Raw genomic sequence first — 72,089 nt, forward strand, 5'->3', positions numbered from 1 at the left:
CCAAAACATAGAAACAGATATAGGCTTCAGCTTTTTGGCACATCAGTTATGCAGCAAAATTCTGCATAATATCCATCATTTGCAAAATTTATCATCTTTTTGGCACATAATTTAGTGTTTGATATGGCATAGTTAAGCAGTAAAATTCTGCATAAATTTCAACAGTAGCAAAAAAATAGAACCATTCCTTTGCGGCACCACATCCCTTACATTTGTGATTCCAAATATCTTCCTAAAGAGACCTCTATTGATGCTTAAAAACCCCTCAATGCTGCAAAATTGAGGTGCTTAATACCTGCGGCTCCCACCTTTTTCTCCAAAACTGCATTACCCTGCAGAGACATCATTTCTGCTACAGAAAGAAAGACTACTTAATCTTAAGTATAAGTGCTTCGATACCCAACAACTGCATGTATTACTCCACCTGCAGCATACTACAACTTCATCTCAACCAAGCGACCAACATTGAAAGCATTATAAGATGTTGAGAAACTGGTGGATTCCACAGCAAGACTTGGGGGCATCTGTACTACGGCTACAAAAATGGCTCACCAGCCCAAGTAGAACCTGTGATCTGCAACTCCCACTATAACTTCTGATTTTCAGAGGCGCCTCTCTACCACTCATTCAACACCTTTACCTCATTCCAGTCACCCTCTCCCAATGACTCTGCACTATGCTCAACCATAACACTAGAACAAATATCAAAGAAAAGGTCCTGCTCCCACAGGCACAACACATACTCTGCTCTCAAAACCTTCCTATGCTTTTTCTTTCATTCATGGAGCTCCATAGATGCTCCTAAGCTATTGGAAAACTCAGGACCATGTTCCAACTAAATGGCTTGATGTCTTTGGCAGCAAAAAGTGGTTGTTTACCCTTGTAACATCAGCATCAGAGCTCCCTAATTGCTGCACAATTATACAGACTTATGCAGCAACTACTTAGGCACCTTTCAAACATGGTTTTGCAGCATCTGCATAAAAAACAACCTTGTTCCTTCTGCCAATTTTGCACTCCTTTGACCTTTGCAGCACTTGAGTAAGGTGCTCCCCTGCATAAGCCTGCCTCTAGGCTTCCTTACTCACCTTTGACACCCTTGGCTTTGAGCGGGAAGACCTTTCCACATGTGTCTTCAGCTACTAGACATCCTCTTATTCTAACCTCTGACACCCGAACCTACTTCCTCTAACCATTCACATCACCTATAGCTTCTACTATATAGCATAGGGTTCAAAACCTAGTCCACAAAGGAATAATTAAAAGAGTGTATGCTTCGGCCATAACCCAGATTTGAGTTGCCCCATCTGAAAACCCTCCTCCACATCAACTACCCATTTCTTGAATACAACATTGTTTCTTTGATCCCATATACTGTTTCTTTGATCCATATACAGTTAGGTATGAAGCCAGGACCAATTGAGTTGGACTGAGTAGACACCATGTGTTTAGTGAGTGGGTTTAATCATTGTGTCCCTTTATTATCTCTATTTATCTCTATTTAAAGAGATTATTGTACTTGTAATTTGTGTGCAACAGGATATAATGAAAATCTAATAGTTGTCCGTGTGGATGTAGGTTGCAATGTGTTGTTTATTTTTCTGCAGTTGATTCGGGATTGTGTGTATTGTTTCCGCGTGCGTTTTTCCCATATACTTCTAAATATAACTGTCCAAAGACCTTTTCATACCAATTTTGTTTGTTACTGATCTAAACCAGATGAAAATTCTCAAAATGACACTTTAGTTCATTGTGTTGCACAAGCAGGATTCCAATCCACCTGATGCACATAGAATAGACACTCTGAGTATATATGCATTACAAGAATAGGTGTTGACTTGATTCATCCAAAATCTGACACATTGCACATGTGATAGAGTTTACCGCCACCCCTCTCCTACTTAGACTCATTAGTTTCAGTATTCTACTCAACAAGACCCTCCAAGCCGTGGTGAGTACATTAGTTAATGCTTTAACCTTCCACAAGCAATTGAAAATAACATTATGTGGATCTCTAGCATGATTTAGTAAGCGTTCATACGCTGATTTCAGCGAGAACAACCCTGAATCCTCTCTCCCCCCACACTTGTATGTCCTTTACCTCCTTATTCATGTTGGTGTTGGATATGTACCTTAAAAGCTCTACCTCCAGCGTGGATTCGTATTCCAACCTGACACACCTCCACCACCACTCCACTCATCCCACACCCTACCTCCCCACCTTTTGACCCTGGTTCAATCATATAATATCAACATGTGATATACTAAAAATAAACAAATTTATAATATAAATATTCTTTATTAATCTTAAAATAAATACTAGAAAAAATTATTAGTTATATTAAATTAACGAATATAAGTATAACCGCTAATATTATTGACTTTATGTTAAAAAAATATGTTTGACAAAATTAAGTAATAAACTAGTTAATAGCACATAAATTTCTAATTTATAAGTTATATATAAATTGATAAATTAACTTATTAAATTTAAAATGTTTAATAAATTAACTAGTAAAGATAAAAATATATAATTATGTAATTTTTATTATATAAATTAATTTTGTTTTTATTAACAAAATATATTATTATATAATTATTTTTTTAAATAATAATATTTTTATTAAGTTTTCTAGTTTTTTTTTTCTTTTTAAGTTGTATATGGATTTTTTTATACATGTCATTTTATTTAAATGAGTTTATCTAGTGAGTATTAATTAAATTATATTTCATTTTTTAGTGATTTAAATTTTTTATTTCTTAAATCAAGTTATTATTTAATTTATTTTTATATTTTTTATTGTATGTGTTGAAGATAGGCTTTTATGAATCCAAATTTGTGAAAATTGCTTGAAGACTTTGTTGTTGCTTGTGTGTGTGGGTTTTGGGTAGTTTGAATTTGTAATCCACTCATAGATTTGATCCAAGTTTATTTGATTTTAAGCTTTTTGAAAAAATATGTGTTTTCAAAGAGAAGTGGAAAATCAACCTGTTGAATTGTCGTTTCAACCGGTTGTTTTACACTTAGAGATTTTTGAAAAGGATTTGGAACAACTTGACTTTGGTTGACTTTGCTATCAAACAAATTCAATCGGTTGTTTCAAAAATTCAACCGATTGGTTTTTGAATTTTTTAACAGGATTCTGTTAAGTTAGTTCAATCTCTTTTAATTGTTTTAAAATTGATTTGCCTCTTGCATTAAATGTTTTTAACAACTGATTGGAGTATATATAATATGTTTTATGCTCCTGGTTGTTATTGATTAAGATTATTGCTTTCAAATCAAGTTTTTCCAAGATTTCTTCAAGCTTTGGATTCTTTTTAAGAGTGGAATAGGATTGCACTGTGTTTCTTCTTTTCAATTTGTGATTGTATCAGGTGTTATCATTCCTATTCTATCTTAAAAATTGTATTTCTGTAAGAACGGTTGGTGTGCAGATTCAGAAGGTGTTCTGAATTCTGTGGCGTGATTGTCAAAGGTGGGGTGTGTTCTTGAAGGGTTCAAGATCACCACTTTGGTGTGTGTGTGTTGTAATCAAGGTGGTTTGATTGCTTAGTGGAATACTCAAAGGTTTTCTTGGGACTGGATGTACCTCTTGGCTAAGAGTGAACCAATATAAATCTACTGTGTGAATCTTTCTATCCCTTATCTCTTTAAATCTGTATTTTCTTGAATTTTATATCTGCTGCTATAAACAACCAATTATTTCGCAAAAACAACCAGTTGATTTTTTGTTGTTAAGTGAAATCTGTTCACTATACCTTCAATATTTGCGAAATAAATAATTCACCCCCCTCTTGTTTAAAACCTACATTTCTATCAGTATGTCAATTTCGTATATGTAATGAAATTTGAAGAAGTGGACATAAACAATGTATCATCATTTGAAGATCAGATATATGAAGAAACAAATGAATGGGAAGAAGACAATGAAGAGGGAGAAAGTGAACATGAATATGGAGATGACTTTAACATCTCTAACTCTGAATAGACTTAGGAAGCCAATGTTAACAAATAATATCTATTGTAGGAACTAGTATTGTATTGTTGTTGTTAACATATTGTTTATTACTCCAGTTAATTTGAGGTTTATGTTTTGCTGATGAAATTTTTGCATGTTTATTTCAATTTTTTTATTAAACTATATTTAGCATATTTTTCTCCATTGATAAACTTATATTACCTTCATTATCATTTCATGCCATATATGTAGATGTCATCACGAGGTTCTGATCAACCATCACCGAGTAACAACAAAAAAAGGGAAAAAAAATAATGTGATAAAATTGTTATCACGATTTAACAACCAAAATGCATCATCCAGTCAACCCAATACATTTATTCCTTCTTCAACTCATGGATCTATCCCACTAGTAGCATATGTTATTGCATTAACACCATATCTACGTGTTAGTTCTATACAAATCTTGGAGGGACGTACTCAGCTTCTACAGCCAATAACTTAGAGGACAAGGTCCTCTCAGCTGGTGAACGCCCTCTAATTCAACCTATTAGGAGAGGGTAAGAATATAATAAAATTCAATTTATATAATTTACTATTATTGTCTTATAATTTTGACTAACTTTGTTTTAGAATTTAGGTTTTATCCGTCAAAAATTGCATCAAAGGCTATCACTGCCACCATCAAGCAACAATTTGGTGCGCCATGGTAAACATGGGGGGCAATCCCGAAGGGTGACCGGGATCTATTTTTTCAACGTTTTAAGGTACTTATTTTTATTCCCTTTAAAAAATTTAATTTTACAATTTGGATTGATGATTCTTGTTGTTTTGCAGAGAAGGTCACATGGAAGGTTGAGGACGAGGAAAAAGTTAAGAAAAATTTCCATACAAAGGCTTCTCACACCCTTTCACAAATGTTTAAAGATACTCGCCAAGAAGGTAAACGACCCAAATGGATTGACAATAGTGTTTGGAACAACCTCTTGGAACAGTGGAACATGTCTGTGTCTCGATCCAAATGTGATACAACTAAAAAGAATCGTTTGTCCGAAAAAGGTGGATGTCTGCACATTGGATGATCCATTATGCTTTCTTTGGATTAGAGGTTGTGGGAGAGTGGAAAGTTGAGGGTGTGGGGGAGTGAAAGTGTAAAGAAAGTGTGGAGAAAGTTGAGGGTGTTTGGATTGGGGGATGTTAGAGTGGATGTGTGAAGAAAGTTTATTGGAAAGCGTGAATGATGTGATAGTTGTGAGAGTATTTTAATATATTTTGAATAATGTAAATTGTAAGATTACAAATTTATCTTTGTATATAAATAAATAAGAAAATGAAATATTAATTAATTTAAAGGGCATTTAAGTTAACTAAAATAATTAGTATTATATTATTTAATTTCTATTACATTATGTTATATATAATAATAAAGTATACTTTTATCTATGTGTGTAAAAAAATAATCAAAAAATATTATTAATTTTGAACATAATTTTGATAATTAAAATAATTGTAAGTTTCAATTATAACTTAAAAAATAATTTAAAATTGAGAAATAAATTATATAAATTTCATAACATTAACGTATGTCTATGTAAAAGGTAAAAATATTAAAACCAGAACATTAGAAATTTATATTTTCATTCTGTAAAAATAATAATTTAAATAAATATTTCTATTCTGTAAATTTCTTAATTTGATATAAAAAAAATTATTCATTAACACCTTAACAAAATGAAAAAAAATCTTAACTATAATTTAATAACAAAATTTAAACAAAACAGATTCACACCTATAATTTCAATTCATATTCCACAAAACAAATATTCAAAACATTACAAATTTTTTACATAACAATACAAAAAAAATATAATCAACTTAAGACAATAATTAATTTAGTATCATAACTATTTTATTTCTCCTAAACATTCACATTTAAAATTACAAACTAATTAACATCAATAACTACTTTACAATAATTTAAAAAAATTAAATTCCAAAAACAATAAACATCCAACACAATTTAAAAAAATCACACATACCTCAAGAGAGCATAACAAAATCACAACAGAAATCAACTCTCAACAAGATCAAACTGTGCCTGAAAAAAATGTATTAAAAAATTAAAGCAAAAATCACAAAATGAAAAATCTAATAAAAACATGAACATAACCTATTATGAGATTTGTTTAAAACAGCACATAATTGATTACCCACACATTTAAGATGCATAATCGATTACGGCCACAGTTCAAAAAGCATCATAATCGATTATCCAAAGCTTTAACATGCATAATCGATTATGCATACACTTTAAAAATCAAAATAATCGATTATGTTCTAGGATAATCGATTATCAGCACAAAAACATAGCCCACATAATCGATTAAGTTGCCAATTTTTTTTTTTTCCAGATAATCGATTATGTATTAGGCATAATCGATTATGAACTATTTTAAATAACATAATCGATTATGTGCACTGCTATATTTTCACCCATAATCGATTATGAATGGAACGAAATGAATTAAAACTCAGTGAACCACCTCTGTGCTTACTCACGACCCTCTACAAGCCCCTATTTCAGCACAATGCAAAGTATGAAAGCATGGAATCTCATGCTTGCTGTGCCATTTTTGTCGTGGTGCAATGGGTAGCCACTGTGTGCTTCATAGTGAAAAAGAGAGTGAAAAAGCATGGGTAGCATTGTCATTGGCACCGTCCTACGTGGCTTTCTACCTTACTTTCTCTCCTTTCTCTTTAATGCATGAAGTAACAAAAAAAGCTACCAATTTCTCTTCACCTGCACCCTCATTCTCCTGCGCCCACTGAAGCAAACGGGGGTGGCACACTCCCATCCGTCTTCACTACAGTGCCACCCCCAATCCAAACACTACCTTAGTGTGCATGAACACGCTATTCGTTTGGTATGATTTCCATATAAATTTTTTTATATTAATCTATGATTAATTATTACCTCCTTAATTTATAAAATGTTTTCTTTATAAACAAAGGAGTTTGGCTGCTTGGTCCATGTTGATGAAATGTTTCAACAAACACATATACGGAAGAGCAATGGGGATTTTGTAGATGATAGATCGAGGCGGACACATGTTAGTTTTTTTTCAAATTTATTTAATTTTTTTTTTCATATACATTAATTACTATGATAACAAATATTTTTCAGTTTAATAGAAAGATTTTGAAAGTAGATTGTCTCAAGCATTATCTGAGTCACAATCTATGTATACCTCAATATCTACTCCATTAGATCCTGCTGAGGAGGAAAGATTGAGAAATTGTTGTTGGTTAGAAGTTGTAGGTGGAAGGTACAAGGGACGAGTATATGGGGTTAGACGTGTCGATCGTCAGAACGACTCTGTTGATCGCTACCTACAAGAAACACAAGCATCTTCTAGTAATAAGAAAGTTGATTTAGAAGAAATTGTTGAACTTAGGCAGCAGATTCAACACATGAATACAAGGTTTCAATCCTTTCAAGATTTGATGATGCAATATCTACCAACTTAAACAACAACAGCTGCACAACATATTTTTCAGCAGCCAAATACCCCGCAACTAACTCAACAAAATTAGATGCAAGATAATAATGAAGTGCAACATGATAGTAATCATGATGAACAACAAAATTCACCTGGTGAAGATTATAATAATTATTAGCTTCTTTAAAACTTTGAAATGACTTAAATTTCCTTTTATTAGATTTTTGTTTTGATTTAATGAAATACATTTGGATATTTGGAAATAGTATTGTATTTATGGGTAGATCTGAATGTGTGAATATTTGTCTTTAAATGAATTCTGAAAAGTGGAATGTTGATGAATATATGTCGGTGTAGAATGTGACGAGCTTCCAAATATTAAACAACCGGATATTGTTATATACACTGTTACATACGGATTCGTATGTAAGTCTTTCCGCTATTACATACAGATAAATACATATGTAAATTATTTGTATGTAATTACATACGGATTTTATATACGGATTTATCCGTATGTAATTACATACAAATCCTAAAATTCATATGTAACAGTTACCTACGACAGTTTTACATACGAATTTTTTTTGTATATAATCCGTATGTAACTATGTTTTACATACAAATTTATTGTCTTACATACGGATTTAGGTTGTATGTAATTTTAGTTTTTCTTGTAGTGAAATATTTGTTACTTCAATTTAGAAAGTTAATTTTTTTAATTTGAACTATGTAAAAAAAAATTAAAAATCTAAATTTTTTTAAAGAAATATGATAATTAATTATCTTTTTAAAATTAAAAAAATAGTAAATAAAAAATGTATCTATATATTTATCAAATCCCCTTATATTAAGTAAATTAATTTATAAACTAATTAAATAAATTAATAATAAATAGCTTATTGATTTTATTTACTTCCTTGACAATTTTTTTATCAACAAAGAATTAAATTAAATAAAAAAGAAAGAATACTTCAAAAATATACCAACTCGTATATAAATATCAGGAAAGAAGCCTACCAAAATTTACTTCCTGACAATGTATACGTTAAAATTAATCATTCAAATTCCTCGTTAATTATGTGTTAAATGTAATCTTTAACAAATAAAATAATAATATAAAATATGTATATAAGTGTTAATTTTTTTATAATAATAAAAAATATAATAAATAGAAGTATTTGGAAGATATTCCAATCTATTAGAAAAACAAATTTTGTGATCAGCCTAAAAAGTTCATTCCGCAAATCCTACTACTTGTTTATATAAAATCTATAAACTTGAGTATCTAATGGCGATAGCAGCCAAAAGAAATCCCATGATTCATAATTTATTCCTTAATGCAGTTTTAGCTACATATTTAAATTCTACTCCAAATCTATTTCTTGAAACCATACAAATGTTGATATAGTATCGCCACAAACATAAAATAAATGTTATTTATTTATTTTAAAATTATTATTATTATGGACTAAAAATAGTTATTTCAATTTTAAAGAAATGATAATTATATAATATTTTATAGGAATTTGAAACCAAAATTGACACGTTTCTTAATAAGATTTCAAAATTCCTCCAAATATCTTCCTCACTAAGTACTTATAAGGTACTTCGAGAAGCTTTCTTAAAGTTAAGATCCTAGGTTTGGGTTTTAATTTTTTTTTATAAAAAAAATGAACTAAATAAATTTAATCATTTAAAATATGTTTAAATTCATATAAAAAATATTTATCAGGTATGCCAATATTCAATAAAATATTATTTTAAAAATTAAAAAATAATAATATTTAAAATAATTATTATTATTAATAAATAAGATAAATTAATTCTTAAATTTATATTTAATTATTTATTAATTAATTTAGATTTAAAGTAGTAGTTAAAACATTAATAATTAATTAAATATTAATTTAGAAAATTATTTATATTATTTATTAATAGTAAAAATTATTTTATCAATAAATTTTTTAATCTTTAAAATAATTTTTAATTTAATTAATATAATAATTAATTATTTTTTATTTTAAAATTATTTTTATGTAATAATTTTAGGGGTTTAGGGTTACCTATTTTTGGGATTACACTGTACCTCTTACCTCTTAAAAGTAGGCAAGTGTACCTTGTATCCCAAAATTAGCCCAGATACTTCTCCAAATGAGACAAAAACGAAAGCAGCATGTTTCCTAATTATAGGTCATCAAAACCTCCAAAATAGAATTTCAGTCAGCTGTCTTACTGCATAAATTTCCATCTTATTGCAGCTTTCAAAACTTTCATTATAATAAAATAAAAATAATAATTAATCATTATACTAATAAAATTAAATATTATTTTATAAACTAAAAATTTATTAGTATTTAAAGTAGTTACTATTATTAATAAAGATTTATAAATTAATTTCTAACATTAATTATAAAAAATCCAACTAATAATTATTTTAAATTATAAATTAATCATCAATTTAACTAAAAATAATAAAACTCGCCATGTGTCAGGATATATGATCTAATTACCAAAAGTTAGAAGAAGAAGAAAAAAAAAATGAAAGGGTGTGGAAGAAGCATGCAGTGTGATATCACTACTCTTGTTTTTCCCATGGACTGTAGCAGCAGCCGGTAACGAAGACCTGACTGAGCAAGGAGGTTGAATTTTCTGATGAGCTACGGCAGCCCCGTATTATATTGGAGGAGGCCATTTCGTCCAATAAGAAAACACCAGCTTCACTATCTCATTCATCAATACGACATTTGTATCACTTCCCACCTTTGAATTATTATTTTCTAAGATATTTTGATGTTGATTTTACAAAACTTGTTGCTCATGGAGTTGAAAATATAAACAAAAGTTCACATAATGTTCTACGCTAGTCTACTTGGTGACTTCACTGGGTGGGTCAGTTATAGTTACACATTTTCAGATTAATAAAATATCCATGCTAAATACATGCTAACATTTTATATATAATCACATGTATTAAAAATCTTACTATATATATCGTCAGCCCCTCATTTAATTCTTCATCACAAGTTGCCATTCTTTGCCTCTTTCATTAATTCTATCAAACCCTTTTTCTTACGAGTTTTGAACATGTCGAACGTGTTAGCAGGATGTGAAAACGAAGAAGTTGTTACCTATGGGTGGGCAGCTAGAGACGATTCAGGAATTCTCTCCCCGTTCCACTTTACCAGAAGGTATAATTCATCTTAATCCAAAATTGCATGCTCTTTTAAAAAAAAAAAAAACATTTGCAAGCACTAATTCTTTGTTTTCTTGAACAAAATTAACAGGGCAAATGGTGATAACGATATCACACTTGACATACTCTACTCTGGGATTTGCCACACGGATCTCCACATGGTGAAGGACGACTTTGGAATGTCTATCTATCCAATGGTTCCTGGGTATTATTTTATTCTGTTTTGAGACCGACACTTTTTTCTCTTCAAAGATCTCCTTTTAATCCTTAAAATCTGTGATTTTTTGTTTTGTTAATCTGGAAGAATTCCTCGTAAAATATTTGTCTTACCATGTGGTATAAAGTATACGGTGAAATTAGAAAGAGCTCTATATTTTACTATATGGACTTGATATTTTCGTGTGACGTTCAAATTTGGTATTGATTTGAGAATACGTTCTTTTAGGCATGAGATTGTGGGAAAAGTGACAAAGGTGGGTAGCAAAGTCACAAAATTCAGTGTTGGGGACATAGCTGGTGTGGGTGGCTCTGTGGGTTCGTGTGGTTCGTGTTCGGACTGCAGCGAGGGCTTCTATGTATATTGTCCAAAAATGATTTTAACCTACAGTGCACGCTACCATGATGGAACAGTAACCCAAGGTGGATACTCTGATAACCTAGTGGTTGATCACAATTTTGCGGTGCTAATCCCAAAGTCCATGCCACTGGCTAGTACAGCCCCCTTGTTGTGTGCTGGAATCACAGTTTACAGCCCACTGAAGTATCATGGGCTTACTAAGCCCGGATTGCACTTGGGTGTGGTGGGCCTGGGAGGCCTAGGTCACGTGGCTGTGAAGTTTGCCAAGGCTTTTGATATGCATGTCACTGTGATAAGTACATCTCCCAGCAAGAAGAAGGAAGCACTGGAGAGGCTTGGTGCAGATGCATTCTTGGTTAGTCGAGACCAACAACAGTTGCAGGTAACTCACACACCAATTGCTTCAATCTACTAATAATGCATGACATGATTAAAAGCTGATTAGTCAAATTCTGTGGTGCGTGATTAGGATGCCGTAGGCACAATGGATGCCATTCTTGACACAGTTTCAGCTAATCACTCCATCCAATCACTGATTGGTTTATTGAAAACAAGTGGAAAGTTGATTTTGGTGGGTGGACCAGCCAATCCTCTTGAGGTTTTAGCTATGCCTTTGCTTTTGGGTGAGTCTTCTTCCTCTAGTATCCTTCCACAGTTATTTAATATATAGAGGGAAACGAGTAACACTGAAAATGTCTTGAATCACAGGGAGAAAGATGATTGCTGGTAGTGCAGGAGGTGGGAGAGAAGAGATTCAAGAGATGATTAATTTTGCAGCAAAGCACCATATTACAGCAGATGTGGAAGTGATTTCAATGGATTACGTGAACACTGCCTTGGAGAGACTAGAAAAAAATGATGTTAAATATCGCTTTGTCATTGATGTGGCAAACACTATATAAGCTGCATGTTCAAAGAATCAGAGATGAAGCGTTGTTCAAATTTTAATTTTGGTTCTCTCCAGATGTTACTATAATTAAATGATGTATTTTCTAATCTCTAGTTATCTGAGTTTATATGTCTGGGCTCAAATTCTAGAGAAATATTGAATCATATTTTATAAACATAGTTCAAAAGTTTGAACTAGTTACTCAAACTAGTTTAATGGTCTTGTCACACAATGACATCCACTATTATTTTATAGTACTAGTCATTTTTATTATTAAAAATTATTACTTATTCTCAAATGGCATGTAAGATACAATTTTTCTAAGGGTGTGTTTGGATTAGAGGGTGTGAGGGAGTGAAAAGTTGAGGGTTAGTGGGAGTGAAAGTGTGAAGAAAGTTGAGGTTGTTTGAATTGGGGTATGTTAGAGTGGATGTGTGAGGAAAGTTTATTGAAAATTGTGAGTGATGTGATAGTTGTAAGAATATTATAAATTATTTTGAATAGTAAAGTTTGTGAGATTACAATTCTACCCTTGAATATAAAAAAATAATGATTAATCTTATTTCATATTTTAGTTAATTATAATTTAAAATTAAAGTATAATTATATTATTTAACATTTTATTAATTAAGAATTATTTTTTATTTAAGTTAATTTATTTACATAATTTTAATATTATAAATGATGTTATAAATTATGTTATGTTATATATATACAAATATATATATAATTAATTTTAATAATAATTTTCATTATTATGAATAGAAAAATGAATATATTTTAAAAAGAAAATAAAAATTTAGAATATAACATGAATATTAAGTAGGTGTCAAAATATATAATATAAAGTCATTACATAAACTGTCAAAAATAACAAACACAATTCATTAATGTTCAACATGAAAATTAGAAATAAAAATAACAATGACAATAACATAATAATAACACACCCAATGGCCTTGATGACGTCGAATGTCAGCCAGAGTAACCTCCATTCTGTCCATTCGGGTATTTGATTTAACAATTCCCTTTTAGTGGGGTTTGCCTCCTCAGGTTGACCACCTTCAACATCTTGTGCTGGCAATTCATCATCTTCATCATCTTCTTCGTGTGCATGGTGGGGTCTACCAAGTTGCCATATGCCATTGACCTGAAATATATTTAATTTTGTCATACTTTTTTTGCCAAAGTAATGATTTCAGCATAGCATTATTGCTTGTTCATTCGACAAGTCAAAGTCATACACCTGCAAGATCCTCGTTATCAAATTTGCATATGGGAGAGGCATCTTGTTATCCCGGCATTTGATGATGTGTTGCATGATGTAATGAGGCCAATTAATGCATACATTATTCTTGATTAACCACACCATGAAAATATCTTCATTCAGTAGTTGTGCATAGTTGCTTCCTCGAGGCACAAGATATGCACCAATGTGTAATGCAACAGTCGGTCATTCATTTTCAGGCTACCGACATTTTTCAGATTTTCACCTTCAACATCTTCACAATCATGGATGATAATGCTAGACCTCGATCAAAATTCAGTTCCTCAGGTATCGTCCCAGGGGTTAACTTAAGACCGTCATACTGTATATGAGCAATGGTCATCCAATCTATTTCTTTAATGTGTATCATTTTTCCGCAAATCTCAATGGCAAGGTGACCAACAGATGTGAAATTTGCATTTGTATAAAATACTCTTACCAAATCCTCATAATACGGAAGATTAATTCCAAGGAAAGGTCGTAAACCTTGTCAATTCAGAAGATTTTGGAATTCAAATCCTGGACCAGCAAAAAATGGAGTATGCATCACTTTTGGTGGTAATACTGCTCTTGCGTGAAAGTTCTTTTCAAAAACCACCATTTGACGCCTGGTACTGAAGTATCTTGAATAATCAAGAACTTCTGGAATCCTCGTTGGTGGAGGAGGAACGTCAACATCTTCTGCTGGAGATTTACCCTTACGGGTTTTGTTACGTTTGTGGGATGATGATGTCATCTATAATGCAATTACTACAATAAATAACTAAACAGAAGTTAACATAATATCATAAAGCAATAGTGCAAGTTTAGAAAGCAAAATATTACATTGCTAATGAAAGTAGAAGTTCAAAAAGCAAAATATTACATGTCCAATAACTAACAAAGACAGTCAAATATTACATGTCCAGCTACTAACAAAGACAGACGAATATTAGATTAATAATTATTAAAGGTAACCCCACGCAGAGATATGAATAAATAAATAAATGTATTAACTATGTACACATAGTAAAAAATTTAATTTATTACGTAACCATTTTCTGTTTTCTTTTTAAATTACTACAATATTTATTTAATTTTTAAATAATAATATTAATAATTTACGTAAATTATGAGAAATAAATTATATATATTTTCATAACATTAAATGAAAAAAAATTATAAATATAACATTCAAAATTTGTATTTCCATTCTATAAAAATAATCATTTCTAATAAATAAATATTTTTTTAAAAAAGCATTAAATGTTAACAAAATATAACTATCTACCCATAGTATTACAAAATCGAATTTATTATGTAATCTTATTCTGTTATTTTTAATTACTACAATATTTGTTTAAATTTTTTCATAATAACATTAAGAATTTATGTAACTATGTACACCTATTATTAAAAATTCTAATTTATTATGTAATGTTTTTCTGTTTTTTTTAATTAATACAATATTTGTTTTAAAAAATAACATAAAAAAATTATATTTACATTCTGTAAAAATAATAATTTCTAAAAAATAGTCTATTCTGTAAATTTAAATCAAAAAATTTATTTATTAACCGCTTCAAAGTTTTTAAAAAAATACTATCTATACATTCATAAATTTATTTATTAACATTGAAAAATGTTAAAAAAAATCTTCAGTATATTTGATTTTTCTGTTTTTAAATTACTCCAATTCTTCTCTAATTTCAATCTATAAATTTAATTCAATTCATGTCACAAAAATAACATATTCAAATTTCATGAAATTTTTACATTAACAATTAACAATATACAATCTTAGATAATCAAATTTCCTAAACATTCACATCTAAAATTAAAAACTCATTAACAACTACTTTAAAATAATTTAAACAAATTAAATTCAAAATAAAACTAAACATCCAAACACAATTTTAAAAAAATAAACACATACCTCAAGAGAGCAGAACAAAACCACAACACAATGCAAGTCTAAGATTGATCAAACTGTGCCTGAAAAAAAAAATCATTGAAAAATTAGTTCAAAAAACATAAAATATAAATTTGGAAAATTAGAAGCATAATCGATTATCAACCCAGTGCAAAATACGACATAATCGATTATCCAAATCTTTGTGGCACATAATCGATTATGCTTCAAGTGCAAAAACGACCATAATCGATTATGGAAAATTAGAAGCATAATCGATTATCAACCCAGTGCAAAATACGACATAATCGATTATCCAAATCTTTGTGGCACATAATCGATTATGCTTCAAGTGCAAAAACGACCATAATCGATTATCTCACGATTTTTTTTACAGATAATCGATTATGTGATGAACATAATCGATTATCAACTACTTTTTTTTCTAGTGATAATCGATTAAGAGTGAAACTAAACTCACACACAGCTCACTTGAGGTCACAAACGAAGAACCAAGCGCACTCACGACCCTCTCCAAGCTCTCTATGTATGTGCTTTGTGAACAACCGAATTGTCTCTGCTCTGCTTTGTGAGGTTTCTGAGCTTCGTAAGCACATATATATTGCTCGAGCTCTTTATTACGCTCATCCACCCTCTCTCACCAACTTGCCTATGCATTCATTGAGTTTTGAATTTGGTCAAACAAATTCCTGACTTGTTGATGAATCTCATTTGCTACTGCTGAAAAGCTTGTGTTTTCACAGATGCTCATGCATGCTTCACTTACGATGCACATATGTCCAAAATGAAAGTGAGGGCACAAATGATATTTCACTCTATCCTACGTGGCACTCACTCACTCACCCTCTCCTTTCTCTTCACTTCTCAGAAGACCCTCATTTTGCCCAACTTTCTTCTCATCCTCACCCTCACCCTCACCCATCTACAAATCCAAACGGGGGTGGCACCCAACATCCGTCTGCGCCTACAGTGCCACCCCTAGAAGCAAACAAGCCCTAAGCGTAAGAAGGGATACCCTGTCAACACTTAAAATTCATACAACCCTCCAATAACTATTTACTTATATTCTTTTTTAACAAGTCAATTTTTTAAGATATTACACTAACTTAAATAAATAATTTTCGTTTTTAATTCATTATCCTATAATTAACAGAAAAAAATAGTCCTCAATTTCTCTAGTTTCTATTTATTTCTGTTAATATAATGACTACAGTGTGTATTACTACTAATATAAAAGTTTCAAATATTTTACTCTTTTATATTTTGATTTACATTTTAATAATAATAAATAATCTTTTATTAACTAGACTAATCCTTCCTTAAAAACCAGTTAAATTTATTTCTTGTCTCGTATCACATATATTATAATATCAGTATCATATATGAGATCTATTCACTGTCATCACTTTTTTTTTATCAACAAAGAATAATAAAATTAAAGAGATATTTTTTAAACTTTTTTTATCATAAAAAATAAATAAAAAACAGAACCTAATAGCTAGCATAAACATAAACCAGAGCTTCACAGCTAGCATAAACATAATTTATAGTGTGCCAGGTAACAAGCTTAAACTTTCTCATTTAAAAATAGCTAAAACAAACAAAACTTGTCCTGCACCGCAACCAACAGGACAATTGTACCAATCTGCTTAAAAAACTGCCATAACCTCTGAGATTGCTTGCACTTCTTGTATTGATATATTAAAGAATTTTGGCGGAAGCTATACGACAAATAAAAGTGAGATTTTAGTTTGTATTTGTATTGGGAAAGTTCTAGAAAGTCATTTAAACAATTTAAAATTTGATAGTCCAAAGATGATCCAAAAGTTATAAGAGTAAAAGTTGTAGTTTGAATTGTTTTCTTTGCAATAGAAGAAAAAGAAGTGACTCGTTCCATTGAAAACATTGTTGATAATAAACTTTTGTTGCAATTTGAGGGATATTGTCAATGCCAATGTGTGGCTTGTTGAAAAATGGTAGGCTGAAAGCTAATTATAACATAATTTTTTCTTAATGTCAAAGGTAGGGAGAATTCAAAAGCTTCAATCTATTGTGAAAATGATCTCAAATCTATTTTTTTACAACTTTTTTTGTTGTGGAAACATTCATAGAATGACATCATGCGTTTTACATGTATTCTGCAGAAAGTCAATGTATTGGCTTCCTCCATCTACCTCCAGGGCAACTACTTATCAGGTGGCATGATGATTAAGTGTGAATTTTTATTCTTCTAAAACACAAATTAAGAAATTATTAGTTATAGGAGGATTTGTGTAAAGGAAAATTTGTGTATAATATCTGTATTTGCGAGAATATCTTGTGCCAATGACAACTATATCACCACAGGCAAAATTAGTTTATAGTAAAAGAAAAAAACATTATTGTAAAAAAAAAAGACAAATTAAGAACCATTATTTTGGGGGTTATTTAAGTATATTGCTTATTTATAATAATAAAAGAAAAATACATTATTGTAAAAAAAAAAAGACAAATTAAGAACCATTATTTTGGGGGTTATTTAACTATATTGCTTATTTATAATAAAATGTTATTTTAGTATGTTTAATGAGATTTTAATTTTTTCAAGATTAAAAATAATTATTTATAAAAAAATTATTATTTATAAATTATATAACATTCACTACAAAAATATTATTAAATAAAAATTAATTTTAAAAATAAATAATAATTAGTCACTATATTAATTAAATTAAATACTATCTTAAAAAAATTATTGATACTTAAAGTAGTTTTTATTATTAATAAATTATAAACTATTTTTCTAAATTAGTATCTAACTACTTACATTTTAACTACTAATTAATTTCGATTTTACACTTAGATAAATAATTAGATATTTTAACTACTAATTAATTTTGATTTTACACTTAGATAAATAATTAGATATTAATTTAAAAATTAATTTAATTTTTTTATTAATAATATAATCAGAAAAATAATATATAGAAAACAAGTTGAAAGTTGATTTTGTTGGTAGCACCACCCTTCCTTAGGTATTAGCTTTGACGTTGTAATTTAAATTTTATCTATTTACTTGCTTTATGAATTTGAACTTTTCATTCATAAGAATCTTACTAAAGAAAATATTATAATGCAATTGCTCTAGATTCTAAATTTGGTACCAAAACCTTAATAACTAATTAGATACCAATTTAGAAACTATTTATCAATAATAAAAAATTTAGAAATCAATAACTTTTTAGAATCTAAAATAGTCTCTAATTTAGTCACTTAGCAACTAATTATTTTTTATCTATAAAATTAGTTTTTATTCAATGATTTTCTTATAGTGAAAGTAAAATAGTTAGTGAAACTTTTTTAACAATTTAATGTCATATTTATATACCAATAATCTATACACATCATTTAAATATATAAAAAAATATAAAAATAATAATAATAATTGACTTTCTTTTATTCAAACTTATTAAAATAATATAATTATTTTTATTATTATTTTATATATTTCTTTGAGTTAAAAACTTATATATCAAATAATATAAAATAAAATAATAATTAAAGTATGAACTTTAAATAATTAGATATGGATCATTATACTATAGAAAATAAAATAATAAAAATATAAAGAAATAAGTAGGAATAATGTGTAACTAGAGGTGAAAATACATAAATAAATAAGATCAATGCATAACTAGAGAAAAAAAGGACTAGTATGTAACTAGAGATAGCAGGCATAAATGTTGAGAGGAACCTTCAGTGCTATACAAAGACTTTAAATTGTACACAGATGAGGGTTCCATTCAAGTATCTGAGGCTAGATGTGGGTGGTAACCCAAAGAAGAAGAATAAATCTATATCATAGGTTAGGTGGGAGAATTTTTGTAAAACAAAAGAGGAGGGTGGGCTAGGATTTAAAGATATCTGAAAGTTCAATTGTGCCCTATTGGCTAAATGGAAGTGACGTTTCATGACAGAAAAGCGGGTAAAATGGAAAGATTTGTTGGTTTCAAAGTATGACAGAGATTTAAACAGCAATAGAATTCAAAGTAAGTTTCAGTCCTGGTGGTGGAGAGACTTGTCTAAGGTTTGCAATGAGGGAGGAGGTGTAGGTTGGCTTCGGGAGGCGCTAGGGTGGAAAGTAGGAGCAGGAGATAAAGCTAGATTTTGAGAGGATAGGTGGGGTGGCCACATTAACCTTAAGGCATTCTTTCCTAGATTGTACTCTTTATCTTTGAATCAAGGTCAAAAGGTGGAAGAGATAGGCATGTAGGAAGACTCAGAATGGAAGTGGAGGTTAAGGTGGAGGCGTGTGAAGTTTCCATGGGGGTCCATGATGGAGGATGAGTTGTTGAGGTACTTATCCTCAAGCAATGTGAAGGGGGAGGTAAAGGATATCTAGGTGTGGGGGAGTGAAGAGTCAAGGTTGTTTTCGGTAAAATCAGCATATGATATCTTAGCTAACCACATCAGAGGACCTCATAACGACATATTCGCGTGTCTATGGCAAACTAAAGCACTACCCAATGTGTTAACTATGACATGGAGATCTTGTTGGATAGAATCCCAACAAAAGTGTCATTGAGTAGGAGAGGGGTGTCCGTAAACACGACAACTTGTAGAATGTGTCAAGCTTCGGATGAGTCAAGTCAGCACCTGTTACTAGAGTGCATGTATGCACAAAGAGTTTGATCATTATGCTTCAAATGGATTGACATTCTGTATGTTAAACACAATGTATGGAGGTGTCACTTTGAGAATTTTTATCTGGTGCAAGTTAGTAACAAACAAAACTTGGTGTGAAGAGGAATTTGGACAACTATTGTAAGGAGGATTTAGAAACAAAGAAACAATGTTGTTTTCAAGCAAGGAGTGGTTGATTAGAAGAGATTTTTCAGATGGCACAACTAAAATCATGGTTATGGATGAAAGATAGGATAAACTTCTTTAATTACTTCTTCGTGGATTGGTTCTTGAATTCGCTGTTGTGTATTAGGAGCTATAGGTATTAGGTAATTCAACAAGGGCAAGGGAAGGTGTCAACGGCTAAGAGAAGGTGAATTCAGATGAGTGGAAGCATGATAGCATTAGTCTTGTCTTTACATGATCATGTTGGAGATCCCACATCGACTAGAGATTAAGAAATTTCATTGTATATAAGTGAATGCAAACCTCATTTCATGAGTTGGTTTTATGGGGTTGAGTTAGGCTCAAAGTCCACCTCATAATAGATCAAAGGCTAAGAAATGCTTTTGTAGTATCTAAAGTTACCACGAGAACCAAAGGAAAACAGAGGTATAAATCACCTCTGTTATGGTAAGGATGCAGTTTGACAGATAGGACTGGTAGTGGAATTATTAAGAGGGAGTTGCAGTTGGAAAGCAGAGGTATAAATCACCTCTGTTATATGCCAGTTTTGATGAGATGGCAATCACAGTAGTGAGCTGTCCCAGAATCAGTGCAACGTTTGTCCATTTATCAGTTTTAAGCCTTGAAGCAGAATAACCTTTGGAGTCCCTTTATTAGTCTTGTTGACATTACTATTTAGCATCTGTGTCTGATTTATGTGCCAAGGGGCTAATGAAGCAGGTTCGGTTGCATTGGCTGAGGTAGCAGGAGGCAAAGGCTGCTGGTTTTGAATGAAGTTGGTGCAAAATACACACAAGAAAGGAGAAGAATAGGACTTGACCAAAATACTGTTGTGGTGGACTTAGTGATATAGCTTATCACCACCAACCATAACCAGAACCAGGTGTAACCTTGGGGGCCCAAGCACAGAGTTCTTCAAGGAAAAGATACAAGTGCACTTTAAGTCTTCAAGGATGGAGAATGGATTGGTGCTGAACCAATTCTTTATGCTTGTGTGGTTAACTTTGGATTGATGATGCAGATCAATTACATATGAAGAGTTCTTGAAAACATCATGACTAGGGGTGCTGACATCGAACATCAAGCACGGGATGGGTTTTTGTAGTAGCTGCTGGATGGAATTATGTAGTAGATCCAATCAGTGTAGAAATTCTGATGTTGTGGATGGTCCAATGTGCGGCTGGTTGATGTAAGGGAAGAGTCAAACAACTGATGTGGTTGAAGATCACATTGTAGGCAGGGCGCTTACGCAGAAGAAAGTGATGTAAGTGATGTAGTAGTATGGGTGTGCAGATCCAATGCAGCATGTAGCTGCTGCGGAATTTATTCCAGCACCTAAGGCTAATTGAAATCAATGTTTTCTGGATCTGCAATGCTGGTGCAGTAGTTTACAAAGAGGGTGCTTACTTGGTTTGGCTTTGTGATGAGTATATGTTTCTTTATATGCCACACCGATCTTCAAGTAGCACAGGCTAAGTCTAGGTAGGGGACATGTTATACTTTATAGTGGGTTTAAGACATCTAGTTTGTTTTTTTGTAAGATTGAATTGTATCCTAAGAAGTTTCGGAAGATTTTTGTGGTCTATGCATATGGATTTAGACATATATGAAGTGTCTCTTTTATTTATATAATTTTTTGTTGATAAAAAACAATATAATTATAAATAAAAATGACAAATGTATAACTGAATATAAATAAATATAAAAAGTGTGTAATTAGAGATAAATAAATAAATAAATAAGACGGATAAATAAATTAAATTAAAAAATAGAATCAATGCAAGGATAACAGAATATAAATAAAAAAAAATAGGACACTAACTACAAATAAATAAAATAAATAATTATGATCAATACGTAATTAGAGAAGAATAAACTAAATAAGTAAGAAAAGGTGTAACTAGAGATAAAAATATATAAATAAATAAATAGAACCCATGTATAATTGAAAAAAAAAATAAAACTAATACATATTAAACATAATAAAGATAAATAAAATAAAATACAAAAATAATAAAGATTTATAAAATACAAATAAATTTATTAAATATAATATAAAAAAAACTTATACTCAGTTTCCTTACCTTTAACTGGAGAGATATACTAGAAAACTCTATGTGTGGAGATTTAAAATCTCTATACTCTTTTTTTTTCTTGTAACTTTATCTTTCCTTCCCCCTCTTTTGTTATTATAAATCAAATTTAATTTAATTTTATTATTTTTAAAAAGAAATGATAACTTTTATTTAGTATAAAGCTTCCGTATTATCTTTTATATTTTATTTATTTATTTATTTGTTTTATTCCTTCTTATCCATAAGAAGGTTATTTTAGATAATTATTTTTAATAATTAAATATTATATTTTTCTTAATTAATTAATTATTTTATTTTTTTAGTCATAATATTTTTTTAAAAACTTTTTAATTTATATTTTAATATTCAAACTTTATCAAGACAGAATATGATATATATATATATATATATATGAATTTAATCATAAAAGTTTTAAAAGTTTAACTTTTATTTAAAATTAAGAATAAAATAATTAATATAATTATATAAAAACAGGATGTCACAAAAACTCCATACAACTTGAGAATGCTTGGATACTTTTCTAGACATAGTAATAACTTCAACATAGAAATATTCTCTATCTTTTTGCAAAGAATTTTTTTGTTAATACTAATGAATAGGAAAAAACATATATTTAACACTGTTTATAATAATATAATAATATTTTTAAATTAAAAAATAGAATGAAAATAATAAAATATTAATTTATTAAAATGGGAAGTGTGTGTTTTTATTGTTGAGAGTATTAATATATTAGCAACTTTTGCAAAATAAGGTTCGTGTTATGTGCTCTGAGTTGACTATATTTGAAGTGTCCTCGTATGTAAAGAAGAAAAGCATATTTGTAGGATGGATAGGCTTAACTGATTTTATTAGTACTCATAACTTCTTGTTCCAATCAAATCTTTATGGGCTATGTGTCAAGTGAGATGATTCATTGACCTATTTTTGTTCCACCAAATTCCATTTTAATACTTTAGTAGCCTAAATGATGGATCAGAAAGCGTGAGAAAAGTCATAGCAAACGCACAAAAAATGGCGATATTTGTTTATAGGTTGCGGAGTCCATATAAAAAAAATAGGTTTTAGGTGTGTGATAGTTCATATAATTAGCCGTATTGCATCATTGGAATTCATTCCAAAAGCACGGATAACTTTCTCTTTCCCAATTGTTGTCCATTCGTTTGAAAAAAGGTGATAAGTAAAGTCATCAACGTTAGACAATTGACTTTTCTTGAAGGAAGGGGTCTATTGGATATTACGCTAGTGGCTAATGAAGTTCTAGAATATATGAAGGGAAGGAATATGATGTGTGTCTTTTTTAAGGTGGATTTTGAAAAGGCTTACGACTCTGTTAGTTGGGAGTTTTTATTGTATATGTTAGACATGGTTGGATTTTGCGCTAAGTGGATTAAGTCGGTGTGGTGTTGTTTAGAGTCTGCTTCAGTATCGTTCTTGTGAATGGTAGTCAGACTAAAGAGTTTTCAGGGGCTTCGTCAGGGGGACCCGTTGGCGTCTTTTTTATTCCTGGGCAGGAGTGTCTAGGATGACAGTTGAGAATAATTTGATTGATAGTTTGGAGATTGGTAGGAAGAAAGTGGAGGTAAACATGTTACAATACGCAGATGATACACTGTTCCTTTGTGAAGCAAATACTAAAAGCGTTTTTAATATTAAGGCAGCTTTGACTTGTTTCGAGCTTTGTTCGGGGCTGAAGGTGAATTTTTTGAAGAGTCGGATTGGTGGGTTGGGACTTGACCAGTCAACGGTCCAGAAATTTGCGGCGATTCTAAATTTTAATGTTATGGAAACCCCATTCATGTACTTGGGTATGTTGGTCGGCGGATGCCATAAGAGAGAAAGGTTTTGGGGCGGGGTGATTGATAGACTAGAGGTTAGACTAAACAGGTGGAAAGGTAGGTTTTTTTTTACAGGGAGGATTTGTTTAATTAAGTATATTCTCTCTTCTATTCCGTTATTCTATTTGTCATTATTCAATATGCCATATGTGGTGGCTAATGAGATTATGAAGATCCAAAGGAATTTTATTTAGGGGTGGGGGAGTTATGGGAGAAAGATTGTATGGGCTTCTTGGAATAAGGTTTGCGAACCCCGCGAGGTTGGTGGTCTCGAGATTTTAGACTTAAAGGCGTTCAACAAGGCTTTCTTAGGGAAATGAATTAGGCGGTTGGGGATGGATAAGGGAGGTTTGTGGAAGGAGGTTTTGGTTTCTAAGTATGGTGACTGGAGAAGTCTCCAAGAAGGTTCAAATATTAGTAGGTTTTCTCTCTGGTGGAAAGGAGGTGTGGAGGTTGGAGGGTTGAGGGAGAAATTTTGAAGACGCTTTCTCGTGGAAGATAAGAAATGGAGAGGGAATTTCTTTTTGGGAGGATAATTGGGCGGGTTGTGGGGCGTTAAAGAGTGTTAACCCGAGACTCTTTTCCCTAAGCTCCCTCAAAGACGCTAAGATGTCAGAGCTTGGGGTTTGGAGTAATGGTGTTTGGGTTTGGAAGATTACTTGGAGAAGGTGTCTCTTCGACTGGGAGAAGTCTGTGGATAACCTTTTTGTCCAGGCCTTTGATAAGTGCCTAATTTCAGTAATATTTCATATTAAAATATAGGCACTTATGAGGATTTATTACTAATTTACATATAAAATAATCTCTAATTTATGAATTAATACCTTTTTACATTTTTATGAGCTTTATTTGAATAAGAGCATTTTATTTCCAAATTTGGTGTTAATTGCAGATTTCTAGGAAAGATTGAAGATTTGGAATAAAGGAGAATAATTTGAGCTAAAAAGATAAAGTCGGAAGGTCCCAAAATGGAAAAAGATGCAAAGAAAGATTGGGTCTTTTTTATGTTTTATCATTTAGCCCATTAGCGCGACACAGGAAACAACCTAACCCTAGAAAACTAGGATAAATAGAGGGGTAAAGGCTCAACCCTAGGGTGACAGATTGAGAGGAAAACACCATAGAGTGAATTGTAACCCAATTGGGAGAATGGAAGGTGCTAAAAGTATGCGTAGCTAATTCTACCCTTTGGGATTGGGAGTTTTTCTGCTCAAACTCTTATGTATTGAGGTGATATCTTATATATTAATATTCAGTTCTTGATTGATTATTGGTATTGTTGTTTTACTTTTAACTTTCCGTGACAAATTGATAATCTTAAATCTGACTGAGAGGTATTTTTAGGATTTGGCATCAATACTTAGCATATTTGAGTGCTAGCGATAGACTTGAAATGTTAATTGCCATTAACGTCTGAGTGTGATTCTAAGTTGTTTTTATAAATATGCGAGGGATCGATATTTAGGAAACATTCTTAAGGATTTTATATGCGAGAGATCGATATAAATGAATTTTCTACGGGCATCAATTTCAATAAAAAAAAAACTCAATATTAACATGCTAATCAAAATACATGAGAGTGGGAGAGATGAAACCTCATCCCTATTTTTCCAATTGAAGCAACTAATTCTTTGTTTGTTTTCTTATTGATCAGTGCCAAACACAATCACTTCTAAACTCTTTTTATTGTTATGTTGGTATACTTAGCGAATATTGTACTTGATAATTTATTGTTCCTTGTGGGATCGATATCCGTCCTTAGGGACAATTATTACTGCTGACAAACGCGGTGCATTTGCCGTAAAAAGTCATCAGCCTTTCAAGAGAGCGTTGTCCTGTATTGGGATAGGAAGATGGGTGGGTTTGGAAGGATGGGGAGCTCAATGTATACGGTTAAATCGACTTATAACTGTATAAGGAGGTTTGTTGAGGAGGAGATTGTACCAATGTATAAAAAAATTTGGAGGTGTAAAGTCACACCATTGTCGCTTGTCTCTGCTTGGAGGATGCTGGAAAATAAAATTGTCACCAAGGTCAATTTAGGAAAGCGAGGGTTGAAAGTCTCTTGTGTTGTTTTTGTGAGGTGGAGGAGGAATCTTGTCGTCACTTGTTTTTTGAGTGTAGAATAGTCTGGAAAGTATGGTGTTAGTGTTTTGCTTAGTTTGGTGTGTCGTTAGTGTTTCACATCAAACCTTTGCTAAATTTTCATCAATTTAGGATGAGTAATGCTTCTGCCACGGTAAATGAAGTCTGAGGAACGATTTGGATTACAGTAGTTAGTGAGGTTTGGAAGCACAGGAACAACGTTATTTTCAAAGGGGAGTGGCCGATAATGTGGAATTGTTTGTTGTGATTCAATTAAAGGTTTGGTCTTGGCTTTCTTTCAAGCTAAGCTTTACTCGCTTCTCTTATTCTGATTGGTGTCTTGACCATTTCATTTGCATGAGGATGGTTTGATTGCGTGTTCGGTTTTGGGTCTAGAGTTGGTGGACGGTGTATGAGGTTTTTGTAGGAGTTTTTATGTTGTATGTTGAAGGATAGGTATCTTTATATATAAGGGTTGAACCAATTTGAAGTGGTTCACATTCCGACCCTTTCCGTCTTGTATTCTCTTTCAAATTCTATATTATTTTGCCTATAAAAATGACATTTCAATTCTGAAACATGGCAAATAAACCAAAAACAACGCTAATGTTTCTGTGAAGTTGCAACTGCTCGAACAAAAGTACAAAACACAAATAGGAAACTTCTTGAAAAATGGTAAGCTAACTGCTATGTCACATTTTCACAGAAATGTGACTCGCGAAAATTCAAGAGCTTGGTTTTAGTGTGTTTCCGATATCAATCACAAATCTATATTTTACGTCTGCTTTGAGGAGACGCTCCATTGCAGTGTTGACATAATCAATAGGAATGATCTCAATGTCTGGTTTTACATTGTGTAACACAGCAAAGTCCATTATCTCTTGGGTCTCCTTCATCCCTCCTATCTTACTCCCAGCCACTATCTTTCTCCCTGTCAATAGTTTTAAATACTTGTTAGCATCAAAATGATGTATTAAATTTTTATGCATGCATCTGAAGTTTGCACTAAACAACATATCCTTTTTGTAGAATCACATGTTTTCGTGCTCTGCATCCATGGGAAATATAATATATAAATTTTCATATGCTTACCTAAAATTAGTGAAATAATAGAAAGCTCCAAAGGTTTCTCTGGTGCACCCACAGCTACAAGCTTTCCATGAGACTTAAGCAAACCAATGAGAGGTAAGAGAGGATGAACGGCAGAAACCGTATCAATAATACCATCCAAAGTACCATTTGCAGCCTGAAAAGTAATCAACACTAGTTAATTGAGAGAGAGAGACATGTGTTTTTTAGTACAGTTCATATTAGTGCATGGCCTAATAATATGTACCTGCATCTGATCTGGGTCACGGCTTATGATAAAGGAGTCAGCTCCTAGATGTTGCATTGCTTCTTTCTTTTTGTTGGGTGATGTACTTATTACCGTGACCTTAGCCCCAAAAGCTTTGGCAAACTTCACAGCCATATGGCCAAGTCCACCGAGACCAACCACACCCACATTTAGACCAGGCTTATCAAGTGCAAAATATCTGAGAGGGCTAAACACTGTGATCCCTGCACATAGGAGAGGTGCAGCAGCTTCAAGTGGTAAGCCATCAGGAATGCGAATCACAAAATGTTCATCCACAACCATTGAGTCAGAGAAGCCTCCATATGTGATGGTGCCATCTCTATATTTGGCACTATATGTGAGAGTGTATTGTGGACAATAATTCTCAAGATTGTCAACACAGTTTAGGCAGGTGTGACAGGAATCAACCATGCATCCTACTCCCACCTTGTCTCCAACTTTGAACTTTACCACTTTACTTCCCACCTCTGTCACCACACCAGCTATCTCGTGCCTGAAATATATTTAGCACTAATTAGAATCAAATTAAATTTGTCCTTTAATACTACAGTTCAATGTTCGTAAGAGTAGCCTGGTGGCTAGTGAACCATCTAAGTAGTTCATTCTGCTTCACATCAAGAATTTCTACTGTTCTTAGATAGTAAATAGAAAAACCAAAACTGTTTTTTCTTTTATCGTACAGGTATCACCCTGATATAGAACTAAAACAATAATTGGTATTAAAGTATGATGTATACCCTGGGACTAATGGATAGGTGGAAGTGCCCCATTCGTTCTTGGCAAAGTGAAGGTCCGAGTGGCATATTCCACAGTACAACACTTTGAATGCCACATCTTTTTCACCTGTTTCTCTGATAAACATTCAGAAAGCAAAACTGAATTAATTGGGTGCAAGTAAACTTTGTTCTTAACAATTTTTTTAGTCAGTATCAATGTGTTTTTAGTATATATAATATATATGTAGTTTTCAATTATAAATACGTAGTATGGATCTGGAAAGATCAGATAACTCGTTTCATCATAATGTTGTTCATATTTTGTTGTTTTGAAAGGTGGTCTAATAAATAATTGAAAAGGGATGAACCTTCTGGAGAAATGGAAAGGTGTGAGAAGGCCAGAAGGGTCCCTAGCTGCCCATCCGAATGCTTTCCTTGGATGCTCAGTTTCTGCCATTTCAATCTGTTAAAATATTTGGATGATAAAAGAAAACCAAAATAGACTTTTTAAGGAAGAGAATGTGGAAGCGTGTCTTTGTCTTTGGGTAAGACTGCAGTTGAGAGAAAGAGGAATTTATAAGTGGGAAGGGAATTGTAGAGGGTTAGATTGACGTCTTTGGTGACGTCTTTCACGTCTCAGGTGACAATGTTGCTTACTTCAGAATGCATTTCTTAGTACAAAAATTATACTTTTACATTCACCCAGAAAAGTAATTCAATTGAGAACTACTTTAATAATAATAATATAGAATGCAGAGAATTCATTGAACATGACTGTCGGATCAACTAGTGAAGTCAAAATTTTGATTAGATTTTTGAACATGATTGATATTTAGTCATCATTTCATCCTCCCAAACGCATTTTCTTATACTTTAATGATATATAATACAGAGAATTCATTGAACATGATTGTTAGATCAACTATTCAAGTCAAAATTTGATAAGATTTTTGAACATGATGATGGATGTTAGTGGTCATCATTCGATCCTCCATTCAATTCAAGAGTGAAAGTGTTAGATCCTCCTGAAGAGTTCATATAGTAAAGAGTTCATATAGGGGCCTAAAGTCATTTAGGCTATCTTTGAATTGGGGAGGGGATTTGAGGGAGTGAATTTGAGATTATTTGAAGAGAAAGTGTGAAGAAAGTGAGGTTGTTTGGATTAAGGTAAATATAGTGGAAAGTGTAGAGAAAGTTTATGAAAGTTTGTGAGTGATATGATGGATGTGATTAGAAATGTATTTTTTTTAATTAAAAATATGTAAATTTACAAATTTATCCTTGAATTTGAAAATTATTGAAAATTAATTTGTTTTATTTTTTTAAAATTATAATTATTTTTTAATTAAAATATTATATTATTTTTTAATAATTATTAATTTCTATTTTTATTTTTATTTTTTAGGTTTAAATTTTAATTTTAATTTACATAAACATTATTATAATTTGAGATTAAAATAAAAAGGGTAATAAAGTAAATTACAAATAACTAATTATATTTATACATATATATTCATCTTTCCTTACAAATCCGTTCTTAGTTACGAAGAAAGTTTGAGAGTGAAAAGTGTTCTCGATTTTCGTGTTTTATCTATTTTATTCTTTCGGTAACCGTGCTTTCTTCGTGCACAGTAAATGCTCTCCTTTCATTGCATGGAAACAAACATAGCAGTGTTTGAATTTAGGAGTAAAATTGTGAGGATTTAAGAAGAAAGTATGAGAAAAGTTTATGTATTTGGGTTTAGGTATTTTAGAATAAATGTGTGAAAAAAGTTTATTAAACTGTGTGAGGTTGTTAGGATATTTAAAATTATTTTTAAAAATGTAAAGTATAAGTTTAAAAATTTACTATTATCTTTAAAAATATTTAAATAATGAAATATAAAGTATTTTGTGTAGACTTGATTTAATTAAATTTTATAAATTATTTCTCGTACGGTTGAATAATTATCTTTTTTTAAAATATGAGTTTTTTAAAATATGAGTTTTAGAACACGAAATTTTTTCATGGTGAGTAATGTGATGAGTGTTATTAAAATTTTAATTTTTTAGTTAATAAAAAATTAAAATTACAAATTTATTCTTATATTTAAAAAATAATTAATTTATATATTTATTTTTTATAATTAATAATAACATTATTATAATTTTATTATTATTATTATTATTAATATTATTAAATATTTGTTACAAATTAAATTAAATTAAATTAATAATTATTAATAATAATATTTAATAAATTTATATAATAATTATTAATTTATTTAATTTATATTTATTATCATTAATTTATATAAATAATTATATATATTTATTATTATTAAATTTTAATATTTATTTTTATTAATAATATTATTAAATATTATTATTATTTTATTATATTATATATAATAATAATAAATAATTCAATGTATTTTAAAATTAATTTAATATTTAAATTATAAATTATAAATAAAATTATTATATTTATAAAAATTTGAATAATAATATAAATAATTTATTTTATATATTTTTTTATATAAATTTTTGTGTGTTAGAAATCGCTATACAATTTGAAATAAAAACATTTTAAAAAAATATACATACAAACAGAAATAACAATAGTATAAGTTTGAGGATAAATGAGACTTTTCGAAATAAATCACCCAATTTCATAATTTTTCAAAAAATAAAATTGATGTGTTAAATTACAAATGGATCACATGTAACATCTCAATATGATGATACTTGAAATTGTTTGATAATTTTTTCATATATAATATTTGGTATAGTTCAGATTTTCATTATTTAATCTTATATTTGTACAACAGTTTGTTAGATCTTATAATTGTAGATTAATTTTCTCTTCTGAGTTTTGTCAAATTCAAGAGAAGAGAAGACTATATGTGCTGCACACTCCAAAACAAGAAACAAAGATTAGTTAACACAAAAAAATAGTTGTCGAAAATGAAAAGGAGGCTAAAAGCATTTGGGACCTTACATTGGGACATCCGTCGGGTAAAGCATTTGGGACCCTAAAGTCTTACCACATTCTTCTTTTTATTTTTCAATCCATGAGAAGTTCCATTTTCCAACTTACTTCTTTATTTTTTTTGTATTTTTCATCTTCTTTTTATTTTAGAGTATTTAAATTTAATAATTAAAAAATTGTACAATATTTTAAAATTATCATAAAATTAATAATAAAATTATTGTTTTGTGTTTTATTTAATGATCATTTTTAAATTTTTGAAAAAAAATCCATATCTTTATTTTATATATTAAATACTATTAAAAATAAGAATTTCTAATAGAAATTATTTAAAAAAAATAATCATGTTTAAACATTACATTTTTTTTACTGATTTATGACTTTGTTAAATTTATTGATTTCTTGATTTTTACTATAACTGATTTATTATTTTTACTATAATTATAGTTAAACATTCCAAAATTTATATTAATTTCTAGTAATCTGCGAGGGTGACGGGTGGACAACTTTGGATATATAGTTCATTGGGAGGAGATTATAAAGTAGGTAATGTCCATATTGAAGCTTTTTTATATGGATTATATTATATTACAACTCCTTATTTATTATATTATTTGTTGCATATAAAAGAAATATACGGTCAAAATCATGTTAATCAAGATATATAACAGTATTTTCGCCACACTGCGTGTGAAGTTCTTATTTTTTCATTATTGTTGTAATCAATATTACAAAAATACATATTGAAATAAGTAAACATTTAAAAAAAAAGGCAACAGTGGCTGAAAACTATCACATTTGTCACTTAGTATCTTTGACATATACTAGAATGGCAAAAGATTCAAGAACTTGGTTTTAGTGTGTTTCCGATGTCAATCACAAATCTATATTTTACATCTGCTTTGAGTAGACGCTCCATTGCAGTGTTGACATAATCAATAGGAATGATCTCAATGTCTGGTTTTACATTGTGCTTCGCAGCAAAGTCCATCATCTCTTGGGTCTCCTTCATTCCTCCAATCCCACTCCCTGCCACTATCTTTCTCCCTGTCAACATAATTGAAACGAACAACTTATTAATATCAAAATGCTGATTTAAATATGTGCATACCCATCTGCACTTTCTCCTAAATCACTTGCTTACCAGAGAGTAAGGGAAAAACTGGCAGCTCCAGAGGCTTCTCCGGTGCACCCACCATTACAAGCTTTCCATGAGACTTGAGCAAACCAATGAGAGGTAACAAAGGATGAAAGGCAGAAACTGTGTCGATAATACCATCCAAAGTACCATTGGCACCCTACAAAATAATCAACATTAGCTAACTCAGAGAATGTGCATTTCCATTATCCAAATTCACACAGATACACGTGTGTGTACCTGCATCTCATCATGGTCACGGCTTATCAGAAAAGAGTCGGCTCCAAGATGTTGTATTGCTTCCTCCTTTTTGTGTGGCGATGTACTTATTACTGTGACCTTTGCCCCAAAAGCTTTGGCAAATTTTACAGCCATATGGCCTAGTCCACCGAGACCAACCACACCCACATGCAGACCAGGCTTGTCTAGTGCAAAATATCTGAGAGGGCTATAAACTGTGATGCCAGCACAAAGGAGAGGTGCAGCAGCATCAAGTGGTAAGCCATCTGGAATTCGAACCACAAAGTGCTCATCTACAACCATTGAATCGGAGTAACCTCCATATGTGATGGTACCATCTTTATACTTGGCACCATATGTGAGAGTATATTGTGGACAATAATTCTCAAGGTCTTCTGAACAGCTTTGGCAGGTGCGGCAGGAATCAACCAAGCATCCCACACCCACCTTGTCCCCAACTTTGAACTTTTCTACTTTGCTTCCCACCTGTGTCACTACACCAACCACCTCATGCCTGCACCATTTATTACATTATTATTATTAGAACCAAACTGAATATGTTACTTGATACAGTATAGTTCAATGTTTAATAAACAAAAAAGCCTTATAGAGTCTTGGAGCATTGGAGTTAGCACTTTTAAAGTATATATATGTATGTATATATACCCTGGCACTAGTGGATAGGTTGAAAAGCCCCATTCGTTCTTTGCCATGTGGAGGTCAGAGTGACATATCCCACAATACAACACTTTGAATGCCACGTCCTTTTCAGCAGTTTCCCTGAAAAAAAATTGCAGAGCAAAAACTGAATCTGTTAGTTCTTAAGTTTGTTCTAACATTTGTTTGCAATAAGAGAGTATGTGTTGAGTGAAGAGATTAGGGAACCTTCTGGAGAAATTGAAAGGTGAGAGAAGACCAGAAGGGTCCCTAGCTGCCCATCCAAATGCTTTCCTTGGATGCTCAACTTCAGCAGCTTGTGATGCCATTTCAATCTGTTACAATATTTGGATGAGAAAAGAAATAGAGTATTTAAGGAAGAGAATGTGGAAGTGTGCGTGTCTCTGTTAAGGAGAAAGAGATATTTATAGGTGAATGGATGACGAAGGGTGTTATATTGACGTATTTGGTGACGTATGGTTAACGTATCTGGTGACGTTGTTGCTTGATTGGGAAGGAGGCGTAGTAATGAAAACCAGTTCTTGCTAACCAAGCTATCTTAAACTAAAAGAAGAAAAATTATAGTTTGAGAACTCCCTTGAGTTGAGTTGTATACCTTAGTTTAGTTATGATATATCAGACTAATATGAGACGTCTCGAACTCATAATAATATTGATGAATTCTTAATCTATATTTATATATAAAGGGGATTTTCCTCTTAACTACCATCTTATTTTTTTTTTATTTTATCTCTATCTTTCTATCTTATTATTTTATTTGTCATTTTGTGAAAAGTTTAAATTTTATATCTTAAAGAGTTTAAACATTCTACAATTGCATCTTTTTTTACAGTTCATCTTTTTCTCCTTTTCATTAAACTTTCTATCATCTTTTTCTCCTTTTCATTAAACTTTTTATCATATTTTTCTCTTGTTCATCTTCACTTATATCCCATCAAACTTTCTATCATCTTTTTCTCCCGATCATCTTCACTTTTATCCCATCAAACTTTCTGTTTTCAAATTCAAATTACCAGAAGTCGCAAGTTCCAGAACCACCACTTCCGTTCCAGAACCACGAAATCAATATGTAAGTGTTGTTTTTCAACTATAAAGTATATATTCTGATTTTACTTTGGCATTATATGATGACAATATTATAATTATTGTGCTCACACAAAGAAGTAGAACAATTACAAAACTGAACCAATGAGAGGGTTACTGTATGAGAACACATACAGGGATTATGGTTTTCTTAGGGGTTTAGTTTTTTAAAAAATTCAAAATTAAATATTCAAAATTCAAAATTCAAAATTCAAAATTTAAAATTTAAAATGGTAGTTAAGAGGAGATCCCCTAGGTAATTTAAAATTTAAAATTTAATATTTAAAATTCAAAATTCACTATTTTAAATTTAAAATGGTAGTTAAAAGTAGATCCCTACATATAGATAATTTAAAATTTAATATTTAATATAACAACTTAAATATTAAAACATTAAAATTAAAATTCAAAATATAATATTTAAAATTCAAAATTTAGTTTTTAAAAAAATTCAAAATTAAATATTCAAAATTTTAAATTTTAAATTTTAAATTTTAAATGGTAGTTAAGAGGAGATCTCCAATATAGGTAATTTAAAATATAAAATTTAAATTTTTTTTTAAATAATTTCATATTTTATATATTTATTTTTACATTTTGCGAATTATTATATTAAGATATTTTTTAATTATATTTTTCTTTTTATATAAACAATATTTAATATATAGATCAAAGTGTTTTTTAAATATTTAATATTTAAAATTCAAAATTTAGTTTTTTAGAAAAATAAAAATTAAATATTCAAAATTCACAATTTTAAATTTTAAATTTTAAATGATAGTTAAGAGGAGATCTCCTATATAGGTAATTTAAAATTTAAAATTTACTATTTAATATTAAAACATTAAAATTAAAATTTTAAATTTTAAATGATATTTAAAAGGAGATCCCGATAATTTAAAATATAATATTTAAAATATAATATTTAAAATTAAAAATTTAGTTTTAAAAAAAATTAAAAATTAAATATTAAAAATTCAAAATTCAAAATTTTAAATTTTAAATTTTAAATGGTAGTTAAGAGGAGATCTCCTATATAGGTAATTTAAAATATAAAATTTAAAATTTAACATATTTTTTTAAATAATTTCATATTTCATATATTTATTTTTACATTTTGCGAATTATTATATGAAGATATTTTTTAATTATATTTTTTCATTTATATAAACAATATTTAATATATAGATCAAAGTGGTTTTTAAATATTTAATATTTAAAATTCAAAATTTAGTTTTTAAAAAAATTAAAAATTAAATATTCAAAATTCACAATTCACAATTTTAAATTTTAAATGATAGTTAAGAGGAGATCCCTTATATATAGGTAATTTAAAATATAATATTTAATATTTAAAATTTAAAATTTAGTTTTTAAAAATAAAGAAGTTACAAAATAATAAATATCTCCTCTCATATATTTTTAAAATAATAAAATAAAACATATATATTATAAAGATAAAATTTGAATAAATACTATTAAATAATATATGGATTATTTTTTTTTAAATAATTTCATATTTTATATATTTATTTTCACATTTTAAAAAATATATTCTGAATATATTTTTTATTTACGCTATCTATTTTTCCCATCTAAATAAATAATATTAAATAATATATACATAAAAATATTTTTTAAATATTATCATATCTTATGTATTTATTTTCACATTTCGTAAAATATTTTCTAAAAATATTTTAAATTTAGCTATCTATTTTCTTTCATATACTTTTTTTTTTCTTGCTATATGTATGTTTGCATTGCAACAGTGTTTTTATAATTTGTTGTGTTTTTAGTATTGATTTATATTTTAGAATTTTTTAAATAATTATTCTAATGTTTATTATTATTTTTTTACATTTTAATTATTTTATTATTTTTCAAAAAGTATTTTTTTACATTTTAATACATTACATAACCAAATGCAAAATATAAGTGCTTTTTATACATTTATTTTACATTTTGAAAAATATTTTCTAAAGATATATTTTTTACGCTACTTTTTTAAATAATATATTGATGAAAATGTTTTTTAAAATATTATCTATATTTAATATATTTATTTTTACATTTTGCGAATTATTATATGAAGATATTTTCTAATTATATTTTTTCATTTATATAAACAATATTGAATATATAGATCAAAGTGTTTTTTAAATATTATCATATTTTATATATTTATTTTCACATTTTGTAAAACATTTTCTGAAAATATTTTTAATTTAGCTATTTATTTTCTGTCACATACTATTTTTTTTTTCTTGCTGTAAGTATGTTTGCATTGCATTACTGATTCTTGATTTGCAACAATGTTTTTATAATTTGTTTTGCTTTTAGTTTTGATTTATATTTTAGAATTTTTTAAATAATTTTTCTAATGTTTATTAGTTTTCTACATTTTAATACATTACACTACAAAATCGAAAATATAAATACAAAAGATGAAGAGTAGAACGACAAAACCAAACTTGAAGCTAAATATTGCAAACATAAGACGAAGAATGACCATGGAACAAAGGACAAATGAACTATCTACACAAAGCAGAAGTTATAGAGAAAGGAGATTGAAATCAATTCGACATTTGGCTCGATCAATCAATAATGCAGGTAACAAAGATGTTATATAAACATTTAACTTTTCAAAATTATTATTTTTAAATTTTATTTATATAGTTTTATTTATTCCTTCAATTAACTTGACATTTGAAGGATCAAACAATAACGAGGCAACACCAAGTAACACACATGTTATTGAACCTGGTTAGAACATTTTTATGCATAAGATGTCAATTTTTTAAAAATATATTTTAAAAGACAAATGGAATATCTATACAAAGAAAAACTTATAGAGAAATGACAAACAATATTATTCATATCCCAATATTGTTTTAGGAAGGAGATTGACATTTATTCGACATTTGGCTCGATCAATAAATAATGCAAGTAACAAAAATATTACCTAACAAAGCAAATATTATTTTGTAATAATTTTTTTATATATAATTTTATTCATTGATTCATTTAACTTGATATTTGAAGGATCTAACGATAACGAAGCAGCACCAAGTAACACACATGTTACTCAACCTGGTTAGTACACTTTTTTGCATAAGATGTCAATGTTCAAAAAGTATTTTAATAAACAAATGTTTATACGAAGAAAAACTAATATAGAGAAAGGAGAAACAATACTATTCATATGACAAATATTGTTTCAGGAAGGAGATTGACCTCTATTCGACATTTGGCTCGATCAATAAATAATGCAGGTAACAAAAATATTACATAACAAAACATATATTATTTTGAAATAATTTTCTTAATATATAATTTTATTCATTCATTCATTTAACTTCATATTTGAAGGATCTAACGATAACGAAGCAGCACCAAGTAACACACATGTTACTCAACCTGGTTAGTACACTTTTATGCATAAGATGTCAATGTTCAAAAAATATTTTAAAAAACAAAATGCCTATACGAAAGAAAAACTAATATAGAGAAACGAGAAACAATATTATTCATATGTCAAATATTGTTTCAGGAAGGAGATTGACATCTATTCGACATTTGGCTCGATCAATAAATAACGCAGGTAACAAAAATATTATATAACTTGATTATGTATGTAGTTTTATTCACTCATTCATTTAACTTGATATTTGAAGGATCTAACGATAACGAAACAACACCAAGTAACACATATGTTACGGAACCTGGTTAATACACTTTTATGCATAAGATGTCAATTTCCAAAAAAATCTTTTAAAGGACAAATTGAATATCTATACGAAGAAAAACTTATAGAGAAAGAAGAAACAATATTATCCACATTACAATTTCTGGTTTCAGGAAGGACATTGTCATCTATTCGACATTTGGCTCAGTCATTAAATAATGCAGGTAACACATATTATTGCTTTAATTTTTTCTATATAATTTTATTCATTTATTTAGCTTGACATGTTATACTTTTACCCTACATAACTTTCAAGGATCAAATGATAATGAAGCGGGACCAAGTAACACAAATGTCATTGACATTGAACATGGTTAGTATACTTTTATCGCAATATATATGTGATAAAAGTTCAATGAAATACTTTACTTTTTGATAAATTATCATACATGTAAAAATGCAACATAGATTTCGATGAACGCATAACTGTGCTCGAAAATTTAGAAATACTATTGTGATGATAATGTTTCAATTGTCTACTCTGACTACATGTGCACATTCATTTATTTAACTTGACAGCTTATACTTTTACACCACATAACTTTCAAGGATCAAATGATAATGAAGCAGGACCAAGTAATACAAATGTCATTCACATTGAACATGGTTAGTATACTTTTATCCCAATATTTACATGATGGACGTTCAATGAAATACTTAACTTTATTGACAAATTATTATACATGTAGGAATGCAATATAGATTTCGACGGACGCATAACTCAGCTTGAAATTTTAGAAATACTATGGCGATGGTAATGTTTCAATTGTCTACTCCGACTACATGTGCACATTGTCATGCACGATTATTTTACCATGAATCACGTGATATGTGTTGTTCGGGTGGAAAAGTCATACTTCCACATGTTACTGCTCCGGATGAGTTGATTCAAATATTTTCCGGTTGTTCTTCTGAAAGTAGACATTTTAGACAACATATTAGAAGTTACAATCATGTGCTTTCATTCACTTCACTTGGTGTTCACATGGATGAAAATATAGTTGCAACTGGTCGTGGTATATATAGTTTTCGTGCTCAAGGTGCAATGTATCACAGGATTGGAGGGTTTTTTCCAAATGAGGGTTCTAGGCCACGTTTTTTGCAATTGTACATTTATGACACTGCACATGAATTACAAAATAGGATGTTGGAAACTCCTCATCTTCATCAAACCATTGTTAATAAGTTGCAACAAATACTACATCAGTGCAATCCATTTGTGCATGTATTTAGACAACTTGCTCAATAACAAAATATTCATGAATGTACTTTACTCATTAAAGAGTGTCCTGCCAATCAACCACAATATAATCTTCCAACTGCATCTCAAGTGGCAGCAATTATTGTTACTGGGGACACAGAATCAATGGCACGTGGACAAGACATTAAAGTTGTAAGTCATGATGGGAACTTAATAAACATTCAAGAAACTGTGGGATATTATGACCCTTTACAATATCCACTATTATTTCCTTTTGGAACATATGGTTGGGATTTCAACACAAAAAATCTTAATGGCCAAAGTATCTCATGCCGAGAATATTATAGCTACATGGTTCAGGTAACTTCCAACACAATTATATATATCATTACCAACAATTTACTTATCAATGTTGTGTCATAAAATTAATACACATACATGATTACTTCAATGTAGATTCGACCCAATGATCAATCTACAATATTACAAGCGGGACGACTTTTACAACAATATGTTGTAGACAACTATGTCAAGATTGAAGCAGGAAGGTTACGATGGATTCGAAATCATCAAAGTAATATTCGTGCTGAAGTGTATCAAGGTTTGCAAGATGCTTTGCACGAAGGACAAACTCTCACAGGTACATATTATTTGTAACATACTACATCTATTACATATAAATATATCAAAATTCATAGTGTTTTTTTATTCAAGGAAATGTTGGACAAAGGACAATATTACCATCATCATTTATTGGTAGTCGTCGAGACTTGACCCAACGATATGAAGATGGCATGGCAATTGTTGCTCATGATGGTAAACCTGATATTTTCCTTACAATGACATGCAATCCTTCTTGGAGTGAAATTTCATCAGAACTTAAAAATTTTCAAACTCCACAAGATCGTCCAGACTTGCTCACAAGAATATTTCGTGCAAAATTTGAACAATTGAAGGAAGATGTGATCGATAAAGGAGTTCTTGGAAAAGTTAAAAGTTACATGTATGTGATTGAATTCCAAAAACGTGGACTACCCCATGTGCATATGTTACTTATCTTACACGATAATGATAAATTACGTGATCCAAAAGATTATGATAGCATTGTTATAGCAGAGATACCAAAAAGTGAAGAAGAACCACAGTTGCACGAAGCTGTACTAAAACACATGATACATGGGCCTCGCGGAACTCTTAATCCGAGATCACCATGTATGAAGCACAATCAATGCAAGAAAAAATATCCTAAAGAGTTCTTGGAAGAAACACGTCAAGGTACTGATTCATATCCACAATACAAAAGACGTTTCAATGCACCGATATCTATAAATAGAAATGTGACTGTTGACAATAGATGGGTGGTTCCTTATAACCCTTGGTTGTTGCTAAAATATGATTGTCATATAAATGTTGAGGTGTGCAGTAGCATTAAAAGTATTAAATATTTATACAAGTATGTGTACAAAGGTCCAGATCGAGTAGCAATGGAGGTTCGTAGAGGATCAATTGTAGATGAAGTCCAACAATATGTTGATGCTAGATGGATTTGCACTCCGGAGGCTTTATGGAAAATATTTAGATTTACACTTTATAGAATGAATCCAAGTGTAGAAAGATTACAAATTCATTTACCAAATCGTCATCAGGTGCGCTTCTATAAGCATCAGAACATAAGTGATGTATTAAATGATGACAATGTCTCCAAAACCATGCTCATGCAATTCTTTGCACTAAATTGTCGAGATCCACATTCTAGAAGTTATTTGTATAGAGAAATTCCACAACATTATTGTTGGCATAACAGACAAAAGGAATGGTACCCAAGAAGGTCAAGGAAAAAAGTTATTGGTCGAATTTATACTGTATCTCCTTCAGAAGGAGAAAAATTCTTCTTGCGTATTTTGTTATCCCATATAAGAGGGCCAACCAGTTGGGAATACCTATTATCACCGAATCAAACATATTGCCCCACATTTAAAAAAGTAGCTGAAAAATGGGGATTTTTAGAAAGCGATAATAGCATTCGTGAATGCTTAGTCGAAGCATCAAGTTTACAAATGCCTTATGCTTTAAGGAGGTTGTTTGTGACCATATTAATTTTTTGTGAACCAACTGATGTTCGAAGTCTCTGGAATGAGTTTTATATCTTTATGGCAGAGGATTATACTTTAAGAAGCACTTCTATGGGCATCAACCTTAATATGCTATTAAGGGATTTGAATGAACTTCTTATTCAACATGGTAAAACAATCAATGATTTTGATTTACCAACATTAACATTGGATGCATTTGAAAATACTTCAGTACCAAGAATTATACAAGAAGAGTTATCAATACAAATACCTAATGAAGATGTTGACAATGTACAGAGATTGAATACTGATCAGTTGATCGCTTTCAATACCATTTTAGATGTAATTCATCGTAAGCAAAGTCAAGTATTTTTTGTGGATGGACCAGGAGGAACCGGTAAAACATTCATTTACCGTACATTAATTGCATATTATAAAAGTAAAGGAAAAATTATTTTAGCTACAGCCTCCTCTGGTATAGCTGCAACATTATTACCTGGTGGTCGAACTGCACATTCTCGATTTAAGATACCTATTAATGTAGAAGTTGGTTCCTTTTGTTCAATAAGCAAACAATCTGATCTTGCAAAGCTACTAAGAGAAACAACCACAATTATTTGGGATGAAGCACCAATGACTAATAGATATGCTTTAGAGGCATTAGATAGATCATTAAAGGACATTCTAGATTGTGATGCTCCATTTGGGGGGAAAGTGATGATATTAGGAGGAGATTTTCGCCAGGTACTACCAATTGTTCAAAAGGGTACAAAGGCACAAATGATTTCTGCATGTATTGTTAAGTCTCCTTTATGGAGTAACACAAAGGTATTGCATTTACAACAAAACATGCAATCATTGCAAGATCACAATTTTGTAGAATACCTTATGCGCATTGGAGATGGGATTGAACCTACAATTCTTGATGATATGGTGAAAATACCCCATGAACTAGCAATACCATGGGAAGGAGAAAGTTCAATACAAAAACTTATACAAGAAACATTTCCCCAATTGCAATTTCATACATGGGATGCATCTTATATGGTTCAGAGAGCCATATTGACTCCAAAAAATGAAGATGTTGAAATACTTAATAACATGATTATCGATCATTTTCCAAGAGAACAACATAATCTATTGTCATTTGATGAAGTTGAAGGAGACACACATAGTCTATACCAACAAGAGTACTTGCACTCCATTGCTCCAGGTGGCTTGCCACCTCATATTTTAAAGCTTAAAAAAGGTGCACCATTAATGTTGTTGCGAAACATAGACCCTAAATCTGGGTTATGTAATGGGACGAGATTATTGTGTCGTGGGTTCTACATGAACATGTTGGATGTTGAAATCTTGACAGGTCAACATGCTGGAAAAAGATCTTTCTTACCAAGAATTAAACATAAAACAACAAAAAGTGCAGGTCTCCCATTTGTGCTTATTAGGAAACAATTTCCTGTGAAATTAAGTTTTGCCATTACTATAAATAAATCACAGGGGCAAACTATACCTAATGTTGGAATTTACCTTCCACGACACGTTTTTAGTCATGGTCAATTATATGTTGCACTATCAAGAGGTGTTTCTCAAGCTTCAACAAAAATTCTTATTAAAGAAGGACACCTTGAGGGAGAAGATGGAAATTTTACAAAAAATGTTGTTTATAAAGATATTTTGTTATCACAAAATCAGGTATTGTTCGTTTTATTTATGTGTGACACATAAAGATAAGTATAGGTTATTATTCTACTTACACTATTTCTTATATATATATATATATATATATATATATATATATATATATATATATATATATATATCAAAAGGTAACATAATATATAAGAAGCCCTTCCAGTTGAATGAAGATAACAAAACAGGGCATTCACACATTTATCTACACAAACAGGTAATTATCAATATATGTATATTGCATATATTTGTGTGTGTATTTTACAATTTATTCATAATTGACATTCTTTCATAGGGAACAAAATATGTAAAGACGAGAACAATTATAAGGATGATCAATCATTCGCCTTGGTTAAGCCAATTGACATCAAGGTATAATGATTTTACATAATGATGATGATAATGTCATTTTTTTATTCATAATGTATTATAAATTTATATTGTTAATATAAATGTGTGAAAAATAACATTTTTCTTATTTTAATTTTAATATTAAATATAAATACAATATAAATGAACATATAAAAAATGCGAATACATAGACACGAGAGCGCCTGTGTGCCCGCTAGTATGGATAAAGTGTTTAACGCAAAAAATATTTTAATATAATTTAAAATATATATTAATTTTTTAAAAACTTAAATTTATTGTATAAATTTTATTATGATAATAAAAATAAAGAAAAAAAAAACTGAAACATATTTATACACATAAATTTTTATTATTAATTTATATAATTCATAATTATATAATATATAGATTTATTTCTTAAATTTTAGAATATGTTTGTGTCTCTACTATATAACTTTTTGAGAAGATAATTAATATAAATTAATATAACATTAGTTATTCTCCGCACTAAAATTAATTGATCTGTTTCATCTTTAAATTATTTTAAATCAATAAATTAATGTATAATTTAACACAATAAAGTTTGAAATTAATAAATTTAACAAATAAACTAATTAATATAATTATTTCTATGCTGAACTATACTTATTTTTGTAATTTTTTTAACAAAAAACTTAACTCTAATAGTAATTAATATAGAAATTAAAAAATATGAAACATTATTCAAAAATTTAAAAATTTAAAAATATCATCTAAATAAAATGAAAAATAATAATTTTATTATTAAATATATTATAATTTCAAAATATAATACACATTCTTTTAGCTAATAATTAATTTTAAACCCATAAACTTTAAAATAAAATTAAGAAAAAATATAAAAGAATGATTCAGAAGTTTGGGCGGAAAATGTGTTAAAAAAAATACCAAAGAATGGAACTGAAGTTTGGGGAGATTCGACTTTCCTATTTTTTTATTATTCTGTTTTGATTTTATTTCAAAGTTAACAGAATGATTTGAAGTTTTTTTTTAAAATGAGTAAGTTGTGTTTGGGAAGCACAAATTTAAAATAAAAATCGAATTTATAGAACACTAAACACCACTTCAGTTTATATATGAAAAAGTCGTGTATTCTAAATTATCTATTCTAAAGTTGAGTAAATAGTCATAATTTTGATTAAATTAATTTTTTTAAAATTTTATAAACTTGGGTGCAAGAAAGTTACACTAATGCTTTGCTTTGTTTGGATTAAAGAGAGAAAATGAGAAAGTGAATTTGAGATGATTTGAAGAGAAAGTGTAAAGAAAGTTAGAATGTTTGAATTAAGGTAAATAGAGTGGAAAGTGTGAGAAAAGTTTATGAAAGTTTATGTGATGGGTGTGATTGAAATTGTATTTCTTCTAATGGATAAAAATGTAAGTTTACATATTTGCTCTTACATTTAAAAATTGTTAAAAAATTAATTTTATTTATTTATTTATAATTTATAGTTATTTTTAATTAAAATATTATTTAAATATTTATAATTATAAATATTTAATAAAAACTCATTTTTATATTAAATAAAATTATATTTTTATCTTTATTTTTTTGTAATTAATAATTATTATATAAATTTATTTCTTTATTCTTAAAAATATATTTATTATTATTTATATTTATAATTTATTATATATATAATATAATTAATTATGTTATTTTATAATAATTATTTTTTATAATTTTAATTATTTTTTTTTATATTTAAATTAAAATTCTACTTAAATAAAAATAATTTGTGTTTAAAATAAAAAAGAATAAAAACATAATTTACAATTAATTAATTAAATAAGTATAGTACGAAGAAAGTTTAGAAGTAAAATCTTTTTCGATTTCTGTATTTTAATATATTATATTGTTTTGATTTTCACATTTTTTAACAGTATAACTTCACCTTTCTATCCGCTAAAAACAAAGGGACCCTAAGAAAAGTAAAATCATGTAAAACAAATACAACTTTTATTATTTTATTTTTACAATGAAAGTTGAGTTTCTCAAAGACAACTTTCATGTTATTTTTTGCTTTGTTGAACTGAAATCATACTTGCTATGATGAACTTCACTCAACTAAGGTATCACAGCTACAATTTACTCCACTAATTTAAGCCATCACAACTTTATTCTTTAAACAATTCACCTATTCAATTGAAAGTTGTAGTTCCAATCATCTACCAACACTTTTAGCACCAAATCATTTAAACCACCACCTTTGAATTTCATTACAATTTACTATAATATATTTTCATATAATAAAATAATTGTATATTTATATAAGTGGGCACTTTCTTATTTTTAAAAAAACTCTTTTTCTTTACACTAAAAAATTTCAACTATGAAAAACAAATAGCGTAAAGTGTTGTGAGCTTTCTCAACCCCAAAATCCTCAACATGGTCAACAATATACAAAATTCAATAGTGCTGAAGTTATCATGTTAAAGTATGATTTTAGTGTTTTGTTGAAGTGAGTATATTCAAACGCGACTTCCGTCAAAATTAGTCAAGGAAAACGTGTGTGGCATATGAGAAAAAGAAAATCTACTTAAAAAAAATATACTTTCATATATATTATGATGATGATAGTGATCTCATTATTTATGTGTAAATAGTTTTTCCTTGTTTAATATATATAATTATAATATTTTAGTTTTTCCTCGTTTAAATTACTTTTTAAGTCACATCTATTAAAAAAAAAATCACTTGAATTTTTTTATAATTAAATTTTTATAGTTGTTAGTGTTTTTCTACTCTTTTGATCCGAGTGATTACTCTTTATCCAGATTAAAAAGTAAGAAAATTTCTTGTTTGCATCTAGGTGTTTGTGATTATTAGAGAGAGGGGAAAGACAAAGAAAGTAGAAAAGAACTCTCTACTATATTGTGAAGATTTGGTGAGAAAGGTTTAGTTTTTAAAATATTACCCTTCACCTATTATTCTATGTATCATAACAGTCATGTCATACAGTCACAAATAATCAATCAAATTAATTTTTTATCAATTTTTAAATATAAGGACAAATGTGTAAAATTACATTTTTATCAATTAAAAAAATACAATTTTAATCACACATCACATAACTCATAAACTTTTTTAAATTTTTCATACACTTTCCACTCTATTTATCTTAATCCAAAACCCTTAAATTACTTTATATTTTCTATTCAAATCTTCTCAAATTCCCTTATTATTTTCACTTCCTAATTCAAAGCATAATTGTTGATCTCTCACGTTAAGCTCTGTTTGAATCTGTGTGAATACTAAAAAGGTAATTATTTGTAAAAAAAAGTTACGTTTGTTTTAATTCAATTGTGAAAAAAGAAAGACGCTGATTTGTAAGAGAAGAAGAAAATGGATGCAACAATGCGAAAAAAAAAAGGAGTGAATTCCGAAAAAAGTTAGGTAATATAATATAATAATAATAATAAATTAATATATTTAAGTATTTATAAATAATAATAAAAGAAAATAAATTAATAATATAAATATAAAAATTATAAAATAATAATAATATACGTAAAATTTAAAATATTAATAATATATAAAAAAAGTAATAAAATTATAAATAGTAATAGTAATTGAAATAAAATTTAAAATAAAAAAAATTACAAACAATAATAATAAAAATAAATATAATATAAATCTAATAATATTTAAAATAATTTTTTTATATAATAATGTTAACATTAATTTTTTATGTTTTATTTATAAAAATATTTTTTATATATATCTATGATAAAAATAAAAATATTAAATAAATTTAAGCAATAAAAATATTTAATAATATTATTAATAAAAATAAATACTAATAATTAATAATAATAAAATTATTTATAATTAATAAAAATAAAAATACAAAATTTTAATTACTAAAAATTATTTTTCATTTTTAAAGATTAAGATAAATTTACATTATAATATTTTAAAAAATTTAAAATTTCCTCGTTTACATCATATCATTCACCAACTTTAATAAACTTTTTCCACAAATTCATTTTCAATATACCTTAATCCAAACAACCTAACTTTCCTCACATTTTCTACTCAAATCACTTCAAATTCACTCCTCAAATCATCCCATTTCTCAAACCTAATAGAAACTGACCCTAAAAATTTCTCCGTCTACTCATCGTCTGAGACAATTTACCAAACTAATTTGCACTTCAACCTAACATTTATCTTTTGTCAAATTCTTCCTGCAACTTACCAACTCTGACCTGAACTGATTTCTTTTTAAATTTTCAAAATTGTTTTTCATTCCAGAATTAAAAATTTGAAATTCAAAAATATATTATGATAAAACAAAGTAGATTATTGTGTAAGTTTTGATATAAAATTCAAAAATCAAAATTACATTATCTAAAAACAATTCTGAAATGTAGAAAAAATATGTTCTAGAAAAAAGAATTCCAAAATAAAAAATCTGAAAAGTATTTAAGAAAAAATATTCAGAATTTAAAAAATTATTTTGGGAATCCAAATCCAGATTCGTGTTTTAGAAAAGGGATTTTGAAAAAGTATTTTTAATCCATAACCCCATTTAATGATATTTTTTTATTTCATATAAAAATTGGGTGTAGGTTGAAATTGATGGGGGTGTAGGAAGTAATGGCCTTTGCCTTGTTGATGGGGTGCAGGAAGTATTTGCGTTTGCGTTGTCTACTTCTATGGGTAATAGTGATATCTTACTTTCTTAACTTTAATTTTCTTTTTCCTACACTTTATGAGCTTTAGATGCAAGAGACAGGTTGATGTCTAAATGGGTACTGCTTCTTCTTTCACCATATGTTATTATCTCACTTCCATAAATTTTGGTATTCCAAATATGTTTTTCTCTAATATTTCGGATTACATAATTTGAAAGTCTTTTTTCATATGCATAATTATTTTTCGGATTACATAATCTGGAAGTCTTTTCTAATATGAGATTAACTTTCAGATTATGTAATCCGGAAACCTTTTTTCAAATGCATATCTGAATTACATAATTTGAAAGCCACTCTCAAATTCATACTTCTGGATTATATAATCCGGAATACCATTTTTTAAAAAATATATTCTGAATTATACAATCCATAAGTTATTTCCGAATCAAAGATTAACTTCTGAATTATGTAATCCGGAATATGGGAGTGACACAAGAAGGATAAAAAGATATTTCCATATATTGTATGGAGGTGGCAGAAGAACATATGGAGGTGTAGGAAGAAACAGTCCTAAATGGCTTCTCAATAATGTTCTGGCAATTTCTTCCTGCACCCAATCAATTGTGATTGGCACTCGACGAACATTCTAAAACCCAATTGTACCCTTGTCATGTTTATTTTGAAAAAGCTTGTAGGGTGCATTAATGCAGATGATGCCCTCAAACCTTCACGCAACAATGGACGACCTTCGCGCTCCTGACTTCGTCTTTGTTCAAGGGGTTCTTCCATTCAACACTACACTGCCGAAGAAATGCCAACCAAGGTGCGAGGATGCGAACGCTCGTGCGAGAATGGCAGATACAAACTTGGGTGTGTGATTAGGTGCAGAAATCACTAAACCCTAATTTCATTTTTAGTAAGGGTAATTCGATACTTTCACAAATGCAATTGGGTGCAGGTCCAATTTGATTGGGTGTAGGGAGAATAAGCCAAATGTTCTTGTCCATTTAAAGGGTGTCCTTGGCCCACATCAGAACCAATCAAGGTACTCCTTTTAGCACCTTTATCTTTTCTTCCTACACGTTATAAATGTGAGAAAAGTCCAAAATATCTGTATTTTAATTTTTTTTAATTGTATAATTAAAAATCTATTGTGAATTATGCAATTAAAATTAAAAAATAAATGTATTAGGAATTACAATATAAAAATATCCTACCGATTCTAAAATATATAATGTATTGTGTTTTAAATTACGTAAAGTATAACATATTCTAGATTATATAATTTAAAAGTATTTTAGATTGTATAATTCAATATATTTTAAATTATATAACTTAAAATATATTATGAATATTAATACATTTTTCTAAAAATTATCTTGGATCCAAAACAGTAAACTAAATTTAAATTAAATGAAGAATATAAATGTTTCCTAAATAACATTATAAATGGATTGAAAACATTTTATTTTTTCAATTATTATAAAACTTCATTTTTCTAAGTTTTAAATTTTCTGTATTCTCTTTAAATACTAGAAATTGAATGATAAGAATGGGTTGTGTTAGTTATGAATTCATTCGATTGGTTAACATGTGAGGGTAATTCCCTAAGGTGATTTGGTTTGTTGAGAAGATGTATAATGATTAAGATATGGGATGTGTGGATGAACAAGTAAAACATCGATACTTAGAATAGAATCATAACCGAGCTATGGTCATAACATGAAGTATATATATATGGACTCATTAAATAAAAGAGATTATCTAGTTTCACACTAATATTGTAAATCATACTGATAAAGACATAAGTTATGAGAAGTTAAAATAAGGTTTCTTGCATTATTAATATTATAATTTTTGTGCATAAAACTATCTTAACACCATGTAGTTGAGGTTATCATACCCAAAAGGTTTTGGAATGAGTGATATGTTAGTCTTTAATCCTCATTATGGATTATTTGAAAGAAAAATAAGAAAAATATTGAGTTGTACTAAATTATTATGATGCCTTGAAGTTAAGGTTTCTGTGAGAAAAATATTTAGAATAACTAAGTGCATTTTGGTGAAAGTATAAGGTTTTTTAGTTATTATTGTAATTTATTTTGTTAAGTATATTTATGTTTATTGCTAATATTACTAGTAATAATAATTTGTTCTTTACTATTCATATACTGCTAAAAACATAAGAAACGATAAAAAAAATTACTGAAAGAATTTTATGTAAAATGCTTTTTATGAAAACATAAATATTATGTAATAAGCATATAAAATACAAAGTAATAATAATAGTAATAATAATAATCAACCTGCACAAACCTTATTATTAATTACTAGGTTCAACTTTAAAATTTAAACAACTACACTAAACATTACTAGGTATAAGACATCTAAACTACAAAACAAACAAGTCTGATATGAGTAGCTACAGTTTAATCTTTAAACCTTTAAACCAAGCCTAAACATTAAAAAAGAAATCAGAGAAGAAGGAAGAGTAAGTTTTAATATTGAATTGTTTATAGAGAAGAATATAGAAGTTCACGATTCCAAATGTATGTAAGAAGTGTGTGGCTAAAGAAAAGAGTATCTATGAATGCATCATAAATAATGAAGAGTGGTGATAGACAATGGGAGCAGAGAGGGTAGAAGCTTGGCATGCATGAGCATATTAAAGGTGAAGAAGGTAAGAGAGTTTGGATGGGAAAAACTATTCAGTAATAGGGACATAGTAGCACTGAGAGCTACCATGCTGGATCATCACTCATCAGAGAAATTATTTAATTTTTTTCATTTATTATTGTGAAGATCTAAGAATCAAAGACGGCTTGGTATTAGGCATTTGCAGCAGCATGCAGAATCGTCAGTTTGCAGTGCAGATAGATAGGTAGATGATACTGCTGATGCTGCATTACCAGGAGCTGTATACGTAGCTGTCTACAACAACCATACATTGAAGAGAAAAAGGACACAACTTGGCTATTTTACTTTTTTCTATGTTTATTATTATTATATAACAATAATGTTTTCTTTTATGACATTCAGATTCAGTCAACCCCGTGTTTCGTATCAGAACTGATAGCGATGGTTCATTTGACGAACCTTAATACTTGGCGTAGGGAAACTATGCTTCTGAATTTTGTCGTTAACATTAACTTCCATCGATATGATAAATAAATAAAAGTACGAAACGAATCAATGGCATTGTATTGGTACTACCTCCTCTTTATTATTTACTACTACTGCTTCTTCTTTTCCTTTCTGCATTTATTTGGATTCTAGATCTAAATAGAATAAATGTTAATACACATCATTTCTCACTCGTAAATAAAAAGCAGAGAATTTTCCATCTTTGTGTAAAACTTCGATTCAAATTATTTTCATGACCATGTTTTTTTTTTAACTAAAGTTTAATTTTCTCTAAACTTAAATTTTATGAGTAAAAACATTAAATATAAAAAATAGTTTTGCCTCACGACTATCAAGAACATTTTCCGCATAGTGCAGTATACCTTGGAGTTCCTAAAGAAAAATTTAACATTTATTCAAATGGTTTTGTATCAATGGAATGGTTTGGGTTGGTTATATAAGAAATATTGAATCTGGTTTAAAATAACCAACGAGGTTCATACATCTGCTAATAAAAAACAAGTGTAATTTTATAAATAAACAAAGCATGTTTGCATTGTTTATGTTAAAACGTATCTGAAAAGACTTTAAAAAGGTGGTATAATGTAAATAGGTATTTTTAGCAAGTAAATATAGGTTTTTTTAGCAAGTCTCCAAGGGTACGAATTATAAAGAGTGTCCAAGAATGCATTAGAGGTTTTGATTCAAGACATCCCTCTTTTGTTACAGCATATAGGACAATTGTCACATGGCCTTTGTATTGCACAAATTACAACATGTTATTACTCACACAATTACTAATAAGTACTTCTCCAATTTTTACTGCATTTAAAGAGGTGAAAATAGACAACATTATTGTGTTGAAACAATATGTTTTGGAGATTTTTGCATCCTTAAAAGCAATTTAAATGAATTTGTATTATTTTTGGGTGAGACCGACTGATTACAAAGCTAATGAAGAAAATATCAGACATTATAAAAAATATTATTACAATATGATACTAAGGATAGTAAAATGGAAATTTTAGTTTTATGACTAAAATGAAAAAAAAAAATTAAATGTATAGAATAATATCAAATTTTGAAAAAATTATATATTAAAGACTAGAGTCAAATTCTAAAACTTTTGTGGAAAGTAAAATACATAATAAATATTTAATAATATATATAGGTAATTTATTGATTTTGAGCATCCGGTTTACTACTCAACAGAATTACAATTCACTAAAAAAAAATCATGAAATAAAAACTAATTTTAAAGATAAAAAGTAATTAATTGTTATAGTGATTAAATTAGAAACTAAATAAATTTTTAGTTTTTAAATTAGTTTATGTTATTGTTAAATGGTTAGCAACTAAGATTTTTGCTAATAAATTTAGAATCTAAATAATTGGTAGTTAAAATATTAGTAGCTAATTAGATACCAATTTATAAACTATTTTACAATAATAGAAACTAGTTTAGAAATCAAAATTTTTTTAGTTTCTAAAATGTCTTTAATTTAGTTACTATTATAATTAATTATTTTTATCTCTAAAAATTGATTTTTATTTGATGATTTTTTTTTAGTGTAGCTCCAATGACCGCCAATGAGTTTTTTTTTTATTACATAATGTCACTAATTAAATATGCCATTGGAAAACAATATTTCATATATCCTTCTCTACAGTACTCATGTGTCGTCCTGTGTAGGACAGTGTCTTTTGGAAATTCCTCCAATGAGAAAGAAATTATGGAGGGTCCGTCTTTTTCTCATTGCAGATAGATACATAAGTGATGAGCCACTCCCAAACTTATCCAATCAAACCACGTGAATTTTCATCTTATCTTTATCTCATCTAAAATAAATTATGCAAAACATAAATTTTGTTTTTCTAGTTACTACTCATCAAATTAACACATTTCATTTATCATGAATCAATTTTGTAAAATACAAAAAAAAATATCATGCTGTCAATACATAAATGTCTATCATTAAAATCTTGCTCGGTTTTTTATGTATTTCTTCATTAACTGTGTCAGGATTGTTTGGTATCTTGAGTTTACAATAATAATTTGATTGATCAAAATTAATTTGGGTTTAAATATTTTCATAGGAGACTTTTTCTTTCATGCACTCCTTTCTAGTACATTGCATTATAAATCATTCCTTTATATTTTTTTATAAATAATTCCTTTATACTTAAATAAATAAATTAAATTAATATAAAATATTTAAAAAATATTTCAACTCTTATAAAAAAAATAATTAAACTATCTAGCTAGGTACCAATCGTAACTTTTTTTACCAGAAAAGTCTATATTACAAACCTCACAAATGGCATACACATTAAATCTTACCCTGCACACGAAACACCTCCACTTCCCTATGCACATTATGTCAACATTATACAATTTCCAAACATTTTTTATTTATATTCTTGAAGCAGACTACAAGAATATATTTTTAAAAGATGAACGACTTATTTTTTTTTTAGAGTTTAATTTTGATAAATAGTGAGTACAAATTCTTTAATTTAAAGATCAGTAATGAAAATGTCTACTATTTATTGAATTTTATTTCAATTTAGAATAGACATATAATCCACGGAAACATGCTAATTTCAAGCCTAAATAATTTAAAATAAAGTATTTAATTTTCCCCTTTTCTTCCATGAGTGAAAAATCCCACAAACATGCAAATATAATACACATATTTTTAAAGTAAAAAGTATTTTAGAGGATAATGTACCTCGTAAGTTAATTAGAAAATTAAGAATTAAAAGTTATAATAAAATTTAAAATTAATATTACAATTAATCTGATTGAATAATTCTCTAATTAATAGTTATTTTATTTTTCTCCCCTAATTTAGACAACTCCAAATCCCAATTAAACCAAAATCAAAGTAAAAAACCCTTGAAATAAGAGTATATAATATATAATTGTAATTTATTTTTCTCAGAGAAATAGAAATAAACAACAATAATATAAAAAATAGGCTTGTTTATTATTGTCCTTTTATTTTTTTTTGGACATACATTAAAATGAACAAAAATTATGAATTAATGTTGAAGGAGAAGACAATATTAGAATTAGTTAGTATAAGGTAGATTATAAGAAAGAATAAGGTTTTGGTTGAAACCTTGTTTCTATGCTATTCTATACATGTAATGTATGGTTATGGTTATGGTTATTGATTTGGTTTTGCTCACGGGAATCCAGCCACTGCTCTCACGTGTTCCTTTCTCCCTCTTGCTTGTTTTTTCTGCCTGCGTAGAACCAAACTAGTAATCTACGGTGCTGCACGTTTCTTCACAACCATATAACACATGAATTGGTCGGTGGTTTGGTTGCTACCAAGCTATAGCTGTGGTAAAACTCCACACAAGCCTAGCTTGTTACAACAGCAATGACAAGAGATTGTTGTTTCTATATTTGCCCAAAACTCAAAACTATGCATGCTATTATTAGAAATAAGGCTAAGTCAGTGTTAATAAATGGGTACATAATATACATACTTTGAAGTTTTATTGAATTTGACTGTGCATATATAGAAGAATCTATTATTAATTTGCAAAAGGGTAATTGGGTTCTGGGAATAGCCGTCAATGAGAGACGTGTCCTGGGTTGTGGTGCATAGTAATCTCAAAGTAAATCTTCTTTTTCTATTGCACGTTATGCTTTAGATCTCCTGGTTCCCAGAAAGAAGTAAGCTGCAACAAGACAAGCAGAGAAATGGTTGATCACGACCGTTAAAGTCCTGTTATAGATTGGTATCTTTGCAGTTATAAGGGTTTTCACATACGTACTTCCTTCCATATGTCAGGCTCAAATATAGAAACAGACGTCAAGCAGAGTGGATTGACTTGAAATCAGCTCTTCCTCTATCTCTATCTCTTGCTTTCTTTTTTCTTTCCCTTCCTTTTCAATACTTGTGGAGCAAAAGAAACTAAGGTGTCTGTGTTAGTGTGTAGTCTATTCTGTTGGTACTTGGATCATTCTATGATTTTCTACTTTAAAACTTTAAAGGAAAAATAACATAATCTATCAGTTCAATAAACTAATCAACTTTCCACTTGTAACTGAACAACACTTTTCAAGGGGCTGTACCACTTTTACTCAATCTGTTGTTCAATTAAGTGGCACAAAAGGGTTGTGGTAGAGGCGGGCCAGATCGATGCACATATATAATTCATAATGGAGCACTGCTATGCTGCCCAAAATAGACCACAACTTCACTGCAATTAACTAAAGCTAATCATGTTACTTAGATAAGCTAGATAAGAGTTAGAGGATCATAGCTACAATATATGTATATATAATATATATATAATATATATATAATATATATATATATATATATATATATATATATATATATTACACGTGTGAGCTTTTATTGGGGATTCTTCATGAAAAAGTAACAGAGGTGCAGTTAATCTTTGGTTCAAAAGGGACGTTTCAAAGAAAGAAATAGACAAGCTGTTGGCAGTGTGCAGAGCACCCAGTGCTGGAGTACTGCTGTTGTTATGTTTCCTTTACTGACTCAGCTCTCTCTTCCCCTTCCTACGTACCATCCTCTCTACTCCTATTGCCCCTATCATTTGTTGCTCTAGCTGCTTCCATTGTAGCTTTTATATGTATATATGTATGTATACATATTATATTATGTAAAAGTTATTCTGTAGGTCATGTACCATTATATTAATTATATGCCTTACTTTTCATTCTTCATTCATGCGTAGCCTCATTTTATGTATTGTCTACATTATTTTTATCACTTAACTGCTGTAATGAAAGAAGCAAGTGACACTTGGTTGCAGGGTCTACGGGTGGCTAATGCTATGTTGAAAGACAATAATCAGAGGGTTTAACTGCTTAAGAAATATCGGTGACTTACACTTAATTGTAAAGAGAAATATTTGTATGCCTCAATCAAACTTCTTGTTGATTCCTATGGAAATGTATTGATGTACCTGCTTCTTTGGTACACTTATACGTGCTGCTTACGCAATCAGTTGCAAGAACATTTAATTTTCTAGAGTAAAAGTCAACATAATTTTGGTCCACTTAAAATGCTTGTGGCTAGGAATTTTACAATAGTAGACAAGCACAAGTGTCAAAATCCACGTATATATAACTTCAAAGAGAAAGAAAAGACCTGCAAGTATGACGAAAAAGTTTGTTAAACATGTCCCAGCTGAGAAGGGAAAGTTATGTTTTCTTATTACGCAATACAAAGTAATTACACTGGCGCTAATATTTGGACATTAATTAGAAGTATCACATGATTAAACTTGATTACCCTTATTGTCATTCCTCAAACCCTAATACAGGTCTTCCATCATTATTTAATAACCATATTAAAGGACATGTTCTCAGTCTAATAGTTTTGTCGTAGTATATAGTGGATCACTCATACTGACACAACTGTTTTGGATCATCTTCCTCCCCATTTCTCTAGTATATATATTACCTTACCAACTGTTTATTAGTGACATCTGTGCCCTTCTTTCTCTCTCCCATACAATTATGTGTATAGAGACACAGCTTGCTTTATTCCATTAGATCTGAAAAAGACCAGTTACCCAACCTCATACATCATTTTACTAATTCCCAATCACCCTCTTTGATGAGGATCACAGGTGCCCATCAAACACACAAGAACCTCCCCTCCTTCCACTTCTCTTCCTTATGCATGAAATCATTCAATTGGTGAGTATGTTTGCCTCTGCAAAAGGAAACTGAAAACTGAACCTAACTAGCTTTCCCACCCCACAAGCCCAAAAACCAAACCTCCTTTACTTTCTCTCAACTTTTCTTCCCTCTTTCTCTCCCCACTTTTACCATGTCACCCGATGACATACCACCTTCAAAGCCAGCCACAACAGCAACAACAGACCAAGAGACTCAAAGTTCAGGTGGCAGAAAAGGGTCCTCCACAAGGCCCCAAGAGCAAGGCCTCAAGTGTCCACGATGCGACTCACCCAACACCAAATTCTGCTACTACAACAACTACAGCCTCACACAGCCAAGGCATTTCTGCAAGACATGTAGAAGATACTGGACAAAAGGTGGGGCGTTGCGTAACGTCCCTATTGGCGGTGGATGCAGGAAGAACAAGAAGGTGAGGTCATCAAGGCTTTCATGTGACTCCAAGGACTCTGGTTCCTCCTCTTCAGACCTTGTTGGTGGCCTCAAGTTCCTTCATGCTCTTCCTCCTTCCATGGACTTTCACCTTGGGGGGTTACCCTTCCCTAGGCTTCATCATCACCCTCCAGCAACTTATAACCAATTTTCCTCTTTTGGGGACACTTCTAGTGCTTCTTCCTGTTTCAACCTTGACCCTTCTCCTGGCACCACCCCAAGTTCTTTCGCTGCTCTTAATTACCCCTTCTCTTACAATGGTGCAATCCAAGGTATGAGCGCTATGAATGTTCACAGTGGTCACGCTTCTTCCATTGAGTCTTTGAGTTCTATAAACCAGGACTTGCACTGGAAGCTACAGCAGCAGCGATTGGCAATGCTGTTTGGTGGAGATAACAACCAGAAAGATCATAGTGGTAGTGGTGGGGTGTCATCAGCGGCTAACCATCTTGAGAACCAGACACAGAAACCACAACCCATTTTGTTTCAAAATCTGGAGGTCTCAAAGGCAGGGATTTTCCCTGTTGAGAACTGTAGAAAAGAACATGGTCCAAGTGGGGACACACACACACCCTCCACTGAGTGGTTCTTTGGGAATTCTTATGCCTCGGTGACTCCTACTCCTACTGCTACTACTACCAGTAGTGGTGGCCCACGGAATGATAATGCAAGCAATTGGAGTAGCGGTGTCAATGCTTGGGGCGATGTGCCGCAGCAATATACTGCTTTGCCCTAGCTAGCTAGATGTGAAAGCACAAGGGAGGATAAAGAGGAGTAAGAGGTAGAGTGGTAGATCTTTTCTTTATATCTTTTGGAAGAATTTAATAGGCCAACTCTCATAATTAATTCTCTTAAACTCCTTTAGGTATATGGTAGTTCATTCTGTCAGTCACTCTTTCTTCTTTGCGTTCGCTTCAAAGGAACATATATGTAACAGATGGGAAAATTAAGACCATAATGTGTTCATACACTCTCCAATTTCAGCTAGATCTTCATCAATTCTCTAAATTCTTACTTTCTTAATTAATATGGAACCTACCGTGTGCCCTTCATTGTTTTTTGCTTCACTGTTGCAGATTGGAGCTTATATGGCTGTTTTCTTTTGCCTCTTTCCTTTCTTTTTAATCAAAAACTAATTCTCATTTAGTTATTTTTGTGATGTGTTCATTTCTAATGGAAGCACAAGAAATGAGACTTCTATATGTATAAAAGAAGAAACTGACTTGTCACATATGAATTAAAATAGTTTATTTAAAAATTTAAAAAAAAATAAAAGAAGATATACAAGAGAACTTTTATATAGTAGTTTATTTGTAACTTGAATGGCAGAATCTCTCCAAACATGTTTTACTATATGAAATGTATTTCAATGTATGAGGTGAATTATAATTAGCTTTGATGAATTGGAGAGTGGTGTGATAATGATGGCGTTCTAAATTAAGCTTGGAAAATGGAAAGCTTGTTAATGTTACCGTTTCCCTGAATGTGTCATTGGGATCTGTGATGGAATTATTTTGGCCTGTTGTGATTTAAAAATGGGGGAGAATTGAATGTGATATCTTTGATTTGTTTTATGTTCAGTAGTTGATATCCAAAACAAAACTTATACAGCATAAGCATCAGCATGTCCCTCTCTGTGTGTATCAGAGAATTGAGTCTCAGGCTCTTCACCAACTGATCAACGCTACACAAAACACGCAGTGGCTGGCCGTAGCTTTCGCTGCTTGGCCTCATCTTAGCCTGCACTGTACTATCAACCCTTATGGCATTCTTCTCTTCTCTCCCTCTCTCTCTCTCTCTCTCTTCTAAAATATCATATATGCTGCTAAGACTATTCGTAATTATTGTGGCAGTGTGGTGTGATTTGGTGGTGTCTGAAAAAGTGGTGATTTGAAAGTGAATTGAATGAAACACTGTCAACGTTTGAATAATAAGAGACATCAAATTTTTATGGTATCTAAAGCTTAGGGTTGGATATTTTTTTGGAGCAAAAGTATAAAAATAAAAAAAAGTTATGTTGTTTAGCTTTTTAGAGTGTTGGAGAGTGAGCCCTTTCGTCCGTGCTATTTGCCACTGAGCATCAACTCTCATTGCTATACTGTATCATGTACAGAGAGAGAGAGAGAAAGCAAAGCAGTGAACATTGCTTTTCTTGCTTGTTTCTCATCTTTATTCCTCACTTTCACTGTTTGCGGGAAAAATCTCAGACCCCACAAGTGCAGAAAAGATTAGCATTATATGCTCTTCCCCACTTTGATTCCACTCATCGTAACTAAAGAAATATATCAAATATGTGTGCATGCAAAGTGCACTATCTTCTCTGCTTATGCTTATGTATGATATAAACTTAGTGAAATGTGCAAACTGCAATGTGTCTCATGTATACAGCAAATAAGTATATCCTTCAATTCTTCTAAGTTAATTGCAACATTCCTTTTGCTTTTAATAAAATTAGAAAACTCCACTTTGCTTGCTAGCCCTTTGCCCCAACTGTATTAATAAATTTTGAGACAAAATTTCTAAGTAAACTTTGTTATTAGATGTATTATAACCACCAGGATTAATTAATTGTTGATGATTGTACTTGTCTAAGGTTTGGAGGTTTGACTTAAATAGTACGGGCTACTGACTGAACAATTATTACTCGTCATTTGGTTGTTTTTTCTTCACTTCTCTTCTCGTATTCCTTCCTTAATTCTTGGTTGATAGTGGTTTAACAAAATTTTATCAGATGATCAAGTAAGTGTATTTTGTATGAGTGTGTGTAATACTACATTGATAAAAACGTACCTTATTCTTGTATAATTATGTTTATTTATAGTGTTTGTAATGATTATCTTATTTAAAGGTCGTATTTAATGTAAATGTTTGTTAAAATGACATTTTCTAATTTGTTATTTATCTTCTTATTTTATCTTGATGCATTAATATGTGGTAGTTTCCAACTGGTGTCGTGATTTGTTCAGTCCTACCACTACAAAAAAAATCATGAAATAAATTATTAATTTAAAAAATACATAATTGATAAATTTAAAGATATCAAAACTAAGTTCTCAAAATACACATACATATATTTATACAATCCATGTCCTTTCCCAACAAACTCTACCTGGACTCCAACAGAAGCAAAGCAAAAAATGTCTCTACAATTACATCTACTAATTCCAACCTATTTGATAGAAGTCACCGTATACAATTTTTTTTTATCAAATAAATAAAGCATTTTAGAATATTCCAACCTTGCTACAAAATAACAGAATCTATCTGCATATTTATATAATATATGATTAAGGCAACTTTTTCTTCTGTCCTATTGCAAACAAATTTCACATTAGATACATTATCCTTAATTTGAAATGAATCCATTACGTTCATGAATCAGGGAAGTATATGTCATTTTTTTTCCAAGTAAACGACTCCCTTTGTTTCTATCTGTGGGTTCTAAAGCTCACGAGTCACGGCAAGAGAAGTAGAGAACAGTGATGACTTGGAAAATGAAGAGCATGAAGGTGCGTGATTAACGTGATAAAGTTAGAGACACTTTTTTTTTTGGATGTGTGGCAATCTGTCATTTTACAACTTACAAGTGCAAGAAGCTCATGACAAACATATAAAAAAAATAGGTATTATCTATTTCTCATCATTCTCTTCCTTATCTACACCAAAACATTTGACCCCACCACACCATAGTTTCCCCCCTCAAAACCAACTCATGCTATCATAAGACCATAAACATAGAGATACCACATTTACAAAAGACCAACAAATTTGCTAGATTGTTAATTTCCTAATATTTTATGGGCTTTTAGTTTTCAACAAGGTATTCTCATTTGCTTATCGATCCTTAACTTAAATACTACTATAAAATCCTTAAATCGCTTATTTACATAAGAAATTCGTAGTTTTTTTTTTTTACAATACACATCCCAAGGAATCCTATTGGGTCATTTTTAAATGGGAATGTGCACTTATGTAAAGGAATGACTTTTATGAATGGGGTGAGGACTTTTGTTGGATATGTGTAATTTGTATAGAGAACAAATTACTCTACCGTGTAGAGGGTTGGATACCTTTTTATCCAATATCAAATAAAATTTATTTGTCTAAAAAATAAATAATAAATTATCTTTTTCCTTATTTTTGCTTTGTTGTATAACAAAAATTGTATCATTGTAAAATTTCTCTAACGTGAACGGTTTTCATGAGTAACGTGTACATACAAGTTTGTGGAATGTCTCGTGACCCAAGTTAAATAGTTGGTGCTACTAGCTAATTGTAGGCTTTTATTCTTAATTTTTCATAGCAATCTCTGGCTAGTTTCAAGCTTTTGTGTCTGTTTATTATGTTTGAAACTTTTTGATATTAAAAAGCTACTTTGAATTACATTAATGGAGTTATAATCAATCATGTAAACTAATGTTATGTTTGCTTCAAGTTCAAGTGCTTTACTGGTGAAAAAGAAAGATATGAGATATTATCTATGGTTTGGATAAAGGGAATGTGCAGGAAGGGAGAAGAGTAAATTCACATGAATAATTATTTATCTCAAACCTTCATATGTAAAGATTGAAAGGAAAAACCACGTAAGATGAAACAAATTTATGACTAGATTTTGGTTTTAGTGATTTTGAGTAGTTGGATGAGAAGGAGTGGTATTGATTTGAGGTATGAGAAGAAAATGTTACTAATTGGAAAGGTTAAATTTTTTGTATTAATTATTAATAACTAATATAATAATATATTAGGTTGGGATGACACAACAACTGTTATTATAAAATATATATGTATCATTCATGCAATAATATATATAATAATACATTTTATTTATATTATTTTTTCATCATATCATAGATATTTCATACATTGTTCTATATATATATATATTTTTTTTTATAAAAAAATTTGTTGTACAATTCGCTCTACATATAACAATTTTCATTATGAAATGTCCTCTATACATGGTTATTTATCTATGTACAGTATAATTCAATGAATAGAAAAACTTTTAAAAGGTATAAATAAATATAATGGTAAATTTGTATATGCTTATATAATATTATTTTTATGATTTTTTCCATGTTCCAAAAATGTTGTATTTTTTTCAAAAGTAATTATTCAATGATACAGAAATAAATTATTCAACGATACAGAAATAAATTATTCAACGGTATCGAAAATAATTTTAATTAACTCAAATCTACACAAAAATACCTCATATTTTATTATTTAAATATTTTTAAATACAATGGTAAATTTGTAAACTTACATTTTACACAATTTGAAAAAATTAAAAAAAAAATCTCATAAGCATCATATCACTCACAAACTTAATAAATTTTCTTCACAAATTCACTTTAATATATTTCAATTTAGACAGAGTCACTTTCTTCACACTTTCATCTCAAATTCTCACACATCCACTCTCTCAAATTTTCACATGTCCCCTCTCCAATTCAAACACAACCTAAGTGATTCTACCTTAAAAAAATAATTTATTAATATTTTTTTATCTCTTTGACCAAAAGTAGTAATTATTTATCATGTATGTACATATTCACTCGTAAAAATGAAGAAAAAAAGTGAATCTTAATGTAGTTAAATGCTTTAATCAACACCCATTTAAACTTGATTGTTTTTTCTTTCAAAATATTATTTATGGAATATGCTACAAGATAGCACTGGTTGAATTATCGTCATACTGATTTTGTTATCGTCAAAGTATCATAGTTGACTTATTTTTACACTATTGTAAAAATATAAAGTTTTTTTATTTTTTTTTATAAAAAAACTTTTTAGGTTAGATATTATTATGCAATTTCACATTTCAGCTAAGCTGACCCTTTAAATAACAACAATCATTTTATCATCGTAGTTACTAAAATGAATATTTATTATACAAAGTATATGTTATTTTAATATTTAATTTTTATGAATGGGTTGCATAAAAAGTTATATTTTTAGTAAATAAAAGGTTTAATAAATATTTTATCTATTATTTTTTTAATCAACAAAAAATGAATTAAATAAATTGGACATTTAAGAGATGTTCAAACCCGTATACAAAAAGAGTATAGTCATACTAGATCACCAGCATTTACTTAAGTTTCCATTTGTTCATGATCCATGAAAATACCCTCATCGTCTATTCTCATATCACTACTACAACAAAATTATTAAATAAAAACTAATTTTAGAGATCAAATATAATTAGTCATCATATTGACTAAATTAGATATTATTTTATAAAATAAAAAAAAATTGGTATCTAAAGTATTTTTTGTTATTAATAAAATTTATAAACTAGTTTTTAAATTGGTATCTAATTAGCTACCAAGGTTTTAGTTATCAATTTAGATTCTAAAGTAGGCAGCTAATTGTATGCCAATTTAGAAACTAGTTTATAAATTTTTTTAATAATAAAAACTAATTTAGATACCAATAATTTTTTTAGACTCTAAAATAGTATCTAATTTAGTCAATATTATAACTAATTATTTTTTCCTCCAAAATTAATTTTTATTTAATACTAAGAAAGAAAGGCACAAATTATGTTCGTTTGTTTCCACTTATTTCTGTGTATTTGTGAACGAAGAAAGGTGCTAAAACAACATTTTTTCATCTTCACTAGTGCTCAAAGATTTGTCAAGAAAGCCACATAGATTATGTGAATTAACCATATTACCCTTGATGTTATAAAATTATTTAATAATATTATTAATAATAATTAATTATAATAATAATAAATATAATTATTTATAACAAAGGATAATTTATATAATAATAGTATTAAATATAAAAAATAATAATATTATCTAATATAGAAATAATTTTAAATACATTTATATTTTTTTAAATGAAATATTTGATCAATAATATTTTAATATATATATATATATTATAATAATAATAATAAATTGTAAACAATAATAATAAATATAAATTACATATTTAATAATAATTAAAATAAGTTTATTAAATAATAATATTAATAAAAAAAATTCATTTTATTTGATGAAAATATTTTTTTTAATGTATTTATAATAAAAATAAAATTATTCAATAAAATTAAATATTTTTTTACATCAAATATTTTAATTAACTTAAATCTTTAAAAAAAAAATCTCATATTTTATTATTCAAATATTTTTAAAGATAAGAGTAAATTTGTAAACTTATATTTTGCAAATTTAAAAAAAAAAAAAATCCTCTCGACCATCATATCACTCACAAATTTCAATAAACTTTCCTCACAAATCTACTCTAACATAACTTAATCCAAACAACTTCACTTTCTTCACACTTTCCCTTTAAATAATCTCAAATCTACTTCCTAATCCAAACAAAGCATAAAAGAACCCAATTCCTTTCAAGTATGATATTATATATATGGAGTATAGTCCATAAATTAGAAGGGAATGTGATCCAATGATTGCCATAGAATAGTAGACTTAATATAGACTACTACACTAGGAGCGAGATAGGTACCACAATGCATCATCAACTTTGAGATTTTGGTACTAATACTCCCCTAAGATCTTCTCCTTGAAGACTAATGTTATCCAATTTCTTGCTTTTGTTACACTTGAATTAGCATTCCTCGAAAAATTATGCAGTTCAACCCGAGATTGCATCATGATGAACATCATAGGCTAGATATATAGTGTAATAATGTACAAAAACAAATATTAGTCCAATTTGCAGTTACTCAAAAAGCCTAGGCTTACCGTTTTGGTTTTGTTTGGCTGGTCTTTGTCCAATTTTAATGTTTTGTAGTGCTCTTCTAGAAATTGAAAGTTAAACGATAAAGTTGTTTTTAGTTGTAAAATTTATTATTTATTAATAAAAAATATTAATCTAATAATATTTAGCATTGGACTAGCATTTTCTAACACCAAAACATTGACTTCATACTTGTTAACTTGTCTCTTCCTTATATTTTAACATTGTACTTAATTTTCATTATTGTTGTTCCATGTTATGTTCCTGGGGAACTTTGGCTTTGAGGTACAAAGTTGTCACATAAAGCATCCTCTCTCCAAAACATCTGTATAATGCATAAACTAGTGATACTTCATCAATTAAAGTTGACTGATTAATAGAAGTGATGGATGAGATAAACAATGAATATGAATATAAGGTGTCAGTATAATAATAACATCATTATCATTAGTTTAACAGAAGAATTTTTTAAAACAATGGAAAAACATTAAGAAACTAAGAATAATTAAAATATTGAAAAAATGAAAAAATTATAATAATAGAGGGGGAAACTATAACCTAAAGAAATATAAAACTGTAATTTTTAAAATGATTATTATAAAAATTCATAAACATATTTTGCAATAACTGTGATACAATTTTTTATTTTATTTTTTATCTTCTAATAATATTTTAGCTAATAATATATATATATTTAAATTTATCTCATTTGTTAAAAATCAAATCAATCCATTTACCTATTCAATACAACAATGTTATTAAATAAAAATAAATTTTAAAAATAAAAAATAATTAATTGTTATATTGACTAAATTAAATACCATTTTAAAAACTAAAAAAAAAATTAGTTTCTAAATTAGTTTCTATTATTGTTAAATAAGTTTTAAATTGATATCTAATTAACTACTAAGGTTTTAAGTACCAATTATTTAGATTCTAAATTTGGTAGAAAAACTTAGTAGCTAATTAGATACCAATTTAAAAATTATTTAATAATAATATAAACTAATTTTGAAATTAAACTTTTTTTTAGTTTCTAATTTAATCATTATAAAAATTAATTATTTATTTCTCTAAAATTAGTTTATATTTAATTATTTTCTTCTATTATGGAAATATTCTCTCATCACTCTAGCCATTAATTAGATAGATTTCAAATCACATCAAATTAACTCTCTCAAATATCAGTTTAAGTCAGGTTTAATGAGTCATATAGTTTTCAACAACGACAGAAAAAAATTGGAAGGAAAAATAAGAAAAAGAAAGAAAGTGTCTGTTTCATATCATCTGATAATATCTCGTTTGTTTTATATATTTAAGGAATATAAAGTTTTAAATGCTTATTCTTCTGTACAGTAAAGGCTATATAAAAAGTGTTTTTGAGTCAGAGAATTAATTCTTTATATGTACAATTTTTATTCCTACGTTAAAACAGGTAATAGGTTATCGGGAATGAGAGAATAATATTTTGTAACTTCTATTATAACTTTATATTTTAATTAATTTTATAATGAAAAATCAGGAATAAAAAATGTTAACTAAGCGTATTTTTAGTATGTTTAAGAATAATTTTTCAATTATAACGTTTTTATGAATTATATTTTTAGAAACGTCCCAAAAGAGAAGGGAAATTAGGAAAAGGAAAAGTGAAATGAAGAAAAGGACAAGAAGGGATGATGGGGTGGGTGGTGAAGGGTGTTAATGGGTTTGAATCCTCTCAGTTAAAAACCAGTGCCCAAAAAAGCAGAAGAAAACAAAACAGCCATGAGAAGCCATTATATATTCTCGTTTACGAAAGTGACACGATAGCTATAGGAGAAGGTTTTTTTTTTATTATTATTAAGACTTATAAAAATTATTGAGATAAATACTATACATACATAAATTTTCTCCTTTAACTCATTGTTAATGTATCTTTTAATAATAAAATTATGACGGAACACTGACGTTATTTATGAGAATCGTAAATTATTTTAAGAAGATCGTAAACTCTTTTTTTTAACCCTAGACTTGGGGACTATTTGGATGTGATGATTGACCTAACGATACTATCTCTCGGAGATAATATCAAACCATTTTGAGATGATAAGAATTGGCATAAGACTAAAGATAAATTATTACAAAAGCAAGTGTGTAGCAGTTAGGATTAATGAAATGGAGATTCAAGAAATGATACTGCAACTCAATTATGACTTGTTAAATTTTCCTTTCATGTACTTTGGACTGGCAATAGGACAAATCAAAGAAGGGACTAGTGTGAAAAGTAGTACTGGAGAAAGTAAAGAAGTTAGGGATATGAAATACTAAAACTCTTTCATTTGCTGGTAGATTGTGTGAAATAAAATTTGTTCTTTGTAGTATTTCAATTTACTTCTAGGCATTCTTCAAGATTCCAAAAAAGGTGAGTAAGCAACTAACTAGTTTGCAAAGTAATTTCTTGTATGGCGGAATACCAAAGAAGAGGAAGATTTACTGGGTGAAGTGAAAGAGTGCAGACTTGGAGGATTAGGTGTAAAAAGTGTGTTTGAATTGAATGAGACCTTATTGGGAAGTGGAAATGTCACTACACCCTTTTTGACTTCTTGTAAACATTAAAGTAGGTTTCTCTTATATAATTGTTAGCTACACATAAAAAATGCAATGTGTGGATTATACAGTAAAATTTCCTTCATGCTCAATTTCATAGTTAATTGACCACAATTCTATCTAATTTCACCCAATGTTTTGAACCACTGCATACCGAGAAGAACCCCAAAAGTGTTGCTAGGTAACACCAAAAAATCAGCTTTGAAAACATGATCATTGAATCTACACTGCAGTAAAGGACAACTTTTAGTTATATATGTAATTCCTTATCAGAAGCAACCATCACTGAAAAGGTATGTATACTACAAGATTTTAGTCACGTTACTTTAACCCAATTAGCACTTACAAATTGTGAGTACTACCCGTATCCATTAAAAACGGAACAACTTGTTTCTTAATCCATCGTTTCATCTGCAGAGTGTTACTTCCAGCAACTCCTTGTAAAGCATTCCATGAAATATGAACATCTTCATCCTTAATTTAAGCAAGACTCTACTCCACAATATCAGTGTTTGTCTTCCCCTTCGAATCCGATGTACGTTCCATGGGTATATGTTCTTGAGCACTACAAGTAGCATTCAACTTGCCCCAGACTTTACACTCACTTGTTTGCTAGATAGTGACTAACATTGGCTTTGAGTGTGATTCAAGGTAGATAGGATAATTCCGAGTACTAGAAGAAATAGCAGATCCCCATGTAACATTTCTCTTGAAGGAAATGACTTACCCAGAGAAAACTTATGTGTCATCACTTGAAGAACTTCATCCTGTAATCTAGCAATACGGATTGCCTCATGCACCAAAGTCAGACTATGCACGGTGACTGATTTTTCTAATTCCACTGTTAGCCCAGAAAGGGAAAAACTTAAAGCCAATTCTTCTGAACCGCTACCCGAGACAATAAATAAAGTATCAAATCTTTCAAGATAATCAAGCAAGGTCCCATCTTGCTTCAGTCTTGCTAAATTGGCTAGAGTATCATCAACAACATCGAAATCAAATTTATTGCCCGCATCTTTAAGAATTTGTTGCCAAGATTTCCCTTTATTATTAACATTTTGCATGTAATGCCTTTGCCAAGAAAAAGCTTTACCATCCATGCAAAGCAGCAGTAAACGACTTCTTTGTGACTCTCGGGTTCCCTCTAATTCAAAAAATTGTTGCACTTTGGCCTTCCAATCTCGAAAGTTAGATCCATCAAATGAAGAAAATGGAATGTGTGCCCTTTCCGCAAGCAAAATCCGCATGCAAATAATCTTGTGGTACATTTTGGTTGGTTGTCTTAAAGGTTGTAAATGCTGTCGTGAGGCCTTCAATGGACTTCTACACCAACTCCAAATAATGTTGAACAGGTTCTTGATGATCAGAGAGATTCTTTTCATAAGAGTCCATCCTCGATTCCGATTCTTTTGTGGTCACCACTTCACCCAACAAACTGATACCAATTGTTATACTTGAGCAAATATGAATTTTTCTTTCCTCACTGATTATGTGTTGACAGAATATCCCATGTTGCCCACTCAGAACATACACACATCAAAAGAAGACCGTAGAAGATATAGAAAAACAGGAGAACTTCTCATTATTCCTCAAAAACACCCAACAAACCTATAATTCTAATTTTGAACTAAACAAAATTATTAAACTCTGTTTTAGCTGTCATTTCAATTGTTATTACATAACATGAGTACAAAGAAGTGTTTGTGAGAAGTAAGATCAGTAGTAACAAACACATATATCTCACGAGCCACTCTCAAAGAGTGATGAAAATTTTCATTAAAATAATTGATAACAACCAATCGGAAAAGAATTTCAACACTAATATCACTCACATGCATAGAAGAAATATGAGTAACTAAAAAAACGTATAAGTAATTGTAATTTAAAGAAAATAATGACTAGATGGAAGAGGCAATCACAAGAGAAATAATTCTACAAGAGTAAATTAATTTGGGTAAAAAATTGTGATAACAATGATTTCACATGTTGTATTTTCCCAAACAGAAAACTGGATTTGCAGCACAAACATAATAATATGAATTCTATATGATAAAAGTAAAAATACACATTTCAATATGAATCAGGAGCGAGCAGCCCCTCTTGAAAGTTTGATCTGATCTACTATCTTGACCATATTTTCTTCTTACTTTCCCTCTCTCTTATTCCTTGAACCTGATCTCTGCTTGTGCTAGCTCTCTTGTGAGACACTGGAGCTTGATTATTAGCAGTGGCTGGTCTTGGTGTTGGCCTCACACTCCTCACTATTTTGGGTGGATCAGATTTCCTTGTGACTTTTCTATCGTGCAATGATGATGACATGACAAAGTTGTTTTCATCATTGCTTCTAAACCCTCTTGTTTTGCTTCTTATCTTATTAGTAGAATCACTCCCTTTGAACAAAGAAGAGCCTTGGCTTATCTGGCGGTTTACTGAGTCTGAACACCTTAAAATGCCAGCCTCAATCTCGCTTGGACATTCTTCATTCATGAAGCTTTTACCTATATCTGGTGTGGCCTTTACTGCGTCCACGTAACTTTGTGTTTGTTGCCACTGTTGCTCTCGCTCTCTGCATTGCCACTGTTGCTCTCGCTCTCTGTATCTGTCCTCCAGTTCCTTCATCTGTCACATATGGTGGTCAAGGGAATGATGAAAATGAACAAGAAAATTGATGAAATAATTCAATCTCAACAACATAGACAAAGGATCAAAAGAACATTGATAACACTTACTTTCAGTGTATTAGCTATTGGTAAAACAAATATTAAGCAGTACATACATTGTCTTAAATGAGTTTGATTAAACAGCATTTTGAGACAAGTACCTGTTGATGAATCATGGACATTGAGCTCTGCTCCTGCTCTCTCAGTTTCCTCTCAAGCTCCTTAATCTGAAGAATATGAAGCAACAGAAAAAGAGGGGTCATTAAATGAGATATCCCATTATTATCAAAGTACGCAGGAAATCTAATAGTACAAACAACTATAATTATTGGCAACCTTATCTTTCAAAATGGCAGATTCAGATTCAGACCCTTGCATCTGATCTTTCAGCCTTTTCTCTAGATCCCGAACCTGCTTACAAACAAGAACTGATTTAGTGATTGAGATGGCACTTTAATTAAAGATGAGTGGACGAAGCACTTTCCCAAAGTAACGGACGTACCTTCTGTTGAAAACTTGCTGACTCTGACTGCAGTTGTTCTTTCATCCTTTTCTCTAGCTCTCTCACCTTCGGTAGAGACAAATGTCTTGTTAGAAATGAATGAGACAGAGAAACCAACGATTTAATTTTATTTAATGACAAACTCGAACAAAGCACACTGTTTATGTGGTTTTATAAAGCTGAGTAACCACTCATCAATATGAACATAGATGTCAAGTTCTTTTGAAAGTAGGAGATCCCTTGTTAAAACAATGCGTAGATGAGCAATAAAAAAGTCAAATGTCTAACAACAGAAAGCAACCTTTTGTTGGAGAGAACTACAGGTTTCTTCTTTCCCTCTCAATTTGTCAGATAATTGAGAGATTTGTTTCTCTGATTCACTTTGCGTGGCTTTATTCAACTCCTCAAGTTCTTTTATCTTTTCTTGTAAATTTTTGTAAATTTGGTCCTTGCCTTTGGCCTTACTCTCCAAGCTTTGGAAGTTTTCTTCAAGTTTTCGCATAGATTCATCTTTAGTCCTGCAATCACTCCGTGCTTTTTCAAGCTAATAATGCCAAAGGGTAAAAGTGAGACATTAACAATTTATAGAACTTGGTGAAAGAGAAATAAATTTTAATGCGTTCCAGTAAGGATGAGCAAGCCTACCATTGCTTTCAACTTTTGAAGTTCACTTGTATCAATTTGCTTCTTAACAGGGCCTACCTCAACACCCCTCACTCTAGTTGCAAAATTAAGCGAGCTCAGTGTCTCGCCTAGGTCCTGGTCTGATGGACTTATTTGTACAAGCATTAGAGTTTTAGAGTCGCCTCCTGCAACGTTTTACAGCAAATAAGCAAGAAATGTTACTAGGAATTTCTACATAAACAGGATCTTTCTTGCTCTTAAAACGCACACAAGAAGTATACAAGTTGAGGACATACCCAGCGAGTCTTGAAGTAAATGTGTCAGTTTAGAGTTCCTAAAACCACAAGAAGGAAATAGCATCACCAAAACTTATATTTGCATATTAAGATGGGCAAGGAGAAAACGGGTGAAGATATACCTATATGGAATGTGACTACTTTTAGCTGCCAAAGCAGATATTACATCTCCAAGAGCAGAAAGAGATCGATTTATATTTTGTGCTTCCTTAAGTCGTTCCCCTTGAGCCTCAGTCTTTGCAAGCCTCTCACTACCTGCCAAATCCACAAGCCAAAGCTTGCTCTTGGTACAGTCGCCATTCAACAAATTTTTAGCCTTTACTGTTATACATAGCATGCTGAAATAGAAAAA

The 72,089-nt window shown here is 29.6% G+C and overlaps 6 protein-coding genes across 7 annotated transcripts in view; 3 read left to right on the plus strand and 3 right to left on the minus strand.

Moving 5' to 3' along the window:
• Positions 1–10,470: 10,470 nt before the first annotated feature.
• LOC137811291 (putative mannitol dehydrogenase) lies at positions 10,471–12,340 on the plus strand. The gene is made up of 5 exons (XM_068612980.2): positions 10,471–10,653; positions 10,750–10,863; positions 11,104–11,617; positions 11,705–11,858; positions 11,944–12,340. Exons 1-5 carry the CDS (start codon positions 10,550–10,552, stop codon positions 12,135–12,137), a joined length of 1,080 nt encoding a protein of 359 aa, XP_068469081.1. The 5' UTR covers positions 10,471–10,549; the 3' UTR covers positions 12,138–12,340.
• Positions 12,341–26,757: 14,417 nt separating this feature from the next.
• LOC137811294 (putative mannitol dehydrogenase) lies at positions 26,758–28,790 on the minus strand. Its single transcript, XM_068612982.1, has 5 exons — positions 28,612–28,790; positions 28,265–28,378; positions 27,507–28,020; positions 27,263–27,416; positions 26,758–27,101 (listed from the first exon to the last, which is right to left on the minus strand). Exons 1-5 carry the CDS (start codon positions 28,698–28,700, stop codon positions 26,896–26,898), a joined length of 1,077 nt encoding a protein of 358 aa, XP_068469083.1. The 5' UTR covers positions 28,701–28,790; the 3' UTR covers positions 26,758–26,895.
• A 3,097-nt stretch (positions 28,791–31,887) lies between these two features.
• On the minus strand, positions 31,888–33,678 carry LOC137811293 (putative mannitol dehydrogenase). The gene is made up of 5 exons (XM_068612981.1): positions 33,478–33,678; positions 33,259–33,372; positions 32,593–33,106; positions 32,359–32,512; positions 31,888–32,261 (listed from the first exon to the last, which is right to left on the minus strand). Exons 1-5 carry the CDS (start codon positions 33,576–33,578, stop codon positions 32,056–32,058), a joined length of 1,089 nt encoding a protein of 362 aa, XP_068469082.1. The 5' UTR covers positions 33,579–33,678; the 3' UTR covers positions 31,888–32,055.
• A 3,188-nt stretch (positions 33,679–36,866) lies between these two features.
• Positions 36,867–48,148, plus strand: LOC137809334 (uncharacterized). Its single transcript, XM_090297934.1, has 12 exons — positions 36,867–36,966; positions 37,399–37,449; positions 37,578–37,628; positions 37,726–37,776; positions 37,907–37,957; positions 38,215–38,265; positions 38,358–38,414; positions 38,621–38,707; positions 39,385–39,662; positions 39,759–39,942; positions 40,017–43,069; positions 48,032–48,148. The coding sequence occupies exons 1-12, from the start codon at positions 36,867–36,869 to the stop codon at positions 48,146–48,148; spliced, it is 4,131 nt and encodes a 1,376-aa protein (XP_090154060.1).
• Positions 48,149–56,613: 8,465 nt separating this feature from the next.
• Positions 56,614–58,349, plus strand: LOC137811295 (Dof-type zinc finger DNA-binding family protein). Its single transcript, XM_068612983.2, has one exon. The coding sequence runs from the start codon at positions 57,052–57,054 to the stop codon at positions 58,084–58,086; it is 1,035 nt and encodes a 344-aa protein (XP_068469084.1). The 5' UTR covers positions 56,614–57,051; the 3' UTR covers positions 58,087–58,349.
• Positions 58,350–69,575: 11,226 nt separating this feature from the next.
• The window catches only part of LOC137811296 (Di-glucose binding protein with Kinesin motor domain-containing protein), a 5,923-nt gene continuing 3,409 nt past the window's right edge, over positions 69,576–72,089 (minus strand). Inside the window, exons 12-19 of one of the 2 annotated variants that reach the window (XR_016518605.1) lie at positions 71,860–72,075; positions 71,738–71,775; positions 71,463–71,626; positions 71,119–71,361; positions 70,818–70,883; positions 70,652–70,743; positions 70,477–70,542; positions 69,576–70,274 (exon numbers count right to left, since the gene is read on the minus strand). Coding sequence is in view for 1 of the 2 variants with exons in the window: in XM_068612986.1 (XP_068469087.1) it covers positions 69,777–70,274; positions 70,477–70,542; positions 70,652–70,726; positions 70,818–70,883; positions 71,119–71,361; positions 71,463–71,626; positions 71,738–71,775; positions 71,860–72,075 (1,366 nt within the window). In the remaining variant the exon portion in view is untranslated. The remainder of the gene's footprint in view (positions 70,275–70,476; positions 70,543–70,651; positions 70,744–70,817; positions 70,884–71,118; positions 71,362–71,462; positions 71,627–71,737; positions 71,776–71,859; positions 72,076–72,089) is intronic. The other variant, XM_068612986.1, reaches the window with a different exon arrangement.

This window comes from Phaseolus vulgaris, chromosome 2, assembly GCF_051622355.1.
Source record: "Phaseolus vulgaris cultivar YP4 chromosome 2, ASM5162235v1, whole genome shotgun sequence".
Lineage (NCBI taxonomy): Eukaryota > Viridiplantae > Streptophyta > Magnoliopsida > Fabales > Fabaceae > Phaseolus > Phaseolus vulgaris.

Bases quoted from the DNA above. Each gene is read 5' to 3' on its own strand.
- LOC137811291 (XM_068612980.2), top strand. From the start codon at position 10,550: ATGTCGAACGTGTTAGCAGGATGTGAAAACGAAGAAGTTGTTACCTAT. The intron at 11,618-11,704 runs GTAACTCACACA...GTGCGTGATTAG, and splicing joins GAGACCAACAACAGTTGCAG to GATGCCGTAGGCACAATGGA. The intron at 11,859-11,943 runs GTGAGTCTTCTT...CTTGAATCACAG, and splicing joins AGCTATGCCTTTGCTTTTGG to GGAGAAAGATGATTGCTGGT.
- LOC137811294 (XM_068612982.1), bottom strand. From the start codon at position 28,700: ATGGCAGAAACTGAGCATCCAAGGAAAGCATTCGGATGGGCAGCTAGG. The intron at 28,379-28,611 runs GTTCATCCCTTT...AATGTTTATCAG, and splicing joins CCTTTCCATTTCTCCAGAAG to AGAAACAGGTGAAAAAGATG. The intron at 27,102-27,262 runs GTAAGCATATGA...AACTATTGACAG, and splicing joins TATTATTTCACTAATTTTAG to GGAGAAAGATAGTGGCTGGG.
- LOC137811293 (XM_068612981.1), bottom strand. From the start codon at position 33,578: ATGGCATCACAAGCTGCTGAAGTTGAGCATCCAAGGAAAGCATTTGGA. The intron at 33,107-33,258 runs GTATATATACAT...TAAATGGTGCAG, and splicing joins ACCTATCCACTAGTGCCAGG to GCATGAGGTGGTTGGTGTAG. The intron at 32,513-32,592 runs GTACACACACGT...ATTATTTTGTAG, and splicing joins GTGACCATGATGAGATGCAG to GGTGCCAATGGTACTTTGGA.
- LOC137809334 (XM_090297934.1), top strand. From the start codon at position 36,867: ATGGAACAAAGGACAAATGAACTATCTACACAAAGCAGAAGTTATAGA. The intron at 37,777-37,906 runs GTTAGTACACTT...ATATTGTTTCAG, and splicing joins CACACATGTTACTCAACCTG to GAAGGAGATTGACATCTATT. The intron at 38,415-38,620 runs GTTAGTATACTT...TTAACTTGACAG, and splicing joins TGTCATTGACATTGAACATG to CTTATACTTTTACACCACAT.
- LOC137811295 (XM_068612983.2), top strand. From the start codon at position 57,052: ATGTCACCCGATGACATACCACCTTCAAAGCCAGCCACAACAGCAACA.